Source organism: Calidris pugnax, unplaced genomic scaffold (assembly GCF_001431845.1).
Source record: "Calidris pugnax isolate Ruff unplaced genomic scaffold, ASM143184v1 scaffold262, whole genome shotgun sequence".
NCBI lineage: Eukaryota > Metazoa > Chordata > Aves > Charadriiformes > Scolopacidae > Calidris > Calidris pugnax.
This window is the reverse complement of record NW_015091043.1, coordinates 1,124,279-1,194,449: the sequence shown is the minus strand read 5'-3', so window position 1 is coordinate 1,194,449 and position 70,171 is coordinate 1,124,279. Positions and strand designations below refer to the sequence as shown.

Sequence of the window (70,171 nt, the reverse complement as noted above, 5' to 3'; positions counted from 1 at the left end):
ACTGACTTTTGACTAGCAATAAATTAAATTAATTTCCACAAGTTTTGTCTGTGACAGTAATTGCTGTCCTTCTCTCAAACCACAAGCCTTTTGTCCTATTTTCTCTCCCCTGTCCAGCTGAGGAGGGGGAGTGAAAGAGCAGCTTGATGGGCACCTAGCAGCCAGCCGAGGTCAACCCACCACACCTGGCAGCAAAACACATGCCAGCCTGCTTCAGTCCTCCGTGCCAACACCACACATGCACTTATTCCTCATGACTCGCTCCTCAAAGACACCTCCACATACACTGTCCTGACACCCCAGCATTTGCTTAAGATCAGGCAAAACCAGCACATATTCTCCCATAGAAGAAAAGCTGTGACAATTCAAATGTCCCCAAAAAGGCAAAAATCTCTCATTGTCTCCTGTCCAGGGGTCTCTTGGTGCAGCCCTGATGTCCAGCTCTGCAGACACCCAGCACCAGCATAGCAACCCCAAAGTGCAAAATTCCAGTTTCATGCTTTGGCCAGACCTTGAACTTTTCTTTTTCTCTTCGGTGCGGCTGCCCTCCCACACGAGCATCTTGCAATATTGCTGGGCGTTCAGCCTCCTGCCCCTCAAAGGGTTTTGTTCCTGTGTCACAGTGGGGAATGTGGAGCGCAGACAAATCCCACAGAATCCCCTAGAAAAAATGTAGGGTCCCCCCGGCAAAACGCAGGGTCCCAAAGAAAAAATGGGGCCCACCAGGAGAAACACAGGTCTGCTTGCTCCAGCCCACCCTGCTCCCCAAGGAAGGATGGAGGCTGTGAGCATGGAGGAGGTGACTGAAAATCAGGCAGAGTTTGAGATATTTAAGTCAATTACAAAACAAGTGTAAGTCTCTCAGCTGGAGACCTGAAGTGCCTTCACACCAGAGAGCATGGATGAGTGAGTGTTCCCATGCTTGCAAACATTGTGCCAGTGGTACCTTCCTTTCTGGAGACCCAGAGCATGCCACAGAATCATAGCATTGTCTAGGTTGGAAGGGACCTTTAAGATCATCTGGTTCAACCATCAACCTAACTCTGATAAAAACACATCTCTAAAACATGTCACTAAGCACTATGTCAACCAGTCTTTTGAACATCTCCAGGGATGGTGCCTCAACCACTTCCCTGGGCAGCCCATTCCAGTGCTTAAGAACCTCTCCAGTGTAAAAATTTTTGCTGTATCCAATCTGAACCTCCCCTGCTGCAACTTGAGGCCGTTTCCTCTTGTCCTTGAAACCAGCTGAGCTCACAGGTTTCTTAAAAATCAAATGAACATGTTCCTTATAATACAAGGCCCAAAACTACCAGCTTCAGCAGCTCTAGTGTTTTGAGATTCCTTTCTCCAAATAACTTACTGAAAATTGAGCGATTATAAGTGGGAGGGAGTTTTTTTCTTGCCTCTCAGAAGGAAGTGCTTGGTTAACCAAGTGATTGGTAAGGGGAGATGAACTGTGGTCAAGATCTTTGTTTTCCTATTTTTCCCCTCAGCTTCCCATCTCACCTTTTTGAAAAGACTCTGGGTAATTACACTGGTAGTACATCCTCTTGGGAGAGAGAAGCGTGTTTGGTCCATGACTTACGCTGGCACAACACCTATCTAATTATTAAATACTTACTGCACCTTTAATAGGTCAGTTACAAAAGCAAAATCTTCCAGAAGAGCAGGCTGGGAGGAAAGGGAAAGTACAATTAAAGGCTGCTGCTTTGTCGCAGTGTCAGGGCCAGGCACAACACTCCTAATTTCTATTGTCAGGGAGTGCCAAATAATCCTACGATAAAATCTGATGCAGCTCTGCCTGGAGTCGTTGCCTTTAGCAGCTTCCTCATTTCTGCAACTCGCTACACGGTTGCTTAATGCTGGACATGACCGACCACCTATGCCATGGCTGTCGTAATATTTTCTCTGTAGCAGTCCCTTTTAATGCATCACACATTTCAGTGGTTTGCTGACTTAACAGTGTTTGGGGAGGCAGACGTTTGTCTTAGATATGCTCACAGGAGCTTGGAGGGGTTAATTTGTGAGAAGTTAGCAGACGGTGCTGGGTCCAGGTCCCTGCTCTCCTTTTGTTTGCTCTTTCTCTTTTTTTTTTTCCCCTTCTTTGCAGGTTTTCTTGCCGTCCGTCACATGCCTATGGGAAAATGGAACATAAGTGGCTACTGTGCACCAGAGCCCAAAGCCTGCAAGAGCTGGCCTTCTGTTGGTGGATGCTTTGCAATGCCACCCTCGGGATCTCCAGCTGCAGAACCCCAGCCCACTTTGGGTATCCGTGCTCGACAGCGCTTCCTCCAGCCACCAACACCCAGTGGCTTGTGAAGCAGAAAAGACAAAGGTGAGTCCTGGGAAGCAGATCCATGTCTCCAAAGCCCAGCAGGTTTGCTTGCTCTCAGTTGCCAGCAGGGAAACGCAGCTGGAAAGCCGCTGGTGGAGGGACACAAAGACCTGCAGGAGCACTACACTGGGACCGCAGGCCACGGCTCTGGCTCATTCATTCAGATGGATGCTATGATTTAAGCCACACCTAACTGGTCGTCCTACCACATATCACTGCTTCCCACCTTTCCCAGCAGCTTGGAAAGAACTGAAAATGTAATTTGTTCAGCCTCCCAAACCTCCCACAGGCCTGACCCTGAGCACACTGAGGTCCACCGCCAGCTCTGGGCAAAGTCCGTCCCCACTGCTGGTGCGTGTTGCTCTCAACTGACAGGTGACATAAATCACCACAAGCAGAGTTTAAAAAACAACAACAACAACAACAAAAAAACAAAACCCAAAAATGGGTGACTTCTGTCACAGTAGCTTTAAACATAATTAAAAGAGGTCAAATTTTCATTGAATTCCCACCTGGACATTTGTGAGGGTCATGGGGTACGTGGGCTCTCCAAAAATACAGCCCTTTTTACTGGCCTACATCTAAGTGATGCTGATTAATTCACTCGAGGGCACCTAAATTTAGACCTGCCAACCTTCTCTCCCACAGTCTTTCTACACATCAAAGGAGTGTAGCAATTCATTCCTATCGTGCATGGGTGGCATGAGCATTCATCAATGCCTCCAGAGCTTTTGCAAGAGAAACTATCTAAGGACTGCTTGTTGAAGCCTTCACTGCATTTCTACTCCCTCCTTCCTCGAGACACGTTCTCTGAGTTTACGGAGCAAGCAAAACCACGTTCCTGAAGGGCAAAGACGTGTCTTTAAAAGTGCTTCCTGTTCCCCCCTCCATTTGCTCAGAGCCGTCTATTGGCTCGCCGTCCTATCAAGTGACTCCTGGGTATGACATGGCATGTAGCAATTTGCTGAAGCACAAAATTGGTTTAATTTCCAACTTCCCCACAGTCAACTTGCTTATTTTTAAGAGCCATGTTCCCTCTCTGATGGCTCGGGGGAGAGAGGTATGTGGCATTTCTGGCCGTGAGGAAGGTGGGTGGGCACATGAGAAACAAAGGGCCCCACAGTCGAGTGACTGTGTGCGTGGGACAGCTACAGCACTCTTGAGCTAAACAAGAAGACACTCTAAAAAAAAAAAAAAAAAAAAGACAGAAATAATAATAAAACAGGGTGTGTTTTGGGGTGTGTGGGGTGTGTGGGGGGTTTTTTTCCCAGCCAGAGGACCCACATTCCTCTGTACGATTTTTATTACGTGCTGTCATGATAGTAACTAGTACGCTCTAAGAATCAAGTGCAGCTCATATAAATTATATTACTGTTCAGTTATTTTAGGCATTCGTACAACAACCCCACAGCAACATTTTTGGACTACATGGCTGCAGTCGAGATCTGAGGACAGGGGGCACGTAGGCACCTCTCCTCGAAGTTCACAGAGGGTTTACCCATCCACGCTCGCCCACAGAAAGGGGCACCAAGGAATTTATTATCTGGGTGGGTTGCTTCCTTCCTTTGCTTGCACTAGCTTCTGCGAGAGCTGCACGACGCTGAGCGGAGGCGTTTGGGAGCTGGGTTTTGAAGGCAGTCCGAGTTTCTCTATCATTTTATCCTGCCCGGCAGCGGGTTTCAAAGCAAGGTGCCTTGGCTGATAAGGCTTTCCTGCTTTCCCTCTCCTGAGCCAGCCGCAGCAGCTGAACCTCCCCAAAGCGGCACAGGGCACATGCACAGCTGCCTCTGTCGGCCACAGGGGCACACGGACACAAGGGCAGTGGGGACCAGCTGGAAGAAAAAGCAAAAGTCAGCAGGAGCTACCAAGCCCTTCTGGTGCTGCTTCTCACCCACAGACATCCTAGCTCCTCTGGAGTTGCCACCAAAGAAAAAAGGGGATGCTCATGGCATGGAACAGGCAGGGGAAGGAACGTGGAAAGCAGCATCCGAAGCACTTCAGGTAGGAAAAACCAGGTTGGGAAAGGGCTAGGTGGGAAGTGCACCACGGTGCACGCAGAAGTTGCACCCACAAGCAGGGAGAAGAGCAAAGGGGATAGTACCATGGGGTCAGAAAACAGAGCCTAGTGCTTGTTGTAATTTTGCCACGCTAGTAAGTCACACACTTAATATACTTTCAAAATAAAAATTGCCTTATTCTCAGTACAAATTTCTAACCCAAGAGATCTCCAAAAAAAGTCTCATGGGGCAAGTGTTGGGAGCGCGACGGGTGTTACCAGTTTTTCAATGTCTACCACAAAGCAAAGCAACATATCAGGGCACATCCTGTTGGGATGAGTTGGTAGCTGTATCCATGACAAACTGCCTTTTGTTGTCTTTTCTTTTTTTCCAATGAAGAAGCATCTTTTTATCCATTAAGCCTTCCTCTGCTCCTTCCTTCCTCCACCCATCCTCTGCCCAGTTGCAACCCAGAACAAACTCTTCCCAGGGCTGGCAATGCAGTTACTAAAGCCTGCAGAAATACCCCAGGCATGACACAGGCAGCACCCTGGATCCCAAAGCCTAACTTTGCCTTTCCCATGTCTGGCATGGCAGGAGCTGGAGTCGGTAACCCCATACGCCAACACGAAGCCTCACCAGCCCGACAGGAGAGGAGGGCTGCGACAGCCCCACATCGTGCTCTGGGACGGGCAGCGTGCAGCAGAACAAAGAACCTCTCCAGAACACAAGAGAGATAAACGTGAGAAATGGAAATTAATGTTTCCATGACCGAGTTCCCACAGCTGGGAAAGCTGAGAGGAAATTGCTTCTTCGATGACTGCTTCTGGTCCTGGCTGACTCCCTCCAAGAGGGGAACTACTGAAGATGCTCACAGGGTCTCTACCCATGTGAATTCATTTTGGTGTTTGCCACCGGGCTAGCATCGCTCAGGGGTCACATCAGCTAGCACTTCTGTGCTGCAGAAACCCTGCAACCCACCACGAAACAGAGCTGCCCCGCAACCCTGGCCTGCGCTTTTGGGGGGAAATGGGACTGAAAGAGAAATTTTTTTTAAAAAAAAAGGCACTCCCGCGCTTTATTCCTCCGATCCGGCCCTTTCAGGCCTCTCGGCACCGCCACAGCCGTGCTCTCTCGGCGTTACCAGAAGCACCATCCCTCCTCCTTCCCGTAACGCGGGCCCGGCCCGGCGGCGGGAGATGGAGGAGGAGGAAGGAGGGACACGGTGCGGGCCGGGCTGGGGGACGGCGCCGCCGCCGAAAACACTTCCTGCTCGGCGTTACGCAGCACTTTTCCCACAGCCCCGGGGCTCGCTGCTGTTTGGTTTTTCTGGTAACCGTTGTGGCCGCTCCCCGGCAGCCGGCGGGAAGGCCGGGACCGCCCGCCCGCCCCTCACAACCCGCCGCCGAGGCCCCGCCGCCGCGCTGAGGGGAAGCCGCGCTCGCGCCATGGGGCGGGGACGGAGCGGGGTGGGGGGAGAGAGAGGGTGAGTGCGCGAGAGAGTGAGTGACGGGCGGAGTGCGCGTGCGCAGTGCGCGCGGCGCGGCGCCGGCTATATAATGCGTGCGGCGGGGCGGCGGCGGGAGAGCGTTGAGGCGGCTGGAGGCGGCGGGACGCAGTGGAGCTGAGCAGTAGCGGAGCAGCACGCAGGGACGAGGCCCTCGGCCGCCTTCTTGCCTTTTAGCCGCCGACCGCGAACCCTCTCCCCGCCGATCTTCTTCCCCGACGCCGAGCCGCCGCCATGGTGAAGAGCGTGGGCAGCCTGGTGAGTCCGTGAGGCGGCCTTACCGCAGCCTGGCCGCCCAGGCGGCTCCGGCCTCCTCCTCCGGCGGCGGGTAGCGTGTCCCCTCCTCCGCCGTCCGCTTTCCCCTTGAGAGGGGAGGGGGATGCGGCGAGCTGAGCATCGCCTCCCCGGCGGGAGGGGAAGGAGCGGGCCTGCTGGGCTGGCCGCCGCTCAGGCGAGCAAGTGCCCCTCCTCGGGCTGCGGTGGACCCGGTAAGGCCTTGGCTGGTGGAGGCTGGCGAGTGAGAGCCCCTGTGCGCCGGGGCCTCTGGGCTGGCCGGGCAGGAGGAGCCTGCTTCAGCGCTGCAGCCGGGGAAGGGAGGATCCGACTGGAGGACTCGCTCCGACCTGAGGGAGGGAACAAATAACTGTACGTCTGGAGGTTTCAGACAGTCAGAATGAGAAGGGAGGTGATGTAATTTCATATTACGGCAGATTGATGCTCATCTCCCTTTAAAATATTAAGGGAATGTCATGTTTCATTTATCAAGCTGATAACAGGGTACTGCTGCACTCTAGATGTCCCGGCTTGCCTTACCTGCTGCTGGTATGAAGGGGACCAGGCGGCTTCCTTAGTTCTGGTGTCATTCTGGGTAGGAGTTCATGGAAAACATGAACTCAATTTTCCTGACTTGAAAAGAATTATTAGAGCTCATTCCTGTACTTAAATAACAGGAGTTGCTGGTGTAAGGAGTATTTCCCTTGTTATGGTGCTGTCTGACTTGTTCAGCACACTAATGCAGTACCTGGTCGTTTAGATGGCTCTGTGAATACAAAGGTGTCTGTGGCTTTGCAATACAGAATAGTAATAAAGCCTAGACCAACACGTGGAGACTACTCTGCTGGTGATGAAACAGTATGTGGTCTTGTGCATAGCAGCTGACCTGGTTGATGGACAACAATAGGATATTTGTTAGCAGTACCTTATGACCCCAAATATCCAAAAATGTCCTCTGTGCAAACTTAGCAAGCTCTTAATTTTTGGGAAAAACCTGTGGGGCTAGTCTTGAATCCTGAACGTGAAAATTGGTTAAAGTGTCAGTTTGATCTGATTGTAAGTGGCCTGCCAGTGATGTTGTATGGCATCCAAGTTTGTCTTCTAGGTAATGCTCTGCAGTAGTCCTCTCACTGTGTAAGTGGAAAGCATGGCAGACTTCCCCTGTTGGACCTCTGAGGTGTTAACATCTGACACATGAACATACTAATTCTTGTGACCACAGCTTAAAGATCTGTGAATGCAGAAAGCTCCTAAAAGTTAAGAGGAATGAAATGCCTTGTCATTCAGGTCCTGGTGATGGAACGGTGTATGAGTTCAACCTGAAATTCTTACTCCAATTTGTATCTCTCTCCCCTCCCCCTTCTCTGTTTATGGAGGGACAGAGGGGGTGAACTTTTTGAGTAAGATTTGAAGTTTTTGGTGTAGGCTGGAACAGCTTAACAATAGAGAGCCAATAAACCTGGCTTTGCAGGAGGAGGAGCCTGCTCTAATTTAAAGTGGACTGTCCTCCCAGCTATGAGCATTGATTAATAGTCTGCTATAGTTAAAGCACGGTTTTGTTGCTCATCCATGGTGGACTCAACAGTCATGCTGACAACAAGATTTTAACACCCAGAGTATTCAAGTACAGTCTAACGGGGATTTCTGGATTAGTTCTGTTTTCCAATAAAGCAGATTTTTATTCTTCTCTGATACAAAGAGGAAAACCCCTGCTTTCAGTACCTTCAAAAGCTTCTGTGAATGACATCTGTAAAACAATGTGAGCGTGAGCGCTAGCTAGATGTGGCCCCTTTCCTAACACACCTCTTTATAAACCAGACAGCTTCTGAATAATGGCTGCTTTTGGAGTGCTTTACTCCTCCCTCCCAAATTCCTGCTAGTGGACAGAAGGAGCAGTGCTTCAGTTAATTTAAATACGTGGTCTTGAGATGGCTGAGTCATGTAACTTTAACATGGCTTGACTATGGGACTTTTGTAGCGGAAGTTAATGGGGTATATAAACTGTTAAAATGCTGGTGTTGCCAAAGCTGTCCTCTCCACACTAGCTGCTGCCCCTTTATTGTTTGAATCAAAGGAAATATTGAAAATTTGCAGCTTCAGATACAGATGATAGTTTTAGAAGTGGTGTTTGCTAGGGAGTTCAGGCAGTTGAACCTTCAATCTGTTTATGCTACCTTCTTTACTTAAAAAAAAAAACAACAAAATAAACCAGCCACTAAATTATGTAGTAACCATTGGCAGTCATATGATGACCAGGTTAATCCAAGTTCAAGGGTGAGTTGATATGTGTTGGAAATCATGTTTACAGCTAAAGGTCCAAGCCATCTGGCAGATTTGATTAAAGCTATCTATCTGTTGCTGAGAGCAGTAGACTCCTTTCAGCACTGTCTGTGGTCAGTAGCCTCCATTTTGAGGTATTACCTGGGTGCTGGGAATCCCTGCTGCACTAGAGGCTTTCATTACTAGAGCAGTTTCTCTTACGTGGCCCTTGGAAACAGAGGCCTGGACCAATGTAGTTGCTGAATGCAGCATGTGATTTTCTGCTGGAGGGTAATACAGGCTAAATGAGGTCGTGCATGTGCTCAGGGAGGTTGTAGTTAAGTGTTCAAAAAAAAAATAATGCTCAAGCCAACAACCATCTGTCAGAGGTTTTCCCCAGTAAGGTGCTACCTGAAGAAAATATTAGTTAACAAAGTTGTAAGATTCTCTAATAGTGTGACCAAATGGTCTAGTGGCGGGGAGTTTCTCTTCTGTTAGCAAAGATGATCTGTTTTTTTTATATGAAAGCTTGTCATTTCAGAGTTAACATGAAAGACAACTGTGGAAGTAAATTGAAAAGGTTGAGTAGCTTGTTTTTCCCCTGCTACTGTCTTCCTCCAGGGAAATTAAGCTCTCTGGGAAAACTTTGAGGACTTCTCCCTAGCTCAGTATTTCTTAACTTGCAAGAGTAAGCACCTTTGGATCCTGCATTTCTTTTTACTCTCCCACAGCAATTCTAGATGACACTAGAGATGAGTTCAAGGCAATACCTGATTGTAGTCAGGACCAGGTCTCCAGTGGTGTATGGTGTAAGACCAGCTGTAGGTATCATGCCCTCCTACTTTCTCCTTGTCTCTGCAATAGCAGACCTGAGGTGTGTAGCCATATGATGAGCACATCCCAGGGCTGGACCTCCTTTTGCAGAATACAGTAATTATGCAGCTGGACAGAAGACTTGACTGTAAGAAGGCCTAACTGGCAGATGGAGGAAGAGCAGTTAAAGAGCTGGTGATGTTACAATGCAGAGATGTGAGAAGCTATACCAAAAGGCAAGCTGTAGGATTTGAAGGTGAGGAGGAGTGAGGCTGGACTGAGAAACCTGTGGAATAAGAAGTTGCAGGGAGCAGCTAGCATGGATTGCTGTGTATGGGGAAATTGTTGGTGAGAATGGGGTACTTTTGGGGCTGGGATGCAGGAATGCATACTATGTCAGTAGAGGAGTGGGGGAATGTGGAAAAACAGGAAAACTTACTGTTCCCAACTCTTTCAGACTGAGAGTAGGTGGTGTGGAGTGTTAGCTACTGATATTACAGCAGAGTAGACTCAGAATATCCAAGATGCAAGAATGGAAGAACTCAACATGTGGCGCCTGCACTTCTGAAGGTAGCTACACACATTTTATCAACAGGGAGATGTAACGCTGGGTGTATTTGAAGTTACAGGAACTTATGAAGACTTTCACATAGGTTTATACATAAAAATGCTGGTGCAGGACCCTCTGCTTGCTTTTTAAATACACTTGTGACCAGTTTGACTACGTGTGCTCTTGGTTCCTCACCTGCATGGCTTGCTTTGATGGGTGGAATAGCTTACTAGAATCAAGTCTCAACTTACTGTGGCTGGTTACAGAAGCTGGCATCAGTTAACTCCTGCACTGCAGAACTGTCCGCTGTGTATATGTGGCAGTCACCATATTGCCAGCAACAGCCAGCTGAAAGCAGAACTCTAATGATCTGGTCTGTTAAATTGGGGAGAATAAAGCAGCTATCTTTCATATGCATAATCTGAAATTAAATCTGTATTAACAGCTCTCCTGAAGCTTATATTGCCATGAGTGAAGTTGAGGAATGTTGAAGTGGCTTGTACTTGCTTTGGAAAATAAACTGTCAGGAGCTAGCTCATTAGCATTTTCTGCTTCTGCCTGAGATACCAGTTTGCTTCTTGGTAGCATGCAAATATTTGGTGCTTTTAATGTCTTTCAGTTCTTCTAAAACATCACTTTTTGACCAGAACACATGGTTAATGGTGTGTAAGGATCTCTAAGTTCCTAAGAACAATATCTAAAAATTATTGGTGTGATTAAGTGTATCAAATAGACTTTAAGCTCTAAATCAGTTTTGGGTGTTACTTGTGTAGTCTGTATGCGTAGCATTGCTTTGCCTAGTGATGTTACATGTTGATTCACTTGGCAAAATAAGTAAATATTCTGTGAGCTTGCTTCATAAAACATGCTGTAGAATAAACCATGCAACATTATTTTGATGTTAGCCATTGACTGGAAAGGGAATCAGACTGGAAGAGTGTACAAAAGTTTGTGTCCTTTTCAAATTCTGTAGAGGAAAGTCTGTCCCAGAAGAAAATGGAGGTCATCCTGCCAAGGCAGAAATGAGAAAATGGATTATTAAAACCTATAAGGATCACATTCAGGGGTTAACACCTGAGAGAGCTCCCAGAATTGAGGATCATAGGCTAGCTTATGTTTCCACACTTCAGTGAGTTGGGGTGACTGAGCATTGTGGTTTTTCTCTAATTGAAGAGTTGTAAGACACTGGCCGATGATAACACTGATGAATGCAATTCACACTGAAGCACTTCATGATGGCACAAATACCCCAGTTAAGTGAAGTGCTTAAAGAGCTACTAAATAGTGTGTTAATGCTGAGAGCAAGGTAGCTTTAGTGATTTCCTCCCCTCCTTTCCCAAATGATTTAGACTAATCCTAATGTGTTCAATTCTTTTCTTTTTATAGTCTGAATTTGAGGCAGAACTGAAATCTGCTGGTGACAAGCTTATAGTAGTTGATTTCTCTGCCACATGGTGTGGACCATGCAAAATGATCAAGCCGTTTTTCCACGTAAGTAGCCTTTCTGTTTTTATTGGCAACTCTATTAAAGAATACACAGATATTTTTTTTGCTGCTTGACATGGAGAACTTCCTTTGCCACATGTGACTGCCAGCATTTTCTGGAGAAGGGAGAAGTCACAGAAGTATCTGCTTTGAGACTATTGAGTTAGATATACTGACCTTCGATACAGCTGGGAGCTTAAATGTCATTTAACTTATGCTGTCCTAATGCTTACATGCAACTTCAGGTCCATAAAGAGGTGGGATTTGGAATGGAAACAATGCTTATCCTTCTGTGCACAGTTATTGTAATCACTCCAGCTGTGTGTAGGTGGCAATGTCATCTTCTGGTAAAGTCTAAGATGTAGATGAAAGACCTTCTCTTACAGCCTGTCTTGGGATATTTGAGTGTTCTCTGTGGGGAGTATGTTTGAACAAGCTTCAACACAGTCTTCCAGGTATTGGAGCTGAAAATAAAAAAATTGTCCTGGTCAGTAAAATAGCTGCTTTAAGATAACAGGGCTGGTTTCACGGGGGGATGAGCAGCACCTGTCTTATAATTTATATGACTCTGTATTTTAAAAGAAAGCTTTTCTGCAACACTAACTTCATGGTTTCTTCTTTCATTCTAGAGTTTGTGTGAGAAGTATGGTGATGTGGTGTTCATCGAAATTGATGTGGATGATGCCCAGGTATGGTCCAGGGTAATGCTAAGAGAAGGCAGCTAATGAATTCTATACAAGTGACAATCAAGAACTTTTTTTAATGTCCTTGCAGATACTGAAACAAAATGAGAGATTACTTCAACTTTGAGAAGCAGAGATAGGGGTTTAGCACTTACACTGGGGAGGATGGATTTTTAGAGGATACTTGTATAGAACAAACTGCCTGGTCTGTCTGGTCTCCGCTGCTTTTGGCGCTATGTCCTCTTTCATGCCTTGAATTAAGTGCAATAAAATGTCTACTGTTAAGCAGTTCCATCAGTGTGGAATAGGTACTTGAACAATGTCAGGTTAAAACACAAGAGTTGCTGTAAGTCTCTTGAGCCTTGCAAATAGTCCTCTCTGTTTTGATACAGAGGTCTGTTTATTTCCAAACAGTGCAGGTATAGTAAATATGTTTTTGCTATTGCATGAATTTAATGCTGAAGGGAGGATCTTTCAGCCCTCCTTCAGGGATATGTTAAGACTGCACTGTGTTTTGCTGGCAATGGACTGCCAGAAGTGCTTTTGCTTCATTTTGAGCAGTAATGGCTTTGCCCTGTCACCTAAACAAAAGGCAGCTGGTGGGTTCTAAATGTAATGTCCTTCAGACATGCGCAGCTGAAGATTGATTTCTGTCCCTTCCAGGATGTGGCTACACACTGCGATGTGAAGTGCATGCCAACGTTCCAGTTCTACAAGAGCGGAAAGAAGGTAGGCTCTGCTCTTTAGGCACTGGAGCCCGCAGCTAAATGCTTGAGAGAACATGGGGAATGTTAGACTACATAGTCTCGTTTCTCTTGAAAATGTGTCTGGGGCACCACTGGCATTAAGACATTCATGAGACCAAGCAAGTTCATCTTAGTGCTGCGGCAAATGTGACGTGGACCACCAGTTAACTGGTGAAGCAAACCCTGTTGCTCACAGGTAGAGAACTGAGTTAGTGTTACATGTCAGTTCTACAGGCAGATCTTCCATGACAGATTAGTGGGGTTAGATGTCTGGGTTAAGACTTCTGTCTGCCTGGCACCCTGCTTTCCACCAGTCTTGGTTAGTATTTGTTCTCTGAATGCAGCTCATGTTCAAGGAGAGACATGACTATATTTGATGTGGAATCCCACCCAAACAGAAGTCCCTAAAGTGGTTGAACGTACACACAGCTGAAACAACTGCTTGGATGCTTTTACATAGAGGCTGTGTAACCTGTGCAGTGCAGGTCCTGTCCCTGTCAGAGGATCTTGTGCCTGCTCTGCCAAGAAGCAGATGGCATGAGATGCAGACCATGCTCTGATAGCATAGTGGGCTGCCTGTGCAGGGTGGCTGTGAATGGCTACCTGCCTGAACATGTTGAGCTCAATGCGTTATCTCAGGCTTTTTAGTCTGTCCTACAAACTGAAGGTAGGCTTTTCTAAAGTAGAACAGTATCTGGGTGGAAGTTTCATGTCTGAAGGCAATGGCATTGTGACTTGAAAAGTGAGTGTCAGGTGTTGGGTGACCTTGAGTTCTATTAAATATGGGGCCAAAACATGATTAATAATGAACCTTTTATGGTTTTCTCAGGGTAAACTTCCACAGCTTCATAATGTAATTGAAAGAGTTGTGATTATGTGACAGTGTGTTGAATGAGTTATGCTGAATGCTGTTGTGTGGCTTTTTGGATGACCTTTGCAGTTTTCTGGACACTTCAGTATTGAGCAGGCAATTTTATGGCCTGTGGCACAGTCTGTGCTGTATTTTGCACCCCTGTAGGTACTGGAAGAGGGAGCACCACTGGTTTTTAGACATGAGTGTTGCCTTTGCAACTTACACAACAGGAAAACAACAAGGACAATTCTAACAGGAGAAGCCAGGCTAAGGGACAGGTCATTTGGAGCAGTCCTTCCAGAATTTGATTGGTGAGCAGCCCAAGGTGGCTTGTGCTGCCTCTGCTGCGTGGTGACGTCCACGGAGTCTCTTCAAGCCTGCATTGGAGTCTGACTCAGCATTGGTTCAGGATCAGTTGTCTTTCCCCTTGTAGAAGGCTCCAGCAATGGTAGTCTGGAGGTGATTCTTGATAGACTTCTGCTTTTGAATGAGATGAGTGGGTGATGAGTAGATGAACATCTGCAAGATACTCCCTGTTTGTGGAATGAACAAATTCTCAGTTGTGGCAGAGTTGAGTGGATGTATATGTGTCTTGATGCTATGCAGCTAATGTTATGTAAGCAGTGGTTCTAAAAATCAATCTCTCTTTACAGGTGCAGGAGTTCTCTGGGGCCAATAAAGAGAAACTGGAGGAGACCATTAAAAGTCTAGTCTAATCTCCAGCCATGAAGACATTGAAGCATGACTGCTTCGGCTAAGTTATAGCCTGTCACTTTTCTACTTCAAAATAAGGCTAAACAAGCTAGCTAGACCAAGGGGATATTTCCATTACTTAACCTATGTAAAAGAGTACAATAAAGTGCAAATTCTACACTTTTGGATATTGCCCTGTGATTGACTGAAAATGTGAGGAATTTTGTAATGTCACCAAGGTGTCAGTTTTTGCTGTGTTAGAGCAATACTGTGCCTGGATACAAAGACTCTTGCCAAATGCACCCTGATCTGTTCCTGTGGGTGGAAGATTGTGTTGCACGGGATGGATACCACAGCTGCTTTGGAAGTCTGCTGCCACCTTACCGGGGTGATAGTCACCAGGCTACAATCTGAGCAGTCACAGTCTGACTCGCAGATACAGAAAAGGGACTTCAGGAGAGGTAGAGAAGAGTGTGGTGGCTGGGTGGGGTAGGTTCTCTTTTTGTTCTTTTTTTAGCTAAGGATTCTTCTAAAAGCTATCAAGTCTTAGTTTAGTCTTTGAAGCTTAAGACTTTATTTATCAGAACATAATACCAGTCTTGCCATGGAAATGTAAGGTGGGGCTTGGATCTGCTGCTGTTTTGCCTCACCGTTGGTGTACCTTCTGGTTTTATTAGCAGCGAAGTACGTTCAGTCTCTGAGTTGGTCTGCTTTGTTCCTAGGCAGTGGTCTGGAGCAAATGACTGAAGAGGTAAAACTTGTAGTGCCTTAAATCTGGGATAATTTAGATTATGCATTCTTCTTTTCACTGACCGTGCTGGTGCGTTCTTAGAACATGCTGGACTCTGCATTCCTCCAAACCTGCAGCGGCTTGTCCACATTCATGCTGACCTGCCAGCCTCTGTACACCCTTCAGCTACTCTTCCCAGAGTGACCAAGGAGAACTGCTGTCTTTTGCCACCATATCAAACCGTCTTTCTCGCTGGCTTGGGTGTTGTCCTGGGTAAGAACTCAGTAAATCAGGCGGCAGGGGTGTAGCCAGCGGCGGTGCCCGGTGCTGTGGTTGGGGCTGGGTGAGCTGTGCTGTTCACCGCGTATCGATGGTGAAAAAGCAGGACTTCCTGCTGTGGATGCAGACAGTGTGGAATGAGTGAGCCTCTGGTCGTTGCGGTGGGGAGCTCGTGTGTGACTCAGCCTTACACTCATCTCACAAGCATGCATGAATTTCCTGGCTGCAGAGCACAGGGGGCCTTGCCGCCAATGTTCCCTCTTTAAAACAAGATCTTTCTAGTCCAGGGAGCAACCACACCCTTTAGTTTGAGGATGAGCCATCAAGGATCTTCTTGGATGTAAGCTCTGGGTTGTGATTGTGCAAGGAGGAGGAGATGCAGAAGGTTCTCAGTGCAGCTCTGGATGTTTGAGGAGCGCAGCTGTGTGTTGGAAGTCTGTCACACCAGCAAGTGGGAAACACCTACCCCGCGTGGGCATGGACAGACGTGTGGGGTAAGAACAAAATGGTTGCTGGAGCGAGAGCACACCATTCATGTCACACCATCTGCAAACAAACTCTGCTTCTGACAGCAGTCCCTGGGTGGGTGGCTTATTCCCTCCGGGCACTAGCTGGGAGCAAGAAAGGCTTGAAAAGTCCTGGGGAAGTTCAGTATGAGCCCCTAAAATACAGCATCATCTTTAACAATGAGGAAGCTACTGAGATGTTCTACAACATAGTATTTCTGCTGAGGGGTGAGGCCAGACCAGGTTGTTACAGCAGGGAAGGGTGCAGTTAAGGAGAAATGCTGCTTGGGCTGAATTGGACTTGATACAATGTTGACCCCCATGATGTGATGCCACTCTGCAATAGCCTGGGAAGCCCCAGGTGACAAAGGAGTGACTCTAAAGTCAAGATAGTATTGGGAACGATCAGAAAGGCTGGAATGACTCTTGTGTTGAAACTGATGGTGGCCTGTAGGCATAGTGTGACAAAAATAACCTGGACAGCCTCATTTGGAAGGACGTGTCCTTTAAGGCCTGGCTCTTTGAGGATTATGCAGTGAGGATCTGCGTGTTCCTGAACTTTCCCTTTAAGGGAACCAGCAGGCTTATTCTTTTCAAATGCCAGAATTTTGAGTGTTTGAAGTTGGTCTGTGTCATTACGGATGTTGGAAGGCTATGGCTAATGGTTATTCCTAGATGATGTAAGAAGTCTTGGTTCCCCCAGTGACGGTGCTCCTGCTGGGAGGAGGGACCCCAGGTCAGCGTGGGAACTGGGCCGAGTTTTCCAACAGGCAAGAACATGGGGTTTCAGCCTTTGACAAGGCCTAGATGGAGCAAATAAAGGTTTTGCCCCAAATGGGATGGGTACAAGCAGCTGTGCTAAAATGTGGGCCCTGTGACCTGCCACATGGGCATTAGGTACAACACTAGAGAGCTCTGCAGGTGGCTGGGTGGTTTTGCTGCTTTTTCATGAAGAGGAGTGGGACCAGAATTCCCATATGGCAGGTGGCATATGCTGGGTCACTCCTTGATTGCCCTCTGATCTGCTGTTTGCACGAACAGAGCTGACCACCTTGATCCTGAAAAGATGCTTTTAAAGGGAAGCGGTAGGTGGCCACCTGACTCCAACATTCATTTGGAAAAAACTTAATGTACATGGCAGAGAAGAAATAACAAAGGTTTCTTTTTGGGGTGAGGGCTCTGGGGAGAAGGTGTCCTCCCCTGAGGTAGCAACTGCAGTCTGTTCCATGTGGCTGTGAAATGGCTGGGATGTGTGTCCCGGCTGCTGTCAGACCAGTAGAGCAAGATGTTTGTGTCTCGCTTTCTTACAGTGGGCTGGCCAACAGGAGGAGAAGCACTTCCTTGAGCACAGCAACTACAACGCGTAGCTGGAAGGACTAGGCTTAACGAGAGAGGACTAACTTGGCATGAAAGGGAGGGCCGTGGGGTAACAGTCAGTGGACAAGGGGACTCAATTGGATTGGGGTGATGTGACACTCCTTAACTCATCCATGTGTTTTGGGGGAGGATTTTCTTAACCACCTGCAGATCTCTTCCACATCTCCTGTCGTTGTCAGCCTAACTTCAGCTCCAGTTAACCATCTGCTTCTCATTCGTTCGTTGACCTGAACGAAGTTAGACTTGGATTCCATGCCAAAGGATTTCCAATGAGAGTATCTGTAATTATTCTAATGTTTTAATTCTGACTGTTCATATATCAAAACTATCTAGAAACTATCTAGAAAGCGTAAAAACCACCTTCTGTTATTTGACCATAGCAGCTCCTCTGTGATGTGCTCAACTTGCAGCCACCACGGCTGGAGGAACAGGCTGGTGAGATCCAAACTCTTGCAGTGGTGGTTCCTGGCCCTTGGAGAGGGGTGGGAGAGACTGACGGGTGGGTTGCCCTTGGCTGGCTGCCAGGTGCCCACCAACCCCCTCTGATCACTCCCTTCCTCAGCAGGATGGGGGGAAATGACAGAAAAGCTCTGTGACTGGAGTTCAGAACAGTGGGACATCAGTCAGCAATCGCAGTCATGTGCAAAAGGGACTCAACTTGGGGAAATAAATTTATTACAATTAAGTGGAGTAGGATAATCAAAACAAATCTATGAACACCTTCCCCTACCTCTCCCTTCTTTCCAGGCTCAGTTTCACTCCTGACTCTTCTACCTCCCCACCCCTGAGCGGTGCAGGGTGATGGGGTGGCAGTCACTTCATAACATGTCTCTGCTGCTCCTTCCTCCTCATGCTCTTCCCCCTGCTCCAGCATGGCTTCCATGGGATACAGTCCTTCAGGAATGGAATGCTCCAGTGTGAATCCCTTGTAGGCTACAGGATCCTACCAGAAAACCTGCTTCAGGCCTGGGCTTCTCTCCACAAGCCAGAAGTCCTGCCAGGAGCCAGTTCCTCTGTGGGCTGTCCATGGGATGCAGCTTCCCTTGGAAACATCCACCTGTGGGCAGTGGGCACTGTACGCGGTTTAGGTGAGCAGAGGTTGAACCACCCTGCTGCATCATTATTTTCCACAGGGGTTTTGTGCAGGTGAGCAGCATACCCTGCCAGATGCCTCCAGACTGGATAAGGATCAACTACAAGAGTTTGAGAAGGTCTTGTGGAGGTGTCAGGGAAGCACATCCACATGAAATGCAAGTTTTCCTTCTCTGGGGAGGGAAAGCTGAGATGGTCCAGGGTGGTAGACAGAGAAGCTGAAGAATGGGTGGGAGCTGTGTGAAGCCTTCTCTCTGCTTGCAGCTGGTGAAGAGAAATCTATGACAGTTGCAGATTTCCACAAGGTGGCAGTGACTGTCCATGTTCATACTTACATGTACACACACTGACTATGGGAATGCCTTGGGCTTTTCCCTCTCTGAGGCAATGCCAGGGTGATGGTGGCATCTCTAGGAAATGGGTGGTAGGAGAAGGCATAGGCAGTGGTTTTCAACTATCCAGGTGGCACCATCTGTCTGTCAGACATGGTGCGTTCCTTCACATGCCTTGCTCACCTCAATACAGGCTCCATCAGCAGTGCTGGGGGTTTTGGGTTGGATTTGATTCATCTGGGGAACACAGCTCACTTGAGAATGGATGCCATGGCTGTGCCATGTTGTCCTGACCCCTCCTGTGGGCACCCACCCTGGAGGACCATGAGAGAAGCTCAGCAGGAATAGCTCCTCAGTTTCACCAGCCCACAGGCCACGCTGAGCTCCTCAATGCTGGTCTCTACTGTGTCCTGAGCTCAGGCAGGTTATCACCATCAGCAGCACCTCAAATTTGGTTAGGAATAGGACTCAAAAGTTGCAGTATTTATTAGACTGGAACACCTCTAATGGAGAGAGTGTTTTATTCTGCATGAGCAAGCACTAAGTGGTTAAACCACTGCTCTGGAAAGAATGCTATGCATAAATGAAGAGCTATTTACCCAACAGATGATGAGCCTCCAGCTGTTTACATTTAAGATTATTAAATAAACTCTTCCTCTTGCTCTCGTATATTATATCCTCAATGAACTGGGGTCCTAAATGGCCTCAGAAATCCCACTGTCAAGCCTGCTTGCGAAGCGTCACCCAGGTAGTGGCACAGATGTGGCCCCGTGGGCTGGAGAAAAGGAACACAAAGGGACCAGAGGTGACAATCAGCATCAGCCCCAGCTGCAGGGCCATCGCGGAGTGGGCACCCCACCCTGGGCAGAGCAGACAACCCTGTAAGTGGAGGACTGCTGCAGTGCCAAGGAGGACCTAGCCCCAGGCAATACCTTGCACACCTTCTGACAGCCAGTGGGACCACCAAGAGCTCACCCTTCCCCAGGAAGCCTTTAAGCTCAACTGCAGAGTGACAATGTTAGAGGAAGGGTGGTGGCAGCCAGTGTCTGCCCCTCACAGGACTTGTGCTGGGAGGCAGGCTGCACCACCACCAATGCTCTGCCCCAAAGGACACGTGGTCATGTATTGGCAGAAAGGGACTCTCCCAACAACGCATCGCTGTGCCTTTGCTCTCTGCTGGGCATTGGCACCCTGGGCTTCAGGAGAGCAGGCTTTGGCCACTTCAGGGATCTGCTCGGTAGAGTACTGCGGGGAAAAAGCGCTGGAGGGAAGACGGGCCCAAGAAAACTGGCAAATACTCAAGGATCACCTCCTCCAAGCTCAGGAGTGATGCATCCCAGTGAAGCGGAAGTTGGGCAAAAACACCAGGAGGCCTACATGGATGAACAAGGAGGTCCTGGACAAACTCAAACACAAAAAGGAGGCCTGCAGAGGATGGAGGCAAGGGCAGGTGGCCTGGGAGGAATACAGAGATACTGTCCCAGCACACAGGGATCAGGTTAGGCAAGCTAAAGCCCCGACAGAATTAAGTCTGTCCAGGGATGTCAAAGGCAGCAAGAAAAGCTTCTATATGTATGTCAGTGATAAAAGACTAGCGAAGATGTGGGCCCTCGCTGGAAGGAAACAGAAGACCTGGTCACCCAGGATATGGAGAAGGCTGAGGTACTTAATGACTTTTTTGCCTCTCTCTTCACTGGGAAGGGCTGTAACCACATTGCCCAAGTTGCAAAAGGCAAAGGCAAGGACTGGGGGAATGAGAAACCATCCACTGTAGGAAAAGACCAGGTTTGAGACCATCTAAGGAACCTGAAGGTGCACAAGTCCATGGGACATGATGAGGTACATCCATAGGAACTGAGGGAATAAAGAAGGACCCAGGGAACTACAGGCTAGCCAGTCTCACCTCTGTGCCCGGCAAGATTATGGAGCAGATCCTCCTGGAAACTCTGCTGAGGCACATGGAAAATAAGGAGGTGACTTGTGACAGCCAAATGGCTTCACCAAGGGCAAATCACACCTGACAAATTTGGTGGCCTTCTACAATGGCATTATAGCGTTGGTATATAAGGGAAGAGCAACTGACATCACCTACCTGGACTTGTGCAAAGCATTTGACACTGTCTCGCATGACATCCTGGGCTCTAAATTGGAGACGTGGATTTGATGGATGGACCACTTGGTGGATAAGGAATTGGCTGGATGGTCACACTCAAAGGGTTTGTGGTCAATGGCTCAACATCCAAGTGGAAGCCAGTGACAACCCTAAGGTGTTCCTCAGGGGTCAGTACCAGTGCTGTTTAACATCTTTGTAGTTGACATGGACAGTGGGATTGAGTGCACCCTCAGCAAGTTTGCTGATGACACCCGGCTGTGTGGTGCGGTCAATACGCTGGAGGGAAGGGATGCTGCCCAAAGGACCTGGACAGGCTTGAGAGGTGGGCCCGTACAACCCTCATGAAGTTCACCCAAGCCAAATGCAAGGTCCTGCACCTGGGTCGGGGCAATCCCAAACACAAATACAGGCTGGGCAGAGAATGGACTGAGAGCAGCCCTGATGAGAAGGACTTGGGGGTATTGGTTGATTAGAAGCTCAACATGCAGTGGACCTGAAGCCTACTGACAACAAATTCCCTTTTCTGGTTTACCATTTTCCCCACTGTGCAGCTGTATTAATCCAGAGATCTTTCTCAGGAGGTGGCTGAAAACCACAGCACTGGAGCTAATGCAAACAGGCAATTCTTTCTCCTTAGAAAATCCTATAAAGCAACCAGAACCTCTCCCCTACTCATGCCAAGATGCATTATTGCCCCAATGGCCAGTCAACCGGTATTTCAGGACCTGTCTTTTGTTCAGTCTGCTCAGCAAGTATCAGTTGATCTACATCTTAAGTGATCTCTTCTTGTTGATAGAGCATTCCTGGCACTGCAAAGACATTAAGGCCACTTAGGATCCCTCTTCACACATCAATAATGAGACCTAAAAATTAACCAAGAATTCTTTCCCAGTGGTTAAAGATGGATCACCATCACCTTCAATACCTGCCTGTATCTTCTAGTAACAGCTTCTCGTTCTGGCTTTTTCAATACATCTAAGATATTTATTGTTGCAATGCTAGGGTAAGCATATTGATCTTATCTTCCAGGAGAGCCAGGGTGAAAGCCATGGCAAGGTCAACTCTAAGCTTGGACACCAATGGCCAAATTACTCAAGGAAATAAGTGACCTATCCATATCACCAGTTCAGTGAGATCTGCTGGGATAAATAGGTGCTTGTGTTACTTAGCCACTCTGTGTTAACCACAAGGAAGACGACGAAGGCATTCCACAAACAGAACTATAAACACAAGCAAAGTATCCACAGATTTATTTTTTTCTTTCCATCATCTCAGAATAACTGAGACTTATGTTTCCTGATGCAAGTAAAAAAAAAAAAAAAAAAGCAGCCGAGCAGAAGTATGTAGCTCATTAAAATGCTTACACACTGCAGTGGCTGCCGTTATTGTCCGAATGCAAGAAAAAAAAAAAAAAAAAAAGGCAGCCAGTGAGGAAGCTGGGAACTCACAGGTGTTGTTAGCCTGTTCTTGATATTGATTAAAAAAAAATCCTTCTTGCCAAGTTCTGGGACAAATCAATGAGTAAACATTAGTCATCAGATTTGCCATCGGCTGACAAAGCTTTTGGCAATACTTTTTCCTTCTACAATCCAACTTGCAGGAAGGTTCAAGGTACTATTAAATTACCTGTTACCTGTTACAGTTATTATGAAGTTCAGCAGTTTTAAGGTGCTTTTTTTGTGTAGCTTTGGGAAGGAATTCTTGAGTTCTTCAGCAGCAAAGCAACTGGCATATACTTACACTTATTAGCCTGATTATTAACAGAAGTTATCATCCCCAAACCTCCAGCAAAAAGACTGAAACATGCCTTTCGATCAGCCTAAACCATTTAACAGAATCACATTCGCCCGTGTCAGTCTCCCAGGAATATGTGACCTTCAGACTTTTACAACAGCTTTTCCAATATTTTCTCCCTTTAACATTCCAATGAAAGCCATTGGCATGTTGTCAAATCCTTCAGTGACTTGTTCATGGTACTTCACTTTTCCCTGTCAAAAGCAAGAAAGGAAATTGCTGAGTTTTCATTCATCAGCTGCCTAGTTTGTACCATCTTCAGAAGAGCAAACGCCAACCAAATTTTCTCCAGCTTGTGTGTTTGATCTGAAACCACCAGGGTAACTTTGCACAACTAGATCAGCTGTTGTGAGGATCTGCTTTTGTTGCAAGACCTTCTGTTTGGAGTCATAACAGGGAGCAAAAGTCACTCCTATAAAAACACACCAGGACAGGTTTAGTGCTACTTGGTCCTCAAACAATGGACAGGAAGGGGTTTATTTCCCCAAAACCAGGCCTGTCTCCACCCATAGGGAAGTATGGAATTGTAAATCTGAGTGATCAAAAGTTGAGCCATCACAAATCCTCATGTTTGTAAAAGCTAGATCATCTTAGGATCTGGATCTATTCCAGATCCTCTGGAATATATCTAAGTCCACATTGCAGGTCTCAACAAAGCAGAAGGGATCAGGCATGTTCACTATGTCCCCAAAAGGCTCAAAAATCAAGTCAGGTGGAAGAAAAGTCTCAGGCTGGGACCTCACCTCAACAGCTATGACAAGAGACCCCTTGCAAAGAGGAAAGCTATGGTGCGAGTACACCTTACAGTAAACTCCTTCTTTCCTTACCTCCACGACCCATTTTAGCAGTGCCTTCAGACCTTCCTCCCTGCGGTTACTCCAGCGGGACACAATAAACCCTTCCATGTGAAGCTCTTTGAAGATCATTGGAACCTGAATGTAAGGCCCTGCAAGAGAAACGAACCATCAAAGCACCTGCACTATCAGTTTTATTTAAAATAAGACCCAATGCGTAAAGAGAGCTTTTAGCCAGTAAAGACCACTGAATCGCTGTGTTCCAGCCAGAAGCAACTGCACTTTTTTCCAAACAATTTCCGGGACAAAAGACCAAAGACTCATGAAAAACTGCCACCCAGGGAAACAAAGGCCTGACCTGTAAGCCTGTTGGGCTAAACACCCAACACTTATGAAAACAGTTTCATTCAATGTCAAATGGCCTGAGTTTCACCCAAGGGGCTTCAGATGAATCCTGGAAATACTGTTTTGACAGCTTGTTTAATAGCCTGCCAAGCTCTCATGTTCTTGCTAGATCTCAAAAAAGTTATACACATTAAAAACCAGTTCCCTGAATCATAAAAATCCGTGATAGTGTCTCCACACTCAAAAGGTTGTCTCATTTTTAAAATGATCTGGGACTCCAAAGCCAGTCAGTTGTCAAAGAGAATTTAGACGTCTCATTTCTTCGAGAAGGCAAATTTGGAAAACTGAATGCTCTTGAAAGTGAATATTCATCTCAGCCACTTTTCACTAGTAGCTGAAATCTTATGGAAAAATAAACCCTAAGCTGCCTCATCCGAAAACCCAAGGGAAATCCATTCAGTCACCTAAAAGTACATACTGTGTAAATGGCATCACGCCACCACACCTGCCTTCTACTGCTTAGAGCCCTGGGGAATCCTGTTTTAAGTAGTTTAGTCTCTCCTTCATTCCTAATCAGCTGATGTTCTCCATCTGATATGAGTGTGCACAAAGGGGGATGAGTGCCCTTACACACAAGGAGTGTGGTCACAGCCATTAGTTACCCAAATGTACACACATACACACACTCCAATGGCATATGGAAACAAACAATAAAATCTGAAGAGACTCCCATTACATCTTTCTCTCTGCTGTCACCAAACAGGAAATAAACTTAGACACAAGAAAGCTGGTCCACACCTTTCTGAGGCACAGATTCGTTGTACTGAGAGATGGCTCCACAGACTGCAATCCTTCCATATTTCTTCATCTGGTTGATAGCAACACTGGCAAATTCTCCACCCACCTACAAGAACCAGAGCATGTGCAGCATCAGAAAGAATCCACTGTTTAGCACTGACTGCCAAAACCTGCTCCCCTTGCATTGTTGCACCAATACGTTCAATTGAGGGGTGGAAAAGTGAGTTCCACTACTCCAAAGACTTGGTGGCTGCAGAAACCCTTACACCTAGTCAACACCCATAAGATCTCAATCTCACTCTTCTAAAAATTAGTTATGAATGCAAGGAATTGTTTTTAATTCTGAATCTGCTTCACAAAGCTTGGTTTGGAAGCGTTCAGCACAGGACTTGCCCTTAGATCCCTCTTCCTAAGCAGCATGTCTATGGACACTAAGAAGCACCACCTCTGCTTTTCCCCTCATGCCAGGCTGTACTTTTACCTCTTCACATCACGGTGACGTCAAGTTTTTACTTAATGATTCTCCTCTCTCAAATAAGGATGTGCTGTGCTCAGAAGCTCTTAATGCAGAAATGCTGTGAGGAAATTTACTGCTGGGGAGAGCTCTGCACAGAAGTTGGAAGTGAGAGAGAAGGGAATGGACGTGACCACAGAAGCTATTTAAGACCTTAGCAGCACAGGACATTAAATTGTAAGGGTGAGGCAAAGCAAACAGGAGCTCCTGCCACAGGGGCATTCACATCGACTGCTGGGACAAGGTGAGTGCATTGCAATCCACACAGAACAGCAGCACTGTCATTCCTGGATCAGACTGCTGAGAGAAAGACATGATGAAGTGGTGATGATGGCTGCCCCTTAAAGCAGATCATTAGCCAGGGATTTTTAGGCTAGTATCAAAACTAATGCTCCTGTGACAGGTATTGTATCAGGTATAATACATAGGTTAGCTACACTAAGAAATTAAAAAAAAACAGGGCTTGTTGTCTGTTGAAAGTGACCTGATACGGTTTGACTGCATCCATACTGTTAAACTCTCTTAGCCACCAAAACAAGATGGTCACATTCAAACAGCCTATTGAGAACAGTTCACAGCCCCCATTAACTCCAACTGTACTTGGAAGAGGTCAGAAACCTTCTACGTGACACTCCAGCAATTTTACAAGTGGACCTTGCAACTGTTTTGTTTATAGATACTGGTGTAGCCACCTAGACCGTGTAACATAGGGCCGTAACAGTAACAGCAGAGAACTAACTGCCTGTGGTCCAAGGTGGGGCCAGGAATGGACTGGAGCTGTCCCCTGTTCATGTGCTGTGACCCTCAATCCCCAAAATGTGCCATACTTTCCAGAGAGTGAAGGTAAGCTTCTCTCTCTCCATTTACAAACACTGCCAATAATCTAGCTTTGCCCTTTGGTCTTCGTTCTTTCTGTTACTGCCCAAAATCAGCTGCAGAAATAAACGTGAGAAGGGAACAGGAAAGCAATAAGCTCCTAGGGAGCTCAATACTGAGTTCCTGGTGTAGTCTTCAATTAGATGTATACAATATTGAGTTCCTGCTACAGTTTAAGGAAAATGACAGTCTGTTCAGCACAAGGCCCTCTCTCTGAACTCACATTGTCAAAGAAACAGTCATAGCCATCAGGAGAGGCTTTACGCAGTGCTTCATCCAAAGATGTAACAGTCTTGTAATTAAAGGCTTCATCAAAGCCTAATTCTTTCAGATAGGCAACCTTGTCATCTGAGCCAGCACAGCCAACCACTTTGCAACCCTGCAAGGAAAGAAGAAAAACATTTCTAAACATCCCCTCACAAGACAGGAGACACTCAGAGTGCTGGGTGGAGGGCCCCCCCTTAAAGTCAGGCTGTCGTCACCGTACAAGTTCTTGAGCTCTAGGGAACATTCAACTAGCTTTGCTGCATCTTCAGGAGCATCTCAAGACCTTACTGTAGGCATGCCTTCAGGGATGCTGCCCTCCTATCATTCATGGCCTTGTTGCCCTGTCTCTCAGGTGAGCCTTTTGAGGAGCAAGTATGAGCAGTTCAGGCCACTCACCCCAATCTTAGCAAGCTGCCCCACCACAGAGCCCACTGCGCCAGCTGCAGCATTAACCAGCACCGTCTCTCCTGGCTTCATCTTGCAGACCTCCAGCAGGCCAAAATAGGCAGTGAGGCTGTGAAGAAAAAGAGAGTGCTCAGAGAGGAATAAAAGTGGCCAGACACAGAGATGTGACTTGACCACATTGATCCAAAATATTGTCACAACTAGAACTAGATTCAGTTTTCATCGTTCTTTATGAAATACAAAAATTAACCCAAACTTCTTAACTTGGCTTTTTTACAGCCATTCTAGAAAACATGCAGATGATACACTACTGCGGAACAGGATGCTGTGGCAGAAGTTTTCACAGCACAGAACAGAGAGATAACTCAGCAAGGCAACAACTCAGTTACACGCCAGAAAAGAGAGGAAATCCAAGCTAGACAGAGTTCAGTAGGCAGCTGGTACCTACCAGATTGAGGCAAAGAATAAATGATACTTATCACTAATCAAGCCTGGCAGAAAAATGGCAGCAAAACCTTGCTGACTGATGGGCCCCTGAGGACTACTGTGCAGAGCTATGGCTGCTGCATGAATAATCTGAAGCAAAGTTTAGCTCAAGCATGTTCTGCTGATCACATAAACACTGAGTAACATCAGGCTCTGAGAGCTTTCTGAAGTAATGTGATCAACTGGCCCAGAATCCCAAAAAAACTTTTCTTCTAGCTTCTAAATTCAAGCTTGGAGCTTCCCACTTGGTCCACACTAAAAGGGTGAACTGAATCTGCCAAGCAGCTGTCCGGAAAAACATGCATCTTGCCTGATGTCAAAATGAAATCTGAGTTCTCCATCACACACAATGTTATGCTCATTTTGAAAGCCTTCTGTGTCAACAGGACTGACCAAGTCCTGATCTCCCATACAAGCTATGGAGAAAGAGAGAAGAAATATGAGAAGATGACTGAGAAACTACAGTAGTGAATATGGACTCAGAGGCACAGCAGCTCTGTCTGCTGCAGTGCAATTTAAAGGACCTCTATTTTGCTGCATGGTATGACAGCTCGTTTTGGAGACAATTCTGGAAATGTGATGATAGCAGAAGAGCCCATTGGCAAAAGCAGACTAGTCCAGCTGCCACTGAAGTTTGAGTCTTTCCACTGAGATAAATTCAAATTGAACTACATTCTTTCCAGCCCCTCCTGGATCCTCTTCCTACCTTATTACAACTCCTCAAGGAGAGGCACCATAATCTCCAAGACAAATCTCCTCCAATCTAGAGGATGGGCCAAACTTCAGGCCCTCTACAGGGTAAGGGCATCCCTGCTTTTTACCAGGGAGAGCAGACAACATAATGGTAGAACAAGACAAGAGAAAAAGGTCACACAGATAGGTGGAAACATCCTGCACAGCAAAATCCAGGAGATAACTGCCTCTGGATCTTGAAACTCACCCTGGCATGCCAACCGTCCCAAGAGCCAGAGATTTGGGGAGTGATTCCGGCCAATTAGAAGGAAGGAGTTGTAGGTCTTTCCCATCAGAGATGAAATGAGTTCTCCAGCCACTTCTACCCACAACAAAGGCGCCCACTGTGAAAGCAGGATTCTTGCTTTCTACAATCCTGTTTAAAAGAAGGAAAAGAAAAAGAGGGGAAAAAAAAAAAAAGAAATATTACCCTGACGGAAACAAATCATTACTGGCTCTTCCCTCCTTTACTCCTGTTGCCCTGTGATGCAGAAGAAAAGAAATATTTCACATCAGGACATTTAGCCCACACTTGCTAATGCTGTAGGCCTCTGATGTCTTTCCTGAAATGTCTACAATCTCTCTCTCAGCACCAGGGGGATACGGGGCAAGATGGTTCTAGACTCAGCCCTGCCCACAACAAATCCAATGTTTCCACACGGATGCTGACTTTTGTTTGACTAGCACCAGTCTGGTCTGAATTCAGACTAGGCTTCTGTGAGTTAGAAGGCAGGAAAGAAGACACTGGGATTAAAGGCTGGAAAAGCAAGAAGTGACAGATAAGCTGTAACAAGCAGTTCCCTTCTCAGACAACCTACACCTCATTTAAAGGTTGAAGATCCTGAAGATGGAACATCTTGGGCTAACAAAACCAGACAGAAAGCAGTATCTAATAACAAGGAGAAGTTCATCCTTGCGGTACCTCTACGCCAAATGAAAATTCAACTTTCTTAGCTCAACAGGAAAACTATGTTGGGAAGGGGTAGGTAAGCAGCTTTGAAATGCTGAAAACAGTTTGCTTTCTGTTCAGCAGACTTGGTTGTTAATTTATCCCAGCCCTCAGTGGTCCTGCAGAGAAACACAAGTGTCAAAGGCCACAGGTGCTCCTGGGCAGCGACTTGAAGGCAGCACAGCAGGAGCAAGCTGACAAAGGGAAACATCTCTGTAGCTAAATTACCACAAGCTTGGGAAAGGATGGACTTAATGTTAGAAAACTCTTTGGCTACATCAAGACCTGTATCTTAGGTGACACTGAGGTGTTCTGAGTTGGAGTACATAGCATGCATGGTTTCCAGCATACAACTACTAGCACATCAGATTTTAAAACATGACGTTGACACTTGTGGCAAGTACAATGACCAGTTCTTCATGCTTCGGCTTGTGAAAACTTCCTTTGAAAACAGAAATGACAAATAGATCACAGAGCAGACACCAGAGGGCTAAATGCTCTCCAAGAAGGCAAAAGAAGTTCTTAGAGGAAAACCACGTTCCAATCAGTTATAAATAAGAATACAGTTGCAGAAGTATGTACACACATGTCAAGAATACGTAATGCAGGCCACAGATGTCTCTAATGTCAATACATTCCTTCAAGATCTGCCATGTATATAGATAACAAGAACCAAAGATCTTACCTGGCAACCTGTGTGCCTATCATTATGTCCCCTTCCTTCATGTCCCTTCGACTGTAAGGTCTGTAACATAGGCAGAGAGATGGCTTACTGTAAGCAAATTTAATGATGTTCCAATTACACCATGAAGTAGTAGCTACTGTCTGACGCATAAAGAGAGCATAAGCAGTAATGCTGATCAGATTGTAAAGAGCTTGTCACTGTAATGACATAACTGGATGTTGTCCATAGCCAGCTACTTGAGCATCTTGACCAAATACCAGGCTAGAGTGTTGGGGACGCAATAGCATTAATCTTCCAAGTATGGTCCACCTCTACAAGAAGGCTGAGACTCCAAAGAACTACCTCTGACACTAGGGCTTGCCTTCAAAGTACTCAGTCCCCTTGTACTTGAACTACCACCTATTAACATGGCCATATGAGCAATTCCCTGCTTAGAGTAAGTACAGATTGCTAAGAGAAGTGAAACACCTACTGCAACGGGGCTGCAATCACATTTGAGCCCATTGCATTCCAGTGGAAGAGACATGGCAAGGAACAACAGCCAAGTCTGAGAAAAGTCACAGGCTGCAGCATCATTATCCTAGTGTCTGGCTCAATCTGACACAGCTCCACATTGGGAGTCTTGTAATTTATACACATTTTATAAAAAGCTGACAAAGGCCCCTGTGGCAACAGGGGATGCTTCCAGTACATACTCTTCTGAGGTTTAAGTGGGATTTCATATGAGATATCTTAGCCAGCAATTTGAAAGAAAGAAACAAGCTGTACCTCATGTAAGGATCAACACTGAGAAACACTGATTCAAGCAGCAATTCTGCAACAAAAGACAAAGCAAATTCCTGGGCATTAGCAGTGCAGCAAAGCAGAGTTCCCACAATTCAGTCTTTCAACAAAAGCTATAGGAATTCCTGACAGCTCAAAAACCCCATATCCCATCATCCTTTAGGGAAAATCTACCAGAATCAACTACTACACTCATTACCTTTGTCTGGATTATCGCTGTGCTGTTACAAAAGACAGTTTCTATACTGTCTCTTCAGCAGGCTAGCTTTTTTTCAGCCACGTTTTTCATTATCTGCCTCCTCTCTATATAGAAGGCTCAAGAGGCCAAACTCCTGAGGCAAAATACTTTCAAAATTCTTTCAACCCAGATATAAAATGCCTTCCCATGCTTCAGCCAGCAGAGGGTGGTAAGAAACCTTGGCACAGTTCAAGTACAAACACTACTTTGCTGCCTTAAACAGAAAGCATTAGTCTGTCTTTTCTAGGTAGCCTAATCCATGTTACTCTCTCTAATGACACTAGTTCTTGTGAAATATACAGTTAAACAAATTTTAATTTAAATTCTCATTCACACAGCAGTTTTAGCTGTTCATCTCCACCTTATAATACTTTTCATTGCCTATGCTAGCTAGTACAAGCTAGAAATTTATTCATATTTAAATATTTTCCCATTACAGTGAGCAGGAAGAATAATCAGGGCCATGTAACAGAACAAGAAAGACTATCTCCTTTGAAAGTGTTACTCTTTCATGTTACTCATGAAGTTATGCCTTTTCTTGCTGTATGGGTTAAAATGGGAAGGAAGAAACTACTTTATTGTCTGAAATATCCACAAGCATTAAATTTGTGTGTCTGAATGCTATAGAAGTACCAGTGTGAGGCTGAAAGGTATGCCACAGCTGCTGTGTGCTGGAGTTAGAAGAGCTCAGCCATTGTTTCTAAGGGTATGATAAGAATGTACCGTGTCTTAAAACCCACCAAACCCATCAACATACATTTTCTTGAGCAATCACACTTCTCTCCTAAGCCAATGCATTTTTGAAAATCCAAGTCAGAGAAACAAACAGTTAGATGCAGAGTCATTCGTCTGCAACCAGACAACCTCAAAAAAAAAAACAAAAACAGGTGGCACTCCACTTACCTCCATCCTTTATGTTTGGCAGCTCTATGTTTTTCAGGTCAAAGTCACTCATTTTGGGGAATCCCTCAAAATGTTTCTTCAGAACCCACACCTTGGCAGTCACCATCCTGCACAACAAACAGAACAGTCAAAGAGCGCCTGTAAAAGAGATGACCAATGGTGCTGGGCTGCTTATGGGGCTAGTTTAGACTTTACAAATAGGGCAGTAACTTGATAAAGTGCCGTCACACGAGACAGCCTTTGCTTGCATCCTGTGGCAACATCGCAGGATCGAGAAAACATCTCAAAAGTCCCCTCATTGCCTAAGCAACCCAAAGCCCCCTGCAACCTCCTGGCAGCAAGCCTTGGTGTGGAAAGTCAGCCCCAGCAAGATGTATAGCTACCACCCTAAAGAAATCAAAGAGGGAAAATCTACCAGTTAAGGAGAAAAAAAAATTCTGGAAGGAAAAATATAAAACATTTAACTCACTCTTTTGCTCTGATTACATGGGGTGTGTACCAAACCTAACTTTTACAAGCTTGAAGGAAAGTGCAAGTGAGAAAGACAAAGGTAAGAAAGACCTCTTTCAATGACACCCCCCTATGCTGAAAGAAAATGCTTCTCCAGTTGCAGAGCTCAGGGCTTGGAACTGGGAGAACACTGTCACCAGCATTTTCTATATAAGCTGGAAACAAACAAACAAACAAAAAACCAACTTGCATTTGTTTTACCCTTACAGCCCCCTTTTCATTCCTATAAGCAAGCGCATCAACATGGGCAAAGAAAGAGAAGTTTATACTTAGAGCAGGCAAGTAGAAAACCACGTCTTCTGCTGACAAGGCCAGTCAATAACCTTCGGCACCCTCCTCACTTGGTGGCTGGACTCCTTCAGTCACACACTCCTAAAATGCAAAGACATCTGCTTTTATTAACAGAGAAGGTACCGCCCTCAGTCCACTTCCTCAGGAGCGAGAGTAAACCCTCAGTAAATCTGGCACAGGGCACACCTAACGTGAGTCACCTTTCTCCTACTAAGATTTGAGATCATCCTTACAGACCACTCCAATTCAACGCCCAGCCAGTTGCACAATAATGCCTTGCAATATGCCAAGCCAACTACACAAAACCCCCAGTCCTATAAACTACAAAATACTGTAGTCTGGAGACTGAGGCTACAGGGATAGCTCTGCAGCAGGAGTTTCTTCAAGTCACATTTTACCAGCCCTGCCCTCTTAAGAGTTCTGCCACTGAAGAAAAAATATCTAACCAAAAATGAATACAAAATTCACTGTTCAATCCACCATTTAACACAGCGAATAATCCATACATACACCACTATCACAAGGGAACACTATCATGACATTTACATGGTGAAATGCCTGCAGGCTCTCAAAGGACACCCATACCAAGGTGTGTGCTCTGACACCTTCACCCTTCCCACTGCAAGCACCAAAGGATCAGAGCTTCTGTGGCTCTGCCTCTGCATGCTGGAACCTCTGTGCATTGCAGAGCCACTTTAAGGAACAGAAGCAAACTTTGGCATTTTGCCTCAACTGTGTTGCAATGAGGTTATGTGGCACGGCAGAGAACTTTGTCCAGAGACCATCTGTCTTCAGATTTGATTTTTTCTTGTGAAAATACTCAAGCTGAATACGAAGGGCGGAAAGTGTAAAGAGATCAATATGTAGGGGCATGTTCAACTACAAAACACCTGAAGACAAAAGTATTAATTCGAAACAGAGACCTGAGAACATAAACAAGACTTTTTAAAGACACACAAGCAAGGACCAGGGAGAACAGGGCAACCTCTCCATTATTTAGATGAAAACAAAAGCGACCAGACCCAGAAACTCATCAGCACTCTGCAACTTTCTGTGATGACCTGGGCTGCATCAAAAGACTGTGTGGCCAGCAGAGTGAGGGAAGTGATTCTGCCCCTCTACTCTGCTCCGGTGACATCCCACCTGGTGTCCTGTATCCAGCTCTGGAGCCCCAACAGAAGAAGGAAATAGACGTGTTGTTGGAACGGGTCTGGAGGAGGGCCACAAAGATGATCAGAGGGCTGGAGCACCTCTCCTAAGACGACAGGCTGAAAGCTGGGTTTGTTCAGCCTGAAGAAGAGAAGGCTCCAGGGAGACCTTATAGCAGTTTTCCAGTACCTGAAGGGTGCTTACAAGAAAGCTGGAGAGGGACTTTTTACAAGGGCATGGAGTGATAGGATGAGGGATAATGGCTTCAAACTGGAAGAGGGAAGATTTTGATTAGATGTTAGGAAGAAAGTTTTCACTATGAGGGTGGTGAGGCACTGGAACAGCCTGGTCAAGTCCTACCAGGACACGTAGGTCTTTCACAAAATGAAAGAAGTATCATCAAGCTTTCTCTCAAAGTATCCTGCATTCACTAAGTGAGCAGCCAAAACCACCATTCCTCACATACCACATACAGTCACAAGAACAAAGGTGACAGAAAATTTATCTGCAGCAATTGTTATCTGACCTTCAAACATTTTTTTCTTTAAAAAAAAAAAATCAGCAGGTGGCACTCCCCTGGCAGCTCCTCTGGCATTTCCATCCACTGCTGCTGTTGCTTTAGTATCAATTATATTATTTTAGTACATTGCAACACTGCAGCAACAGGAGTGCAAACTCAGCAAAGGGGCTTGTAGGTCCAAAAGGTGATTTTGGGGTAACACAAAACTGACCTCGCTCCCTCGCTAATACCCACAACACACAGATGTGTTTGTCCCAGCAGTGTGTCCTGTGTTCAGACACAGGGACCCAAGTGCTCCAGCCAGGAATGACAGGGACAAAGGATGGCAGCCATGTGCTGGTGTGCCATTTGTAGCCCGGGGGAGACAACAGTGTTTTGGAACTGCTTTGTTTCCCATCCTTTCTCACCTCTGTGACTCATCAATACTGACTCCCTGCTTTTTATCTCCTTCCTCTGTGCCTCAAGGCTCCAGCCCTGCTGTTTACGTTCCCACCACCATCTCTTAACAGCTTGATTCTTCACTTTAGTCTGAGTACAGGAACATGCCCTTTCTTGGTCCAGGATGTCCTTTGTTTTCCCCATCTAATCCTCTAAGAAGCTGCACAAAGATGTGCTGTAATCCTGGTGACGTGCCAATCTAGGTGCCATCAGTATTGGCCATTTCTGTCTCTCTTCTGCTGTTCCTTCTGGTGCTCCTATATCCAGACCTCACATTCACATCAATCTCCACATTCCAAACAAAAATGTTTACTTACTGCAGTACACACTTTTTTTCAGCAGAGCAATGATCTCTCCTACAAACAATACTGGAAGATTATTTTCACTGAACCACTTTTATTACATTTAGGCCTAACTTCAGGAATGGGACAAATTATCTGCTGACCAGTTCTTACCTTCTACTGAAATTGCATTATTATAGCCACTTCAAGGCTAGGGATGTTTTCTGTAGGCTCTAAAGCAAAAAGCCCCAAACAAACAGAAAACAGGCAAAAGACATATGCTTGATGAATGGATTCACAAATAATTTTCCAGGTTAAAAAAAAAATAAATATTATTTTGTATGTTTAGATATAAAATCATAAGAACTGGTAAGGACTATGTTGCTTAAGCACATTAGAGAACTCTAAAGCATAAAGAGCAGCGATGCAACATTTGTGGGGTCCAATAAAAGCATTACTGGACTAAGTGTGTGATTGCCACTGTTGGAAAATACGAGGTGTTCTGAACTTGGTGTAAAATCTTTGTATATTTGTGATCTGGTACTGCATTCTATAATAATGGGAGAGGGGTATAGTTTAAAGCTACTGAAGCGGCACACCGAGGACGCCTGAAAAGTCAAGAAGAATAGGGAGGAGATAGGCATCTAAAACGGGCCTGGAAACCTACCAGAAGGACGAAAGGTAAAAAGTACACAGCGAGGAAGACGTCTTACTTCATCAGAAACGACCACCGAAGACCACCAGAAGGGACTGGAATGTCGCCAGAATGACGCAATCTATGAAGCAATCCCTAATGAATATGTAATAAGAGGTGATGGGGTGACTATTGAATATGTATGAAATTGTATAATCGTGAGGGTATAAATTGTAAGTTGACACGGTCATCGGCGAACCAGATTTGGGTGACTACCCCTGGTTCCCGGGCCCGTGAAATAAAGCACCGCATATAACTACCTTCCAGTGGTTATGTGTTTGTCACCGACACCACCATCTCGGCTCCAAGACCAGTAACCATCACACTGTAAAACTACTTTGTTGTCAGTGTCATGGCATCTGAATAATACATCTATTTTGTGTGTTTTCTGTATAAAGTATTTCATAGACCATTAGAATCATTACTGCCTTTGCAGCTATGATAAAAACTCGAGGAAAGTCAATTCATGATGGTGATAAAAAGACTCTTTTAAAAATAATTAATTTCTAGTAAATCCAAGAAAAAAAATAAAGTGATGCACTTCTGCCTGATATCCTTATAAAAGAACTATTAAAGCTTTAACTGAAATTGAAGTCCAAGACAGCACTTACTCTGTCCTTCAAACGGGGTCCTTCAAACCCTCTTTGTCCTCTTGCCTAGCCCATCAAGTTATCAAAGAATAAGCTTTTACATTAATCCCTATCAACTTTTTCCATAAAATCAGACACTTAGGAAAGAAGTAACGGATTGTGGAATCTTGACTTTGTGCACTAACAATATAGGTAAGAAAGCAAAGATCCAGTCTGTGTTCAGACACTGCAGCTGGTGCAAACTGTAGCAGAGCTGCAAGCAAAGCACGTTCACACAGGTTATCACAGCTCAATCCCCCAAATCACTGCAGGGAAAGAGATTCACAATTCAGGGGAAAATGGGAGAGAAGAGAAGAAGGAAGAGGTGAAAACTGGGATCCCATAGTAGATACTAGCAAATGGAGGTGATCAGGAATCAGAGAAGACAGACAAATACTAAAAAACCAAGAGATTTTGACTGGAGGATGGGGAGCTGGTGGTGATACCTAAAATCTGGTAATCTTCACATTAAGTAGGAAAGTAGTGAAGCTCTCAAGACAGCAAAATTTACTTTCCTTCAGTAACCCCAAATAACATTTGTATCTTGTGTGGTATGGTTTTCTCACCCATGCTTGTCCAAATCTAACCTTCAGGACGAAATCATCTTAGAAGCCTGTCAGTTACAAATAAGTTCAGTTCAAATCTGGGGCTAGCTTAACATAACTTCATCTTGCTGCCAGTCACAATTAATTTGTAGATATGGCTGTGGTACTAGTTTTCTTTTATCTCCATTCTGAAGCAGGAACAGCTATGCTCCCAGCTACGTTGGAAGAAAAGGGTATGATTAAAAGCTGAGTGAAATGTATCTCTCAGACATAATTAGTTTGTGGATCAGTGCTGAGGAAAAATCCACCACAACAGCAAAGTCTGCCAGGAGATCATCTCATCTAGTCCCTTCCTCCAGACCCAATTTATGCAGTCTCCTGCAGCCTTTCAAAGAAATCTGCGAGGCACCACCAAAAAGGACTTTCTAAATACTTTAAAAAACAAACAAACAAACAAACTTAAAAGGAGTTCTTGGCAATAGAGACTGCCAAGGGAGCCATAATCCAGAGGCTACCTCAGGATTCTCCATACACTAAAGGATTGCCAATTACCTGGAAGTTAATATGGCCTCAAATCCTAAGTGCCTGCATGTCTTTGGAAAAATTACCTGTTCCTCCTCTCTGGCTTAGCTATTACAGTGCTTTCTCAGAAATTATTTTTTTCCCATGGTGAAAATCAAGGTAAAGGCAAACCACTCCCACACTACTCTTGGGAGACGCTATCTTGCAAATATCTGAGCAAGCATGACACTGCACTCTGAAACAATGAAGCTGCAACTTCACTTCTTTATGCAATCCTGTCCAGCCCTGGAAGGAGGTCAAAGATTGGAGGTGAGTAGTCATCACTTGGTATAAAGACTGCGCCTTCCCGCACTTTGTTACAAGGCTGCAATTCCAACAGAGGTTCAACATTCCTACAGAGCAAGCTCACACGGGGAGGGGAAAAGGGAAGCCAAGACCTGTACTGAAACACGTCAGCTGCCCTTCAGCTCTCAGAAATTGCACATAAAATGAGAATCTTAAGAAGTACAACTGATAAGAAAGAATAAGCAAGAAGCCCATGGATGGGAAGGAAGACACTGCAGATAACCTGGGCTGACAAACCAAGTCAAAGCTTCTCGAAGAGCCAGCTCTGATTCCCTGGTCACTGCAGGGTGCTCTTAAACTTCTTTCAAGCACTTTCTACGTTTTCCTTTGCTTAAATGTCCCAAGCAGATACAGTCCCAAGCACATGCTGCAACATCAGTAAAGGCAAAATTTCATCAAGGTTGTTGAGACATGTTGCAGCGCAGTTTCGCAGCTTATATTTGCAGGGAGACGCCTGTAACTGCACTAGAGGAAGAAATGTTTCATTTGCCTGACTTCACAGCTGCCAAAGAGAACTAAAAGCTCCATTAAGCTTATATTTCCAGAAAACTCAATTTAAATTACATCCTAAACTTTTGACTACACCAAGCAAGTAATACTGTTTCAGGGGAAAAAGGTAAGAAATCTCAGGCAACAATCTTAAACTAAACCTGTCTGTTGGTTGCTCCTTCCCTCATTTCTCATTACTGACTTCTACAAAGGTTAAGCAACCCTGTCTCTTGCAGTGTAGTGTAGTATGACAGCCTTGTGTGCTCAGAAGGGAAGTTACAAACATACTTCCAAGCACCAGCAACCCTTCTGAGGCCCTCTCCTGAATTTTTGCAGTATTACAAGGGTAGATTGATTCTTGAATGAGTTCCTGCTCGTAACATCGTAACACACACACAGCCAGCTTCTCCCTCAAGGAAACTTGATGCTTCAGCCCACCTCGCATATCCGAGATACACCTGTTATCTGTTAACACTCCAATACATCAGTAAGGAGTCTGAGAGGGATAAATTAAAAGATACAGGGGAAAAAAAAAAAAAAAAAAAGAGGGAAGACAATGATAGCCTAAGGAACTGCAGCAGAAGGGGTAAGGACCTAAATTTTAAGAAAGATACCCACCAGTGAACAGCACCTACAGAGGTGTCAAGTGGATTAAAAGATAGAGGGGAAAAAAAAAAAAAAAAAGAAGAGGGAAGACAATGATAGCCTAAGGAACTGCAGCAGAAGGGTGGAAGCACACAGCAGTGATCAGCACCTGCTACATCGCTGCTTTAGACAGCAGACAGCAGCTGGCAAAAGGGCCATGAGGACCTCCCCGCTCCCGCAGCGCACATCAGCTCAGCACAGCACTGTACCAATATATTCCACAGCCAGTGAACACAGGGTCTCACTTTCTGCCCCAGGACCCTTCTTTTCAAGGGCTGTAAACCTTAATGGGAATATCAGCTCATGAGGGATACAGACTCCAGCAGATACAAACCTCCTACCCCACAAGGAGACTGCAGTATCACACCACAGAAGAAACAACATCTAGGGAGTATTCAACTTGCATAGATTAGAAATGTACTTTAGTCTCAGTTATCTGACAGAAGGAAGGTCAGAATTTCTCAATCACCTGCTTAATATTTGGTCTGGTGTTTACCTTTGTTCTTGCTTCCCTTCCCAAACTGTCAGATTAGTGAATTTCAATGTGCTGGTCAAATCTGAACAACTGATGGGATTTGCCAGTTCACCTGTGGTCCCAAATTCTGCAGGAAACTGAGCTATAACCTACACTAGTGGATCTTAGGTGCTATTAACCGGGGAAACGAAATCTGTACCAGCTTTAGACTGACAGAAGAACAGCTCTTTCCATGAAGAACACATAGGCAAATAAAGCTGCATAAACACAGCAAAGAATCAGATATAAACAGGTCACTGACGCAACCTCGTGCAGTATCCTTACAGCCAAACTGGTGAGATAAACTGGTGCACAAATGAGTAATTTTATTAATTTATAAAAGACCTGAACATTCATGACCTGGAAGGACACAGTCCATCCCCACCACCTTGAACTTGGACCCAGCTACATCCAGAACACCACTGAGATACTTCAGTGAGTCCCAGGTAGGGATACCAGATTGATGAAGAGACTAGAAAACTGTAACAAACAGTAAAAATACTTGAGAGAAATGGCTTTGTTCAGTCAGAAACAAAAACTACAGCTGCTTAGTAAAACAGTATCAAGAAAATGGAAACCAGCTCATCTGAGGTCAGTGCACAGCAACAGGGTAAGAGGTGATGAATGTTATTTGCAAGACAGTTATTTTCCAATAATACATGGAAAGTTTGGGGATTTCTCCTCCCCAAACCATTATGGGGTCAGACACTGGAACAGGTTCCCTGAGGAGACTGTGGAACCTGCATCTTTAAAATTCCTACAACTTCACATGCCTGTGAGCAATCTGATCAGTCTGGTCTGGCTTTGCCCATGTGTACAGACTATGTCACCTCCCGAAATCCCTACCAACCCACATCCTTCTGTGACTATATACTGGCAACTAGCGCTCTTAATTTGTATTAAGCTCTTGGTACAACAACTAGTGCTTATATGAACCGTGACATGAACACCTTAAGAATTAAATCAATATTAGGAGCAAGCAAAGTTATAATTTCATATTTATTTATGATTGTTGGTTTTACTTATTATTTGGCCCAGGTTTCTGCAGCACACTCTTCAAAATACCTGAAGCACCAGAAAACTCTCATGGAAGGTTTATTCAGGATGTACACACTCTTAATTTCTTTCACCAGAACTGAAACCTGAGAAGAAAAAAAGAACAACTATCTCATCTGAACAAAGAATCAACAGCACTATAGCATGATTTGCAAAAAAACCACCAAACCCCAAAACACAGCCCCTACAAGATTTGTCTACCCAAAATGCTTACTATTGAATTCATCCCATGAAATAAAAAGAAACAGGTGTTCCTTTACCGAAACAGAACACTGTCTTTTATGTCTCTGCTGTGACCATGCTTTCAGTCCTCAGAGATTCTAGTGAGCACACTAATGAGTTCCAAAAAATCCACCTCTTTCTGAATTGTCTTCATTAATTTTGTGGTGTATCATTACATACTTACTAAAATCAATCCATTTCTCAACTCTTAAAATACTTATTTCATGAACCAGTGAGGCTATACTATATGTTTACCTTTGTAGAGTACTTACTTGTGACTTCAGAGCTAGAAAGGCATCTGCTACACATCTGTAATGCACATTACAGTATCACACTAGCACAAATTCTCCTAGGTAAGCAGCTGCTAAAAATACTTCTTCTTTAAATCACATGCTATATTCATTGCAACATGCTAACTCCATGTTAGGTAGTTTCAACATTTTTTAAAATTCCTGAAAATTGAACACCATAATTTAAATAGCACATTCTACCATTATACCAAGTGAAGCACCCAACTTTTAGGGGTAATGAGGTCAAAGCTATTACATAAACACTTAAAGGGTGAAATTAACTCTCTCTCTCATGTCACATGCAAATAAAAACATACATAGCTATCTTCCTAGTGGAAAGTCTCTCACATCAAAAAACTCACACAGAAAACTAATCAGGAACTGGCCTTCAAACAAGAAACATGCAAGCACCTTTGCCACAGGCTGCAGACTTTTTGCCAATCAAAAATGATTCAAAAGTAATTTTGAAGGATTTTCAATTTGGCAAGTAAAAAGTGGCATTTAATCATGGCTGCGTAGTTACATGGTGGTGTAACCATGTAACTAGAGTACATCCAGCAGTAACAGTAATGTCTTAAAGCAAATCAAGCTGCATCCAGTGTAATTCTGGAAGCAAGCAGGCACACACAAATTTTTTTCCTGTAATATAGAACTGCAGTCTTAATTATTTCTATTGATTAAAATAAACCCAGACTATAAACTATGTAAATCAACACCATCAGTTTTACAGCAGCTCCCCAATCTCAGTGGACACTAAAGCCCAGCTGACAGTACAGTACAACAAAGGGGCCCTCTTGCAAAATACTGGTCTATTTTTACAGTGCAACTACAGTAGTTTCAGGAAAGAGTAAACGCATTCAGCTGACTTTGCTTTCCCAGCAGCACTGGGCAACTACTGTTTTTCCGGTGACAAGCACTTGCAAATTTTGAGTAGGTTCTCTTTATTCCGCTTAAATGGAAACACCTCTAAATTGCAGCAAGATAGCTGACCAGGCAGAGTTTTGGGTTTGGGGTTTTTACGGAGTCAGAGAGAAAGGGGGGGAAAGGGGTGTGGGAACTGAAGTACAGAACTACACTTTCTAAATTTTAATGTAATTTATAGGCGATAAAAAGGCACTTTCCGCCGTACCCTGGAGTTAACACCCGAGCTCCTCAGACCCACCACATAACCCCACGCTAATACTCAAACACCTTCTCACCCACCCCCGGTCTCTCCTCTCTCAAGGGACCGCAGTCCCACAGCTGCAGCTCCCTTCCCTCACGGGAGCAAGACCCGCCATTTCCTCCTCTCTCTGAGGCCGCGGTCCCACAGCTGCAGCTCCTCAGGGGAGCAAGACCCGCCATTTCCTCCTCTCTCTGAGGCAGCGGCCCCATCGCTACAGCTCCTCAGGGGAGCAAGACCCGCCATCTCCTCCTCTCTCAGGACTGCAGTCATATAGCGATAGCTGCCTTCGCTCACGGGAACCCGACCCGCCATTTTCCTCCCGTCCCGTCCCGCTCCGCCCCTCTCCGCCTGTCAGGGCCGGCGGGGACCTTCTCTGTCCCCGCTCGCTCGCTCGCCCGCCCGCCCGCCGCGCTCGCCTGACCTGAAGGTGCCTGCCGTTCCCTCAGGCCGAGGAGCTGTGTTACGGCCGTGCTCGCCCCTCCTCCGAGAAGTAATGCGGAGCGGAGCTGTTCCCTCTTGTCCAGGAGGTGGGCCGCCGGAAGCAGGCAGCTCCAGGGCAGCCGCCATTAGGCGCCTCCTCTAACGGCCGCTGACGCTCGGCGCCAAAATTCAATCGTTGCGGCCGACCGGAGAGCGGGGCCGGCGGTGCGGCACCGCGGCTCAGGGACAGGGCCGCCAGCGACCGGTGAGCGGAGCCCGGCTGACTCCGTAGCCGGCAGCGAGGGCTGGCTTGTCAGGGGGAACCGGCGGGGCTGTGGGGAGCCGCGGCGCCGGCGGCGAGATGATGTGAGGGGGTGCCATGGCGGCGGCAGGGGCAGGGATGGGGCTGCCGGTGTTCATCGCGCCTCAGAGCCGAGGCTGGCGTTCCCCTGGGCCGCAGCCCTCCGGTGCGGTGGGGCCGAGCAGGTGGCAGCCCTGCGGGCTGGAAAGGGAGGGTCCCCTTCTGCCGGGGTCTGAAAGGTCCGGGCCTTTCCTTCCTCGGCTGGTGGAGTCACGCCTGGCTTTTGTGAGAAACCAGGGTCGTGATGAACGTTGAGTAAAGTCACGTTGCTTAAAAATATTGAAATGCAGGTTATTGTTGTGATGCTTCCTGGACCTGGGGTCCACTCGGAATTTTCCGTTTATAATCTTTTTGTTGTAAAAGGCATGTGTTCTTTTAATTTTCTCACACATTTAGCTGTTTGTTCGGCATGCACTATGATTCATTTGCCTTTTTTTTTTTTTTTCTTTTCTCTTTGAAATCCGTAGGATTATAATCCAGGCACCTTCTTTCATACTCTTGGGAGGAATACTTTTCCCAGTCCCTTAGGGACACAGAGAAGATGTACATCAAATCAATTGTTCTTGAAGGATTTAAGTCCTATGCTCAGAGGACGGAAATCAATGGCTTTGATCCGTTATTTAATGCCATTACTGGCTTGAATGGTAGTGGCAAATCCAATATCTTGGACTCAATCTGTTTCCTGTTGGGGATCACCAACTTGACACAGGTAAAGAGAGAGATTGCATATAAGAAAGGTCGTTCTTCTGTCAGCAACATTTCATATTACTCTCGTGAGTAATCTGATGGAGGACCTAAAGTGGTGCTTCTATATATGAAAAATCCCCCACATTCATTACATATAACTGAATCTGTGTCACTCTTGCTCTTTCTTAAGATTGAATTACAATGTCATCATTATACTACAGTCGCTCAAAGTATGCAGCTTAGAATATTATACTAAGAATACCCACTTAAAGGGTAGCAGCCTCAAGCTGAAGAACTTTTGCAGCTAAAGGCACTAACCTGTTTATTTGTAATAAATGTTTTCACTTCTGGATTGGGTATTAAAATTTGGCCAACTGGTTCATCAGAAAAAAACAAGGTGATTTTCATGCAATGTCTGCCATTTAAAATACAATATATCTGCTTAACTCTTATAAAATTGTGTGCTCTCAGATCACTTCGAATCTCTGTCTTCAGGTGTTACTTTTCTATTCCCTACCCTCATAATTGTAGACAAATCGAAGCAACACTTTTTTTGTATTCATTTATTCCCCTTATTTATTATGTATTATTATTTATTACCCATTTATTCAGAACTGCATTAGGAATAAAAAAATAAATGTTCTTTAAGTAAATGTACTAGTGACTGAACTAATCATCTGGCTTTTTTTTTTAAACATCTATTCAGTTTTTGTTAGGAATCTCATGCAGAAATAATTATCTGGCTAACTAAAAATAGACTGGCATGGTTTGCCTGTGGTTTTACAAGACTAGCACCTTGTAGCTCCCAAATGTCAGTCTCTCATGTGAACTCAAATCTACAGCTAGATCTGCATTTTTTTCATTGATTTCTCCAAGACCTACACCAGTCCACTGAAGCTGTGTAGTGGATTTCTTTCAAAAATGTATTTGTCTTTTCCATGGATTTAGGTGCGAGCTTCCAACTTGCAAGACCTAGTTTATAAAAATGGGCAAGCTGGAATTACTAAAGCAACTGTGTCTATTACCTTTGATAATACTGACAAGAAATTAAGTCCACTGGGATTTGAAGCTAATGATGAGATTACCGTCACTAGGCAGGTGAGTCTTTAATATTTGTATTGCTCAGTAATCTATATACATTTTCACAATGCTCAACAGGGTGAGTTTTGAAGAAAAAAAAAGAAGTAATTTTTAAAGTCTCTGAGTTTTTGGAACTGAGGCAATGCTTCTACAGTGTAGTTAGTAACACAAATTGTAGAAGTAAAAACTTGTGGAGTTTGGAAATTTTCTTATCAATATCACCCCCGATGACTGATCCTTCTTATGTTTTACTTAAATAGTTTAAATGTGTCTTCAGTCCTACAAGATCTGTTTTGATGTTCTGTATAGTATGCAAAGATATAATATATGGGATTTGCTCAGAGTTTTTATTCTTCATTAAAATGTATATTCTCATAATGTCAAGTCATTTTTAAATCACTTAAAGTTTCTTCCATTTCTTTTCCTTCTCCAGGTTGTCATTGGAGGTAGAAATAAGTACCTTATCAATGGTGTGAATGCTTCCAACAGTCGTGTGCAGGATCTCTTCTGTTCTGTTGGACTCAATGTCAATAACCCTCACTTCCTCATTATGCAGGTATTGTGTTCATCCTTATAAAATTCAAAAAGAATAGAAATTGCACTAAATTTAAGTGCAAGGATGGATCGTGGAAGAACACAATTTCCTAACCAGAGAAAAGCAACTTCTTAACAAGTAAAAATCAAATGTTTGTTAAGTAGTTAAGAGTTCCAGTACAGCATAGGTTGACCCCATATCGTGTGTCTTGTAGCACAAGACTTCATGTAGAAAGTTTTTTCTTAAACATATTCCAATTTTATTTTTTTATCTCTTTAACAGATAAGTGTTGCTTTTATTATAATTCTAAAAAGTCAGAGATTTTATTTCCTATTATGTCTGTTCCATGATAGACAATATTTTGAATGAAGTTGATATACCTGCTTTCTTAAGTCACAGTTAGGAGCTGACCAATTAAAAAGATTCTTATAAACATCAACACAGGGACTAAACAAATCCCTGAAATATTTGCAAGAATAATAGAACAGAGCAGGATCTACTGTTTCAAATGGAACTGTGCCAAGTTGCAGGGAGAAAGGAGGAAGTTTTGTACCTATTTTGCCCTAGTTACTAAATCTCCAAAAAGCCAGTTTATGATTAAGAGCTTATTCAACATCAGCAGCTCAGTAAGACTCTATAACAGAATATGAGGAAGTGACTTGTTTGAACTTTCAAGAATCAAACAATTGAGTAAACTAGAGTATCCTTGCAGCAAAAAAAAACCCAAAACAAACAAAACCCAACCAAACCAAAAAAACACCAGCCATGCCAAACCCCATGTTTGAGTTTATAATGTAAGGTATGAAAATGAGTGGGGGGGTTTGTTTTGGTTTTTTGCTATTATGTCGTACACAACCACCATTCTTGTTTTATCTTTCTGTCACCAGGGACGAATTACCAAAGTTCTAAATATGAAGCCAGCAGAGGTAAGAAAGTTGTAGCAGTTTTTTGTATGAAGTTTTATTGATTTATTTTGAATAACAAGAATCAATCGGAGGGGAAAATGGTATCGGAGGGCAATGAGATGTTTGTTCAGCTCGGTTTTGAGTTGAACCTATCTGACATAAGAAGAAACATCAAGATTTTGTTGCATTGGTTTTTATTTTTTTAGCTTTTAGCTATGGTTGAAGAAGCAGCTGGTACTAGGATGTATGAATGCAAGAAGGCAGCTGTCCAGAAAACCATAGAGAAGAAGGAAACCAAACTGAAAGCAATTCAAACGGTACTACATGTTGGAAAGTATACTTTCTTTTGTATTTGTTAAAGATAACTAGTGTCGTTTTTAACTTTTAGACTTTCATTTATGCACCCAGAACTAGGTATTCATGCTTAGACACAAAAGAGTTTTAAAAATCTTTAATACTAATGTTCTGCTTTGTGTTTCAGGTCTTAAGTGAGGAGATCACTCCAACTTTACAGAAACTGAAAGAGGTATGAAAAAGTTAGAAGAGGGGTAGGGCCCTCAAAGTACTCGAATAGACTTTGAGCTACCCTGAACTAGTATGTGGTGGCTAAACCAGCAGCATTTGCAGAATATTTTCAACATGTAGAATATATTCAACATTTGTAGAATGTTTTCAGAGAGAGAGAAATTTTATATTCTGTCCAAATACAGAAAATGTGTCATTTGGGACTCCAGGACATCCTAGAGGAGAATATAGGGAGAAGGACGAAAACAAGATAACTAGATAAAAATAGAAGATAAAAACACATCTTAATTCTTAAAAAAACATGGGAAGTGATATTTCTGCTGTACAATCAATTGTACAAGTATTGTTTTATCTAAGATCTTCCTAAGCAGGCTTGAATGTACAACACTGAGTATATTCCTTAACACGGAGAATCCTTTCTCTTATCTACAAATAATAATGTTAGTAGAAGTGCTTAGAAGATTTCTGTAACATTCCTACTTAATATTATTTTTCCATCAAATTTTAGAGTGGTTTTTTAAATTGGTGTCTTTTCAGGAACGATCATCCTATCTAGAATATCAAAAAGTAGTACGAGCAATAGAACATTTAAGCCGCCTCTGTATAGCTTATCAGTTTTTTATGGCTGAAAAGACAAAGGCAAACTCTGCTGAAGTATTAGAGGAAATGCAGGCCAATGAAGCAAAGCTTCAGGAATCAATGGCTGCAAATGAAAAGAAGTTAGAAGAACTTAATAAAGAAATGGTGGAGATGGAAAAGAAAAGGGATGAGGTAAGTGAGAACAGAGTTATGCTTGTCTGAATATCTGAATACAAAGAGTTAATATGAGAGAGAAATTATTTTTACAGGTTATAGACCCTTGAATTTTTATTTTCTTCTGGTGGGTTGTTTAGGTTATAGACTGCTTATCATCATTCTTAACCATTGTCTAAAAGACACCCATTTAAAGTTTTCATTTGTCTGAAATGTTTTACTTCCAATCACTGTAAATGAATAGTAACTGAAGAATAGAAGCTGTTTGCCTTCATGTTTCTACTCTGTGCTTTAAGTGGTGAGTTTTGCCAGAGATTTTTTGGGGTCCCTTTTGTTGACATCTCAAAAGAAATACACTTTCTTTGAAACTCCTGTTCAACAAAAATCAGTACTGACCTCAGTTTTGGGGTCAGTAAATTTGGGTACACACAGGATGACCTGAAGGGTTGTGCCTTATTGCAGCTTTTGTACAGGAACAGTGTCCCATGATGTGGGGCTTCCATAGTGGCTTCAAGGTATTTTGGATTTCAGAGGGAGGACATGTTCTGACTGATTTGCATTGGAGTCTCACTGCCTCCTTGATCAGATATTTGCCTTTTTTTCTGCATATAGCTGTGAACAGAAGATGAAATACTACAAATACTGTATCGGATTTTTAGACAGAGTTAAATTTATTTTATTACTGATTATAGGAAGTGGGTGGTACGCTCCGTTCACTGGAAGATGCACTTTCAGAAATTCAAAGAGTTAATACTAAAGCACAAAGTGCCCTTGATCTCAAGAAGCAAAACTTAAAAAGTGAAGAGAAAAAGTATGAAGAACTGGTAAAAAGTATGCAGGAGGTAAGACCTTTGTATGTAATTTTCTTCAAACACTAAATTAATTCAGTTTGAGGGGGACAGCTGTTTTTTTTTTTCTTATTTATTCTAAGAAAAATCCTATGATTGGCAAGAATTACATCAGGAAAGCTCAAACAAATGGTAAGGGCATTGTTTGATTTGTGTAGCACAGGTAGTAGATTCCCATTAGAAACAAATATGATGCCTATACAAAGTGCTACTCTTCAGGTTTGCAAACCTTCTGTTAAGCTCAGGAGAGATCCTTATAGATTTAAAATTGTTACATTCTCTGGACATGTGGTATTCTTAAAATCAGAGAAATTTCTACATTGCATATTTCTGACAGTTGATTTTTTATTTTCGTGCAAAGGAGCACTGAAGAATAGTCTGTCCTGGAAGAAGGGTAGATTTAGATTAGATATCAGGAAGAAATTCTTCAATATGTGGGTGGTGAGACACTGGAACAGGTTCTGCCCAGAGAAGTTGTGGATGCCCCATCCCTGGAGGTGTTCAAGGCCAGGCTGGATGGGGCTTTGAGCAACCTGGTCTGGTGGGAGGTGTCCCTGCCCTGGGCAGGGGGGTTGGAACTCAATGGTCCTTAAGGAGATCTTGGATCTCCCTTCCAACCTAAACCATTCTATGATTTTTAGATATTGGGAAGAAAGAGAGATTTCTCCTAGTTCTTGGACAGTTGTCATTTATTCCTGTATTTCACCTTTCTGTAGCTCTTTACTGCATTCATGGGGCAAGCAGACATTTGAAAACATTCAAAGACAAATTGTAAGATAAAAAAATCTGACAATAGGTCATAGAAATGTAGTTGATGAAACTACTCATAGCTCCTCATCTAAACAATATGAATGTAAAGTTAGTGGGACTCAAGTTCTCTCTTCCTTTTTCTCTTTTTGTTCTTTGTTTTGCTGAAGGATACTAAAGCATTGGTGTCAAAGGAGAAAGAAGTAAAGAAGATAGAGACAGAACTACAGGCTTTAGAGGAAGCAAGTGAAAAAGATGCAGGTGCTTTAGCTGCAGCACAACAGCATTTTAATGCTGTGTCTGCTGGCTTGTCCAGCAATGACGATGGGGAAGCAGCTACTCTTGCTGGGCAAATGATGGCCTGCAAAAGTGAAATCAGCAAAGCAGTCACAGAGGCTAAACAGGTAAGAATAAAAGCTCTACCTGTCTCATACCAGCCTTCCTGCTTCTTTTGAAAATTATCTGAAAGCCAAATGAGACACTCTTGAAAGATCAGTGAAAAGAGTTGCAGAATATCTACAAGAACATCTAGATCTATCTATTTTACAAGCTAGCATATGCTTGAAAGTGACTTTTTGATAAAACAGGTAATAAAAAAAAATATATATCCTTGCATAGATATAGGCAAATAGGGAAAAGCTGTAACATTTCTGTAAGGAAGTATAGTAACTGATGTTTGAAACATAAAGTAGTACTTGGTATTCAAATGACTGACGATATTGTATAGGAAGAAATAAAGACTGCTGTCCACGATATGCATTCATACTATAGAGATTTTTACAGTAAATGTAATGGAATCAAAATAAAGATACCTGAGACTGTGAATGGAGAGTTCAGAAGAAACTGTTTTGTCCTCAGTTAAATTTTATGCTGTTCCTGTGACTGAAACAGATGTCACTTCTTTTGCCTTAAGATAAGAAACCTCTGCAGGGTTAGTTCTCACAGTGGAATTTAAATTTTTGAAGTTGAAAGTGCACCTTGTATGTCTCACTGAAGGAAAATCTTTTGGGGAAAATAACAAGGACAGCTGCGCCCCACATTATTTTGCCTTGTTTCTTCTCAGACTATTCATGTGCTAATATAAGTTATTGTATTCAAATATATGATTTATGGCTTTACTTCAAAATCACCTGTGACCTTACTTTCAAAAGCTAAGGCTGCTTTTTGACATTTCTGCAACCAGTGGAAACTTGTACAAATTATATGACCACCTTGTTAGCGCCAGTGTTTTAAATTTGCACTTGAAAAAGATTCTCTTTGAACATCGTCTGGTTCTGTATTTTCTTACTGCTTACAGACTCAAATGAAGTTGAATTATGCAAAACAAGAATTAAAGACAAAACAAGCTGAAGTTAAAAAGATGGACGGAGGCTACAAGAAAAACCGAGAAGCACTTGAAGCTGTCAGAAAAGTGAAAGAAAAGCTAGAGAGCCAAATGAAGATGCTGAACTATGAAGGTCTGTACTGAGTTCTAATGCATCATTCTGGGGAACTGCCACTCCTTCCACGCTCTTCCATGGTCCAGCATGGGTCTCATGTGGGCTCACAGGACCTGCCAGGAGCCTGCTCCAGCATGGGCTCTCCGTGGGGTCACAGCTTCCTTCAGAGCACATCCACCTGCTCTGGCATGGCATCCTCCACAGGCTGCAGGCTGCTGTCTGCTGCACTGTGGACCTCCATGGTCTGCAGGGGGGACAGCCTGCCTCACTATGCTCTTCACCTTGGGCAGGGGAATCTCTGCTTTGGCACCTGGAGCACCTCCTCCGCTTCCTTCTTCACTGACCTTGGTGTCTGCAGGGTTGTTTTTCTCACACGTTCTCACTCCTCTACCAGCTGCTGTTGTGCAGCAGTTTTTACCCATTCTTAAATACATTATCTGCGAGGCACTACCACTATCACTGGGCCTCGGCCTTGGCCAGCAGTGGGTCAGTCTTAGAGCCAGCTGGAACTGGCTCTGTGAGACACAGAAGCAATGTCCACCCACTTCCTATGAGGTAGGGCCTCAGTCCACGTGGCAGGTGGTCCGGAAGACAAAAGCCTTAATAATGAATGCCCCATCCTATCCTTCTTTCTCTTAGCTTTTATTGCTGAGCACATCTTCACGTTATGGAGGATTGCTTTGGTCAGCTGTCCTGCCTATGTCCTCTCCTAACCTCTTGCCCACCCCAGCCTGCTGGTGAGGGGGGGAAGTTGGAGAGGCAGCCCTGATGCTGTGCAAGCCCTGCTCAGCCGTAGCCAAAGCAGTGATGGTGTGTTATCAACAGCTTTGTAGAAGAAATACACAGCATGAGGGCAGCTATGGAGAAAGTTAACTCCATCCCACCCAGACCCAATACCAGAAGGAACTGAAAGAAACATGTACGCTGCTTTCACACACAAAGAAATTTCTCTGGTCAAAGCTCTGCAAGCTTTTGTCTTCCACAGAAAGTAAAGTAATTTGCTTTTATAAACTTGTGGTTTAATCTTTTAAAGTTTGATGGAAAACTTAAATTCCATCTAAAATTTTGGTGGAAAAAGTGACCAACCTCCCTATTCCTTCTTGGTTTTCCTTACCTAAAACACTTAAAATTAATTTCTTATTCCAGGTAATGTTTGCTGCAGAAGCTACTCAAAATGGTAAATTGATATTCCAGAATGGCACTCAGAGAAGCACATTTGACTTTTAACTCTTTCTTTGCATGTTTGGTATTGTGATGGTGTTGTCTAAACTAGAAACATACAGGGAATTTTAGGAATTCTTTCAATTAAGTATTCTCTACATATAGGTATGTTAACAGTGTAGCATACCAATTTTTAAGATATGGGATTTCTATGTTATGGGTGTTTATCTGCTGTTTCTGTTCAATTCTAAAGAGGGGAAAGAAGCAGCCCTTTTAGCAAAAAAGAAGGAGTTGACTAATGACATCAGCCGGCTGAGAGAGTTGTATGAAGGCTTAATGGCGAAGTTTCCTCATCTACAGTTTGAATACAAGTAAGATCTCAGTGTGGTCCTAAAAGGCATTCGAAAGTGCTTTTTGGGACATGTTATGGGTGGCTTACAGGGGTTGCTTTCAGTTCAGTGCCAGTGAATAGTGGCTGTGTTACCTGCGGTGCAAGTGAAGGCAGGGGAGGAGGGGGAAGCCAGGAAATTTTAACTGAGTTAATGGGCAGCAGGGAAAGTGATGCAGTCATTCTTAAATGGCAGCCTTATCAAAATCACTGGAATTAAAATTTTGTATGATGGTGTTTGCAAGGCATAACTCAGTTTTAGGTCTAAACTGCAAAAAATAAGTAATCATTACTTTTCAGAGTCCTGCCTGAGAACTGTGAGTAGGGGAGGGTCAACATCGTATCGCCACCCATCAAATATATATATCACCAGATTTATTTGCTTAGGTAGTAGTCAGTCTGAACATATATTTCTATAGCTGTGCTAATAATAGGACCCATAGTAAAAATCAGTTGAAAACTGCATGAACAAAAACAGGCCGGATATTCTTCTAATAACTTCGTAACTGACTCTTAATTAGGAGGTCTCCTACCCTGAAGTATTTAATTTAACCATTTTCTGTTGGGTTTTTTCCTGATAGAATTTAGAACTTCTTATACCAATATAATAAGCAGAATGAGTTTTTGAATATATTTTCTTTGAGATGTGTGGGAGAGGAACAAACATGTGATTATCACAATTTATATTTATTTTAAGGGATCCAGAAAAAAATTGGAATCCAAACCATGTGAAAGGCCCTGTTGTGTCTCTTATCACTGTGAAAGATCTATCCAAAGCAAAAGCCTTAGAAGCGGCGGCTGGAGGGAAACTCTATAACATTATTGTGGACACAGAGGTATGTTTATTACTTTAATACAGAGATGAGCTTGTGTGATTCAGGGTTAGCGACCAAGGCATATGTTTAAATTAGGTCAAGGGAGTCCTGCCTAGTCACTGGCAACACTGTATTCCTCTTGCAGTGTCCTATTGTCTTACTTTACAAAATCAGTTACATACTGAGGTGTGCTTTGTAACTTTTCTTGTTTGAGGTTACTGGCAAAAAGCTTCTAGAAAAGGGTGAACTGAAGCGTCGATACACCATCATTCCACTAAACAAAATTGCAGCCAGATGTCTTGGACGGGACACAGTCAAGTTGGCTCAAACTTTGGTATGTAAATAAATACATTATATAAACTTTTTTGCTTGTGTACCTTTTTCATTGTTTCTTTGCTAAAAACATGGACTTCTTAATGCTTATGCTAATAATAATTTCTATAGGGTTTGAGGGTATCTTGATTTTATTTTTTCCTTTGTATCTTCTCAGCTATACGATGTTTAAATGGATATTAATTATTCCAGTGTTAACTGAAATGGTTTTAAAATGTAATGATGTCTTTAGAAAGTGTTTTTATCAAGAGAAGGCAGAAATTAAATTTGAAAATTCTTACAACTCAAGGCATACTAATTGCATTTCATTTGATTTCTAGGCTGGTCGTGGTAACTTGGATTTAGCCCTTTCTCTAGTTGGATATGAACCTGAGCTGCAGAAAGCAATGGAATATGTCTTTGGAACAACATTGATCTGTAATAACATGGATAATGCTAAGAAAGTGACCTTTGACAAAAGGATAATGACAAGAAGTGTTACACTTGATGGAGATACCTTTGACCCGCAGGGCACTCTGCATGGAGGCAATTGATGGTTTTATTCATTCAATAATACTGTGTGCATGTTGATTTGTTCACTGCTTTGCACGTTTTTTATAAAAATGAGCTATAACCTTTTTGTTTAGACTCATACTGGGGATAATATGATGTGTTTTAGCAAAGATTTGTCAGTCTTGTGCTGAAACAAAATTGATTAGACCAAGAAAAAATTACTGGCAAACTTTTCATAAAGTAATTTAGAATTTAAATACTTCAATCTTATTTGGCTATATAATTCTCTTGGGACAAGAAATGCTTTGAATTGAAGCACTTTGTGAAGGAATTAATTAATTTGAGCTAATTTAATAAATTTTGAAAAGTTAGTTGATTTCACAAGTAATGCATGTATAGTATAGTATAGTCTTTCGCTGCTGTTGAACTACTATAACTTTAAGCCTAGCTGCCTTTGTGGTTTGTAAATAAAACAAGTCATCAACCTGCTTCTTTATTAACATTTAGAATTTGCTGTTTGCCAATGGTGAATCTTCTAGTCTAATTCCAATTAGTTTGACTTTGGGTTTGTTTGATGTGGTGTTTTTTTCACTGAACAGGTGCGTCCTCACAGGCTGCACCAATATTGTCTAAACTTCAAGAAATGAAAGATGTTGCAGCAGAACTCAAGACAAAGGAATCTGAACTTGAGACTGTAGAGAAGGAGCTGGCAAGTTTGAAGAATGTTGCTGAAAAGTAAGGTTTGCCCTTTGAAATGTCAAGCATTTCTCTTATGTGACTGTATAAATGTAATGTAAAGAAGTAGTTTTAGAAGGCATAGGGCCTGTTGAGTATGCAATATGCCGAAAATTATTCCCTTCCTTCCTTTCCCTCCCCCCACAAGTTAATTTGTAAGTACAGCATGTTTACTTTTTAGCTAACACATACAAGAAAACTTTATTTTGGGCAATACAGGAAAAAAAAGGCATACAGTGATGTCTACCTGAAATCACTTGAAGCTTTCCAAAGTCTAATGAAGTCTGTTGAAGAATGGATCAGTTCCAATCATATTTTGTAATATCCATACAGAATTTCAGTTTGTGGTAGCTCTTACTTTTCTCCCAAGAAAGGAGGGGAGGGGAATATCTGAGTGATAGTGCTCTAAGGATTTGAATTAAATCATTTTAAGTGTATTTGAATTTCAGCTACTCAATTACTGAAAATCTTTTTAAAAGATGGAATATGAAAATATGTTCAGTCAGTTCTTTAAAAATCCCATAAGGGATTGTGTGATATGCTATCTACCAGTTGGATTTATTTTTAAAAAATTGTTTTGAGTTGCAGTGGACTTCCAGATATATGACTAAAGAGCAGAAATTAGTTTTGCTTTTAGATATTTTTTCTTTAATGCTTCAGTTTAGCATCTGCTATGCTGCCAACTGGAAAAGCTTTGAATTGTTGCCAAATTCCATATGTTGCATTTGTTAGTTTTTAATATACTTTACAAGGGCTACATAATCAGGACTTGTATATGTAATAGCATACATACCTACAAACTTCACAATTGTTATTGAAGAAATTATATCAGACTTTCATTCATTTAATCATATTTGCCCGACAGTCATCACTGTGTCTCTCTTTAGAATGGGAATGTAAGTATTTCTTTATCTACTTATGTCTATATCTTACTTATTTCTATATCTGCTTGCTTCAACTGTGAAGCTGAAGTGCTGAGCACCCTTCATTATAGCAGTGTACATCGTTACTGTCCTCAGGTATCGGAAACTGAAGCAGGAGTGGGAGATGAAGTCTGAGGAAGCAGAGCTGTTGCAGACAAAGCTTCATCAAAGTGCTTATCACAAACAAGAGGAAGAGCTTCTTGCCCTGAAGAAAACCATTGGTGACAAATGTGTTCTTAATCTTTTAGCTGAAAACTAACTGCTGAGAGTGAGATAGGTACTTGGCTGTTTGAGCAGCAGGATCTTTGCCTAAGAAAAAATATTTTTAGCTTTGAAAATGCTACCTCTATATTTTGGAATATGTAACAAATCACAATAGAGTTGCATAAAGGTTATTTACATAAGGTTGACTATTCTTTTGTAGTAAAGGTTATACTCTTATTAATTTTTTATGTACTTTATAATAAAAGGAGAAAATGGCAATTTGCAGGGAAGTTCTTAAACGTATTTAATCCCATATTTGAGTAATCTTTGTTTTTTCCAAGCCATTTGTTTGTGTAGATATTCAAGGTTAGCCATATAAATAGTTTGCAAAACAGTAAGGCATTGGAAGTACTGTTCGTTTAGATAAGAAAAAATGTAAAAGGAAGCAAATGCTGCAGTAAGTAAAATATCTGAAGAAAATATGGCCAGAAGTGATACATATGTGAACATAGTATTCTAGGGATGAGTTAATAGCTTATTAGCTAGGCATCTGATTGATTAGTTCTTGATTGTATGATTTGGCATATACTTGCCCCTGCCAAAAAAAAAAAAGAAAAAGGAAAAAAAAGAAAAAAAGCTTATTTTCATGAATTTTAATGACTGGTTGTCTGTTTGGTGCCTTACCAATAACGTGTAACAGCAGCACACTGTCCTAGTGCAATCATTGAAATAGCTGGCTTCAGTAACAAGCAAACACACGGCCATCTTCTTTCTGTTAGAGGGAAAGACTAATTTATTTCGGTTGGAGTTCAGGATGTAAATTTAAAGATAAGAACAATGCCCAATCTCAGTACTGTACTTCTTGATTCAGCGGAGTGTGAAGAGATGTTAAAGAAAACTGAAGAGAGCCAAAAGAAAGCAGAAGATAAATACAAGACATTAGAAAATAAAATGAAAAATGCAGGAGCAGAACGTGAAAAAGAACTAAAAAATGCCCAGCAGAAACTAGATGCTGCCAAAAAGGCGGCAGACACTTCAAGCAGAAAAAAGAAAGAAAAGCAGCAGGTAAAATGTCACCTTTGTTGGTAATTTTCTCAATGTCAAAAGTGATTGCAGTAATCAGAAAGCTTGATTCTCCTAAGGTTTTAATTCTGTCAGTTTTGGAACTTAATATACTACATAGAAACTGCGATGGTTTTTTTGTTTGTTTGGTGAGATTGTCCCCTTTCTGAAGAGCAGGTACCGCTGATCTTTTACAGCGTTTACTGCATCAAACTGAATCTTAATTCTATCTGTTTAAGTGTAATTGTAATAAATTTCAAAACATCTTTCTAGGAAGTTGAAACTTTAGTTCTGGAAGTTGAAGAGCTCAAAAAAGAACAGGCTGCCTATAAACAACAGGTAGAGGCTGCAGATAAAGCAATCAAATCATACCAGGAGCAAATTAATGCAATGGCAGCTGAGGTGTCTGAGACAACGGTAAGAGTGAATACTGTGTTTCATTATCTGTGTCGATGTTACTGAAGATATGATTCCCTAAAGCTCAAATTATGTGTATTTTGTTGTTTGGATTTTCTTGCTGGCACTTAATTGTGTTTAGCCTAGGTAGTTAGTTTTTGTTTTTGTTACCACGTGTGAATTTTTTTTTCTTCCTTGCTGTGTCCTTCTCTTCTAACAACACCAGCTTTTGAAAGAAGCTAATAAATGGCTGTTTGATTTGCTTTTCAGAAATCTGTAGAGAAATCACAAAAGCAGCTGGCCAAGCAAAAGGAATTAATTATGAAACAGGATAAAGCAATTAACGCCAAATCTGCAGAGATAGAAAAATACAGAGAACAAAATAATGAATTACAGCTTAAGCTTAAATCATTAGAACACAACATGAACAAACATCAACAAGAGACTGATGCTGCTGCCACCAAGGTATTTCAGAACTGTGTTTTTATTTGCATTTTGTGACCTAGAGTGGTTATTTCCCTTTCCACGTGCAAATTACATAGCCTTTTTTCTTAATAAGCACTGTCATACTTGTAGGTCTTGATGTGAAAAGTTTTATCCCAGGAGCGGGGGGCATGGAAATTGTAAATTTTAACAGAGCTTATCAGTATGGACTAATAGAGAAAGTAATCACAGAAGAATGTGAAGAACAGGACAAATTAGCTAACTAATTAAAGAACGTAATCCTGATATTTAGTGACAACGACTTAGTCCAAATATAGAAAAATATGTTCCATGTAAGTGATGGGTATATGTGAAAGCTCCCTTAAAATCGTGGTTCATCTTATCTTGGAAATCACATGAAGCATTGTAGAGGTGGACCTATGCTGAGTTGGAATAAAAGGACTAGTATTGTAGACTAATTTCGGGATTTTTTTTTAAATTATTTTTCATTCGCATTTGAGAAGGGAAAAATAAAAAGCCTCAACATATCTTCTTGTTTACAGGTCACCAAAATGCTGAAAGAGTATGAGTGGATAGCTTCAGAGAAAGCATTTTTTGGGCAGCCCAACACAGCTTATGACTTCAAAGCTAACGATCCTAAAGAAGCATCTCAGAAGCTGCAAAAGTTGCAGGAGAAAAAAGACAAGTTGGGAAGGAGTGTGAACATGGGAGCTATGAATATGCTTTCAGAGACAGAGGAGAGGGTAAACATTCTGTGTTTTAACCTTTAAAGATTGGGCAGGGTGGGTATATGGTATTATGCATAACGTAGCTTTTTATTTTCATATGCACTATTTCTGAATACACCAAAAATAAAACTAAATCTTCATGAGATAGCAGGAAATCTTTTCTTAGGTCTTTTATACTAGCTTACATTTTTTAACTATCCACTTGTGCACTAGTTTTCCTAAACTTGTCTTTGAGTGATAAAAAGAATAATTTCATTCCTGCCTACCCCAAGTCCATCCTAAGTTGGCAACAACAGCATTTGGCAAGCCTTGTGGTGTCCAGTATCTGAAAATTACATCCTTTATCAAAGGTTACAGATCAAAAAACCACTCATCTTCAAGCGTGGTAACTTGAAGGTGTTGTCTTGAATTCATCTGTATCTGGAGGCTATTTTAGGATTCCAGGATTGTCTCAAAACTGTTCACAGACTGACACTTAGACTTTTCTAGTACTGTTTCACGACTGGAAGTGACTTGTTCTTCCTGTCAGCCTCCAGAAACATCCTTTCTTCTATGGAAAGTAAATGAAACTGAAACATCATCAACTTCAAGTGCTACTGTCAGTGTAATACTGGTCTTCCCCTTTGCTGATCGTTGAAACTTCTAATGCTTTAATTTGTAATTAATATCCTAAAACTTAAATCCTGCGTACAGCAAAATGACTGCTTTGGATCTGAATCCTGTGGTTAATGGCTATTTCATGGTTACTAAAACAATAAACAGTGAAACTGTAATATTTGCACAAAATGCATTTGAGCACAAAGTTAATTGAAATTAATCTTTTCTTCTCATTGCACCAGTACAATGACTTAATGAAGAAAAAAAGAATTGTAGAGAATGACAAGTCAAAAATTCTTGCAACTATTGAAGAGCTTGACCAGAAGAAAACTCAAGCTTTAAATATTGCTTGGAAAAAGGTATGACACTTGAAATGTTATCGTCACATCTTAGCATGAGGTCTGATTTATCATAGTTTGCTGTTTTGCATATTTCCATGGGAAGGAAGGAAGACATCTCTTTCCAGAACTAATCTCCCTTACATTTAAATTACAAAACAACTACTTTGTTTTTCCTGCTTCATCTCAGTTTTGAGAATAAGACATGACTTCTCTGAAACTTGCAAAGATACAGTTAAACCTGCAAAACTGTTTTACAATTCCCTTCTAGAGTCCGCAAAAATTTAAGGAAGGTTAAGTTACTGGCATGCTGAAATCATTGTCTGTCACACGGAAGCTGGACAAAAGTGACACAGTCTATTTTTGTTTGCTTAGGCCAATATTTGACCTGAGTTGAAATCCTCTGGTTCTGATACGAGAGAACTTGTGCTGCTGTTCTGTCACTGGCAGGACAGGTAATGCTGGAACAGAGCAACAGCCAATTTTTGTTTCTGTTGTCAAAACACTTTGCCTTCTTACTAGTTCTCTCATATCATGAACTATAACAAAAGTATACATTTTTGCCTTCTTTCTATGTGGGAAGGTCTTGACACATTCTTTTCTGCTGTACCAAAAGTTCTACTTTTTGGCCTTTGAGAAGACTGATTCTATCAAAGATTAAATAGGTGACAAATGGTTTTAATTAGTACTGCCTGTATGCAAGATATTACTGGCAAAATGGTAGCTTTTCATTACAAAATCTTGTCTGGCAAAAATTAGTGAATTATATCTAAAAGCAATGTGGGTGGTGGAATCAGTGTGTTCTCAGACGCATTTCCTTAAAAAGGAAATCTTAATCTACATTCACAAAGTTTGTGTCCCACCCAAAACCTGGACGCTGCCTAAGTAATCCCGGGAAGAGGAGGAGTGAGAGGTTGTAGGTGTATGCCTCTTACAAGGTGCTTATATTTTTAATAGTTCTTTAGCTGGGAGAAATCACAATTTACCAGTTAATAAATCTGAGGTAGGGCATAACCATTTCCCTGGCTGATAGCATAAAGAAGCCTTCTAATATTTCTTGCAGTTGATCCTTCTAAAACGCTTGGTATAAGGTGTGCTATATACATGTATGTCTCTTGGTGTTGCTTCTGTTTTCAGTACAAAGAAAAGATTCCATATGCTAATATTTTCTCACTGTCCTGTATGTGCTAATATTCAAGACATAAGAAAAGAAGTCATTGAGTTAAATTGAGCAAGACATCTAGACCATAGTGCAGCTTGCCACTCATTTTTTAGCTGTTGGTGCTCTTGATTCAAGGCACATACACAGATCTTTTATGGCCTGATTTCTAGGTGAATGAAGACTTTGGTTCAATTTTCTCAATGCTTCTGCCCGGATCCAACGCTATGCTAGTGGCCTGTAAAAACCAGAATGTCATGGAGGGCCTGGAGTTCAAAGTTGCCTTAGGAAACACCTGGAAGGAAAACTTAACAGAACTTAGTGGAGGACAAAGGTTGGTGAACTGTGCGAGTTTTTCGTTTGTTTTCCAATGCAGTTATATATATAATTGACACGTATAGCTAATTACAGTTCAGAAAAGCAAAAAATGAGTCTTTTCCCTGTCAAGTCAGGGACTCTGTCTGTCTGTCTGTCTCCTTTCACCCTGGGAAGGAGAAGCAGCTGAAAAGCAGCACTGCAAAACAAAACACAGAATTGAAAAATAGGTAAAGCAACAGCATAATTATAAATACCATCAGCCAACTGACTTGATCTTCCAATAAAAGAAAAAGAAACATTTGCCATTTCTGGCAGAAGGCTTCACATTTTGAAATCAGGACTTGTGGCAGAAGCTGTCATTCTGTCTCTTCAGATCTTACAGCATGAGTCTGCTTTTGAGAGAGTGTTTTGTTACTACCAGACAATTGTTATCATAAGCCAAAGCCTCTCAGGCAAGAGGGTAAAACTTTCGTGTTCTCTATGTTAGATCCTTGGTGGCCTTGTCCTTGATCTTAGCCATGCTTCTCTTCAAACCTGCCCCAATTTACATCTTGGACGAAGTGGATGCAGCCCTTGATCTCTCTCATACCCAGAATATCGGGCAGATGCTTCACACTCATTTCACGCACTCCCAGGTACGATCTTGAGAATATTATGATCTGTTTATGCACTTTGTTATTTCCAGAGGCAGTTTGCAACTGAGGAGTCTCAGCTGCTCGAGAGCTGTGTGTTTTGCATTTCTAAGTTGTTTCAAATGGAAGTTATGCTGATGATGCAGCAACTGTGAAGCTTCTGGGCTTTACATTTTAGTGTAAACTGTTGCTGTAGTGTCTAAAAAACAGGGAGTAATAGGGAAGAATATGTGTGATACGATCAATTTCAGGCATGACCCACATCTTGAATTTTTTATTTTTGCTAGAGTTCTTTAACCTGAGCTTTAAAAATAATTTATTTCTGACTCTGTAGAAATAAGCCAGGCACTAGTGGAAAGCATCTGTATCACTGTGGCCTGTGCCTGCAAAAAAACCATCTAGAATTGAAGAAACTCAGTGCTCTGAGTGAAAGCCAGTGCCTATCTCTATTTAGTCACAGGACATGACCTTTCCAAGTTATTAACATTCATTAGCAGTGTTGTAAAAATAATTTGAGTGGTATCTTTAGAATGTGAAAGATCCTGCATCCTTACAAAATTTGTGGGAAGATTTTTCCCAGTGGTTGAGGCACCACTAAGGGGAGTCCTGTGGTGGCTTGTCCCCCAGACCAAGCGCTGGGGTACGGACAGGGCCACAGATCATTCACTGGAGGAAATGTCTGGCTTCAGTTACGTTCAGCGTATTTTTTTGAAGAATTACCACGCAGATATTAGCCAAATAAAGTAAAAGGAGTCCTCTTTTTTTAGAAGCCTTTTCCAATGCTTAAAGTCTTTATTTGGATGGCAGCGTTTACATTAAGCTTTCTGGTTTGTTTTAGTTTATTGTGGTGTCCTTGAAAGATGGAATGTTTAACAACGCAAATGTTCTCTACAAGACCAAGTTTGTGGATGGCGTATCCACTGTTGCAAGATACGATCAGTTTCAAAGCGGAAGTAGTACATCCCAGAAACCACCTAAGCGTGACAAAAAAGGACGTGCAGAACTGGGACACCTTGTCAACGACCCTTCATGAGCAGAAGCAGCATCTGAAGTGTTCCCTGGCCCCAGGTGACAGGTGGACCAGGAAAAAACTGTCTAATTTTGACTGGTTTTTTTTGTTTTTTAAAAAAGTACTTTCAATCTTGAAATACTCCTTTATGGTTTAGCTTTTAGCTCATATCCGCACCTCATTAAGAACTGAAATTCTTGGGAGACTGTTGCTTGTACAGTTAGCTAACCTAGCAGCCTTCATTCCTGTTGGTGTCCCACCAGAAACTTCCACTGTCCCTCCGTAAGCCCTTACACACAGACCTCCGTGGGCAGTAGCCTGGTGGAAATGGAGCCTTTGCACAAGGAAAATCCACCGTGACTTGCCGTGTTTTCAGTGGTCAGGAAACCCCTTGCAAAGTGTAAACTCTGTCTTCGTCTCCTGCTGTCCAATACCAGAGAAAAGCAGCATACCCATTTCTAAGCTACTGTAATTGTTTTTAAGGAGCGAGGCGCTCATCAACAATTTTAACTCCCAAGCTGTTTTTGAAGATTTTGCCATTTGCGGCACTAAATTTTTTGCCAATAAATATTTTAAACCAGGCAACCTGAATGTGTACATGCTTGCCCATCTTGCTGTTTTTCACCAAACGCTGCCCTCTTAGAGTTAAACCCTTTCTCAGTTTTGAACTTCCTACTGTATTTCTCAAACTCTCTCTGAGCAGTAGAGGTAAATCTAAATATTTTTAGAGACGGTCATAATAAAGTTCACACATCCTGATGTGTCTTTTGGGTTGTTTTTTTCCCCCACTTTCTCCCCTGTCTTCCCTCCCCAATGACCCCAAGTAACATTATCCTCCACCAGTTCCCATGGCTAGTGCTCAGCCTCTGCTCCCCACAGGAGGGGGAAGGTGGCCCACCACACCAGCAGCGTATGGTCTGACCATGGTCATCTTGGTGCTTCAGTCAGTTGGTAGCCAACACCCATAGAGTTTGTGTTTGCTCACTCTCCTTCCTTAGCCCATTTGTGGGTTGGTGTGTTTGTTTTCTTTTCAGAACACCATTTAGAAATGTAAATTTAATTGAGGCTGTGCTGGAGGGAGGCTGTCCATGTCTAGATTAGTTTGGAAATGTTAAGTTCTTGAATGCTATATCAATTCATAACTTTTCCATCTCGTGGCCTCATCTTCCTCATCTTCTGATACATATGATATATACATGGAATATAATCATATATTTGTATATAAGGCCTGCAGTGACAGGATGAGGGGCAATGGCTTTAAGCTGGAGGGGAGCAGATTTAGATTGGAGATTAGGAGAAAGTTCTTTACTGTGAGGGTGGTGGAGCACTGGAGCAGGTTGCCCAGGGAGGTGGTTGAGGCCCCATCCCTGGAGATATTCCAGGTGAGGCTCGACGAGGCCCTGGGCAACCTGGTCTGGTTGGGGCTGCCAGGCTGCTTCCCCACGGCGGGGCTGGCTGCAGGTGGCTGCAGCGTGGCCATGGCCATGGCTGGGCTGAGGGAGGCCCAGCACCACCAGGGACTTCCAGGGGCACACCTCTGCTGGCAACAGCAATCCCACCCCACAGCCACCCGAGGTCACCAGCAAAGCTTTCAGACCCCAAAACAGTCAATAAAAAAACCAAATATCAGTGGCTGCACAGCCCTACAGGCCCACCTGAGCTGGGTCAGCTCGGCAACACCGGGCGGCCCTCAGATCCCCCGCTGCGGATGGAGGGTCCCTTCCGGCCTGGACAGTTCTATGATTCTCTACCTCCCTGCACAGGATGTCCTGCTGGTCTGGGATGTGCAAATCCCTCTTCTGGAGCTGGCGGAGGCAGGGTGGTGGCCTTTGCCCACCTGTCCTGGGTTGAGAGACACAGGACTAACTTTTCTTCTAATGCTGGGGAAAATTGCACTTCTAGAAGACTCTAGGGTCTGAATTTGTGAAAATATTTACTTTATAGCCAGCCTGGCTCTGTGGGATTCAAGGTCTTAGTGTTTTCAAGCCTTGCCAGGTGCAGGGACAAGGAGGAGCGAGGCCTGGGCATTTGACCCAGGCTGGCCAACAAGATTATGTCATACCATGAAGGTCACATTCAATATCAATTAGAAAAGTTTGCTGCATAGCTCTCTCTCCCTTGACGTGGTGGGTCCAGACAACCCCTTGCCCCGGTGCTGGACCCCCGAGGCCTTCCCTTCCTCCTGAAGCCATTTCACAGTGTCCGCCATTTGCTGTCCCTGCTGGGAGTGCACGGCTTCTACTGATGGAATTGGCTGAGCAGAATTCCTGTATCTTATATCAGTATCGGGACTAATACTGGTTCTTTAGTATTATTGTCAACTATATAGTCTTAGTCTATTAAATCTATTTATATTTCAACACTTGTGTTTCCTTGACTTCCCGGTTCTTCACTGTGAGGGTGGTGGAGCACTGGAACAGGTTGCCCAGGGAGGTGGTTGAGGCCCCATCCCTGGAGATATTCCAGGTGAGGCTCGACGAGGCCCTGGGCAACCTGGTCTGGTTGGGGCTGCCAGGCTGCTTCCCCACGGCGGGGCTGGCTGCAGGTGGCTGCAGCGTGGCCATGGCCATGGCTGGGCTGAGGGAGGCCCAGCACCACCAGGGACTTCCAGGGGCACACCTCTGCTGGCAACAGCAATCCCACCCCACAGCCACCCGAGGTCACCAGCAAAGCTTTCAGACCCCAAAACAGTCAATAAAAAAACCAAATATCAGTGGCTGCACAGCCCTACAGGCCCACCTGAGCTGGGTCAGCTCGGCAACACCGGGCGGCCCTCAGATCCCCCGCTGCGGATGGAGGGTCCCTTCCGGCCTGGACAGTTCTATGATTCTCTACCTCCCTGCACAGGATGTCCTGCTGGTCTGGGATGTGCAAATCCCTCTTCTGGAGCTGGCGGAGGCAGGGTGGTGGCCTTTGCCCACCTGTCCTGGGTTGAGAGACACAGGACTAACTTTTCTTCTAATGCTGGGGAAAATTGCACTTCTAGAAGACTCTAGGGTCTGAATTTGTGAAAATATTTACTTTATAGCCAGCCAGGCTCTGTGGGAATCAAGGTTAGTGTTTTTGAGCCTTGCCAGGGGCAGGGACGAGGAGGAGCAAGGCCTGGGCATTTGACCCAGGCTGGCCAACAAGATTATGTCATACCATGAAGGTCACATTCAATATCAATTAGAAAAGTTTGCTGCATAGCTCTCTCTCCCTTGACGTGGTGGGTCCAGACAACCCCTTGCCCCGGTGCTGGACCCCCGAGGCCTTCCCTTCCTCCTGAAGCCATTTCACAGTGTCCGCCATTTGCTGTCCCTGCTGGGAGTGCACGGCTTCTACTGATGGAATTGGCTGAGCAGAATTCCTGTATCTTATATCAGTATCGGGACTAATACTGGTTCTTTAGTATTATTGTCAACTATATAGTCTTAGTCTATTAAATCTATTTATATTTCAACACTTGTGTTTCCTTGACTTCCCCGATTCCCCTTTCCAGGTGGGGAGGGGTCATCGGGTGATGGAATAATTGTCTAAATGACGATATAGATTGTTATGGGTTTTCTCAAACCATAACACCACCCTAGGCCATGTCTAGCTCCTTCCTCCTCCATCATCCTGGGCAGCTGCAAAGCTTACCTCAGTCCGTCCAGCAGCACAGGCTTCCGCCATCTAGGAAGACAGCACCTCCTCCATAACACTGCCAGGCCGGCAGCTTGGGCCTGGGGATCAGGAACAGCTCCCCCTTTTTTGGGTCTTGTGACTGCTGTTCCGTCAGCCATTTTTGGTGACACTGGATGGACAGACCATGGCAATACAGAGCTCTGTACACAATCTCCTCCTCTGTCATCCCCAAAGACTGATCTCCCACACCAGCCTGACGTTCCATGAGAACACCCAGGCTCATGCGAATCCTTCCACCTCTCTGCCATTGCAGCAAATGGCTCAACAACCTCTCCAAAAATCCCCCGTGCTCTGAGCATTCCAGCATCTGTGGAAGTGAGGAAAATCTCAGAAGGTGGGGTGTCACCTTGGTAATCCAGAATGGGCAGGAAATCACCATTTCCTTGCAGCTATTGAAAGAAACAGTCAGGGCCATGCTGAAAGGACTCACTCGGGGATAAGGAGACTTCAGTGCTGCCAGATGTGCTCATCGCTTGCTTTGCACATACAATCAACTAACGGCTTCCACATGGGATCCACAGCTGTCAGGCCAGGGTGTGCTGGGTTTACATGGCATGGTTTTGGTAGTAGGGTACGCTGCAGGGTGGCCTGGGTGAGAAGAGACCAGGACCTGGCCCATGCCAGCCAGAGACAGTTCCTGCACGCTCCAAAACAGACCCACCACAGGACAGAGCTGACCCCATCGGCCATGTGGCTGGTGCCTCTGTGAAAACGAAATAACATCCTAAACTTGGACCATTTCTTAAAACAATCTGACAATTTGTTGTGACAGTCATAACAGATTGGGTAGCAAAAGCTGAGCAGCATAGGCTGGCTGCCTGACTTTTGTTTCGACAGACAGTACTCTTGCTTGCTTACATTTTCAAGAGGGATCACAACTAGCAAGACCATTTTAAAAGGAATTCAGATTGTGTAGAAGCTGCAATGGAAGCAGTGCTGCAGTCTTGAGGGAGGAGGCAAAGCCATAGCTCTATAATCCACGGAAATCCATCGAGGAGACATGAACTTCATTTCTCGTGGGCACTTAATCCGGCACGAGGATTTGTTCCTGACTCGGTCCTGGCTGATGGGGAGCTTGTTGAGGCTAGAGATGGTACCAGTGAATCCCTGTTAAAATCACAGTTTCCCAGCTTCCCCTCCTGAATAGAAGCTGTCAGGGCTTGGCTGAGAAATCAGCTCATCTTTCTCTTCCCCTGTGCTGTGAGGCATGGATTTAGAATCATAGAATCACAGAATCTTCTAGGTTGGAAGGGGCCTTAAAGGTCATCTCGTCCCACCTTCAACCTAACTTTGACAAAAAATAAATAAGAAATAAGCAATAAAAAAAAAAAAAAAATCACTAATCCATACTCTTGAGGACATGTCAACCCCTCTCTTGAACACCTCCAGGGATGGTGCCTCAACCACTTCCCTCGGCAGCCCATTCCAATGCTGGATAACCCTTTCCATGAAGAAATTTTTCCTAATATCCAATCTAAACCTCCCCTGGCACAACTTGAGGCCATTTCCCCTTGTCCTGTCTCCTGTGACCTGGGAGACGAGATGGACCCCCGACTCTCTACACCCCTCCCTTCAGGTAGTTATAGAGTGCGAGAAGGTCTCCCCTCAGCCTCCTCTTCTTCAGCCTGAACAACCCCAGCTCCCTCAGCCTCTCCTCGTAAGACCCCTCACCAGCTTTGTTGTCCTCCTCTGGACCCGCTCCAGCACCTCAATGTCTTTTTTGTGGGAAGGGGCCCAAAACTGGACACAGTACTCAAGGTAAGGCCTCACCAGTGGAGTACGGATGATCACCTCTTGGGTCCTACTCACCACACTGTTCCTGATACAGGCCAGGATGCTGTTGGCTTTCTTGGCCACCTGGGCACACTGCTGGCTCATGTTCAGCCAACCAAAACCCCCAGGTCCTTTTCTGCCAGGCAGCTCTCCAGCCATTCTTCCATAAGCCTGTAGCGCTGCCTGAGATTGGTGTGACCCAAGTGCAGGACCCGGCACTTGGCCTTATTGAACCTCATCCCATTGGTCTCGGCCCATCGATCCAGCCTGTCCAGATCCCTCTGCAAAGCCTTTCTACCCTCCAGCAGGTCGACACTGACACCCAGCTTGGTGTCATCTGCGAACTTACTGAGGGTGCACTCGATCCCCTCGTCCAGATCATTGATAAAGTTGTTAAAGAGAACGGGTCCCAGTAACGAGCCCTGTGGGACACCGCTCGTGACCGGCTGCCAACTGGATTTGGCTCCATTCACCACCACTCTCTGGGCCGCCCCTCCAGCCAGCTTTTAACCCAGTGGAGAGTATACCCATCTAAGCCATGAGCAGCCAGTTTCTCCAGGAGGATACTGTGGGAGACTGTAACAAAGGCCTTGCTAAAGTCCAGGTAAACAACATCCACAGCCTTTCCTTCATCCAGCAAGCGGGTCACTTTGTCATAGAAGGAGATCAGGCTCGTCAAGCAGGACCTGCCCCTCACAAACCCGTGCTGGCTGGGCCTGATCACCTGAGCGTCCTTCATGTGTTGCATAATGGCACTCAGGATGATCTGTTCCATGTCCTTCCCAGGCACCGAGGTCAGACTGACAGACCTGGAGTTCCCCGGATCATCTTTCCGACCCTTTTTGTTGATGGGTGTCACATTTCTAGACACCAGTCGGCTGGGACCTCCCCAGTTGGCCAGGACTGCTGGTAGATGATGGAAAGTGGTTCCGCAAGCACTTCCACCAGCTCCCTCAGGACCGTCGGGTGAATCCCATCTGGGCCCACAGACTTGTGTCTAGGTGCTGGAGTAGGTCCCTCACCGCTTCCCTGTGGATTACAGGGTCTTTATTCTGCTCCCTGCCCTTATCTGCCGGCTCAGGGGTCTGGGTACTCAGGGGACACCCTACTCCACTACTGAAGACTGAGGCAGAAAAGGTCTTCAGTACCTCAGCCTTCTCCTCATCCTTTGTCACTACATTGCCTCCCATATCCAATAGTGGATGGAGGCTGTCCTGAGTCCACCTCTTGCTGCTAATATATTTATAGAATTTCTTTTTGTTGTTGTTAACATCCAAGGCCAGGTTCAGTTCAAGCTGGGCTTTAGCCTTTCTAATCTTTTCCCTGCATAACTGCGCTACACCTTTGTAATCTTCCTGCGTGGCCTGCCCCTTTTTCCAACGGCCATAAACTCTCTTTTTTTCCCTGAGCTGTGGCCCTGTCTCTTTGTTTAGCCAGGCCGGTCTTTCCCCTTGACAGCTCGCTTTACTGCACAGAGGGACGGCCTGCGCCTGCGCTTTTAAGACTTCCTCCTTGAGAAACGTCCATCCTTTCTGGACTCCTTTTCCCTTCAGGGCTGCCTCCCAAGGGACTCTGTTAAGCAGGCTCTTGAAAAGACCAAAGTCTGCCCTGGAGCTGAGCAGAACTCGCTCTCAGGGGCAGGAGCAAAGAAACAGCACCGGGGCTGCCTGGAAGGAGCCGCCAGCGCCAACAGCCCAGCCCCTCCCCGGCAAAGGGCAGTGCAATCCCATCCAGCTCTCTCCAGATGGTCCCGCTCAGCCCCCGTGGCAGCGGCCACCCAGAGGGAAGGTGGGCACAGCAGCCATGGCAGCCCGGCTAGGGACAGCCACGCCACCTGCACCGTGAGTGACACCAAGACTTCAACTGCAGCTCTAATGCCTTTATTTTCTTTCTAAGAACATCAACTAATGGGACTAACAAGACCCTCCCAGTGCTCTTTGGCCCTCCCTTTGGAAGCCCTTGGGCCGCCCAGCTAATGCCGCCGGCGGGGTGGCCTCTTGCACGGTGGCCTCTTGCGGGGCTGGGGAGACTCCTGGGGCTCGGGGGCCCTCCTCTTTGGGGGGCGCCGGGGCCCCGCGCGTGAGCCCTCCCTGCCCCGGCCGGGAGCAGAGGGTCTGCAGCTGCCACCCTGGGCACAGGAACCTGCTGCTGCTGCCTCCCCCGCATCCTCCTGGGGCTGGGAGCCCACGGGGCCGCTGGAGAAGGCTTCTTGGGGGCCGGGAGTGCCCCCCCGCGAGGTGCTGGGGTTGGGACTGGATCCAGCAGGGCTCTCCTCCTCCTCCTCCTTCTCTTCCTCTTCCTCCTCCTCCTCCTCCTCCTCCTCGGCAGCTCGTGGCTCCTGCTGGGCCAGGTGCTGGCGGAGCGCCCTGCCGCACAGGCGCACGGCGGCCATGGTCAGATGGCGGATGAAGGTGCCCGTGAGCTCGGGCAGGCAGGTCTGCAACGGCCGCTCCAGCGCCGCCTCGTCCAGGCCATGCGCGCACAGGTGGGCCACGATGGCCCCCTCCGCCGCAGCCACGTCCCACCACCGGTGCTCGTAGAGCACCTCCAGCTGCCGTCGCAGCCACGGCATCAGGGGCCTGATGTTATTTGGGTGGCTCTGGAAAAAGTCCACCCAGACCTCGGGAGGGAAGGCGTCCGCCTGAGCCTCCTGGAGGTCCTCGGCCGGCAGCTCTGCAGGGCGTGGGACTTCGAAGGTCAAGTAATCATCGTCTGACCACACCGAGAAGACGATGTCCGTCGTCACACTCCTGCACGTGGCACAGCTTGGCATCTGATGCGCCCAGCGCACTGCGCAGCCCAAGCAAAATTGGTGGAGGCAGGGTGACAAGTAGGCGACGCCCTCTTCATCGTTGTGGCAGATGGGGCATTTCCACTCGCTCTCGGTGGCCATGCTCCCTGCGAGCTGTGGCAGGTGGGGGAGTGCTGAGGATGAGGAGCTGCTCCTTCTCTCCGGTGCCGCAGCGGCGGGTGTCACACGCTGCAAAATGGAGAGAGGCCACCACTGTCACTCGCTGTCCCGAGCAGGGGAGGGGAGGAAGACATGCCCAGGCCCCTGGAGAAGGACGCCCCGCTGCCCACACCCACATTACTGCCCGCCCCACGGCCACCTTGAGGGGAGGTTTCCCCCACAGCTCACCTCCGGTGCTCTCCGGGGGTGATGTGCCCGGCTGCCTGGACCAGGCAGGGCCGGGGAAA

General features: G+C 44.4%; 3 protein-coding genes across 4 annotated transcripts; 2 read left to right on the top strand and 1 right to left on the bottom strand.

Annotated features, from left to right (window-relative positions):
* Positions 1–5,901: 5,901 nt before the first annotated feature.
* TXN (thioredoxin) lies at positions 5,902–14,382 on the top strand. The gene is made up of 5 exons (XM_014956444.1): positions 5,902–6,100; positions 11,124–11,228; positions 11,852–11,911; positions 12,569–12,634; positions 14,158–14,382. The coding sequence occupies exons 1-5, from the start codon at positions 6,077–6,079 to the stop codon at positions 14,218–14,220; spliced, it is 318 nt and encodes a 105-aa protein (XP_014811930.1). The 5' UTR covers positions 5,902–6,076; the 3' UTR covers positions 14,221–14,382.
* Positions 14,383–22,027: 7,645 nt separating this feature from the next.
* Positions 22,028–42,061, bottom strand: PTGR1 (prostaglandin reductase 1). Of its 2 annotated transcripts, XM_014956430.1 has the most exons (12): positions 41,922–42,061; positions 39,833–39,909; positions 31,975–32,077; positions 31,196–31,302; positions 30,040–30,085; positions 29,272–29,331; positions 27,846–28,013; positions 26,411–26,528; positions 25,971–26,126; positions 24,358–24,463; positions 23,248–23,366; positions 22,028–22,614 (listed from the first exon to the last, which is right to left on the bottom strand). In XM_014956430.1, the coding sequence occupies exons 4-12, from the start codon at positions 31,299–31,301 to the stop codon at positions 22,504–22,506; spliced, it is 990 nt and encodes a 329-aa protein (XP_014811916.1). In that variant the 5' UTR covers position 31,302; positions 31,975–32,077; positions 39,833–39,909; positions 41,922–42,061; the 3' UTR covers positions 22,028–22,503. The 2 variants fall into 2 exon arrangements, with proteins under 2 accessions (XP_014811916.1, XP_014811915.1); XM_014956429.1 differs by lacking the exon at positions 39,833–39,909 and having other exon boundaries at positions 41,922–42,055.
* On the top strand, positions 42,046–62,293 carry SMC2 (structural maintenance of chromosomes 2). Its single transcript, XM_014956428.1, has 25 exons — positions 42,046–42,185; positions 42,749–42,990; positions 43,917–44,066; positions 44,482–44,604; positions 45,471–45,509; positions 45,695–45,805; positions 45,970–46,014; positions 46,551–46,784; positions 47,459–47,608; positions 48,532–48,765; positions 49,659–49,818; positions 51,215–51,332; positions 52,047–52,185; positions 52,379–52,498; positions 52,818–53,022; positions 53,589–53,724; positions 54,744–54,868; positions 55,723–55,916; positions 56,187–56,330; positions 56,580–56,774; positions 57,296–57,496; positions 58,321–58,437; positions 59,749–59,909; positions 60,381–60,528; positions 61,364–62,293. Exons 2-25 carry the CDS (start codon positions 42,823–42,825, stop codon positions 61,556–61,558), a joined length of 3,612 nt encoding a protein of 1,203 aa, XP_014811914.1. The 5' UTR covers positions 42,046–42,185; positions 42,749–42,822; the 3' UTR covers positions 61,559–62,293.
* Positions 62,294–70,171: the final 7,878 nt, after the last annotated feature.

What these genes read in the sequence shown, in the direction of transcription:
- TXN (XM_014956444.1), top strand. Translation starts at nt 6,077, where the DNA reads ATGGTGAAGAGCGTGGGCAGCCTG. An exon ending in TGATCAAGCCGTTTTTCCAC is followed by an intron (nt 11,229 to 11,851) that starts GTAAGTAGCCTT and finishes CTTTCATTCTAG; the next exon opens with AGTTTGTGTGAGAAGTATGG. An exon ending in TTGATGTGGATGATGCCCAG is followed by an intron (nt 11,912 to 12,568) that starts GTATGGTCCAGG and finishes TGTCCCTTCCAG; the next exon opens with GATGTGGCTACACACTGCGA.
- PTGR1 (XM_014956430.1), bottom strand. Translation starts at nt 31,301, where the DNA reads ATGGTGACTGCCAAGGTGTGGGTTCTGAAGAAACATTTTGAGGGATTC. An exon ending in GGCAGCTTGCTAAGATTGGG is followed by an intron (nt 26,127 to 26,410) that starts GTGAGTGGCCTG and finishes CTTTCCTTGCAG; the next exon opens with GGTTGCAAAGTGGTTGGCTG. An exon ending in TGCTAAAATGGGTCGTGGAG is followed by an intron (nt 22,615 to 23,247) that starts GTAAGGAAAGAA and finishes TGCTTTTGACAG; the next exon opens with GGAAAAGTGAAGTACCATGA.
- SMC2 (XM_014956428.1), top strand. Translation starts at nt 42,823, where the DNA reads ATGTACATCAAATCAATTGTTCTTGAAGGATTTAAGTCCTATGCTCAG. An exon ending in GAAGATGCTGAACTATGAAG is followed by an intron (nt 49,819 to 51,214) that starts GTCTGTACTGAG and finishes TCAATTCTAAAG; the next exon opens with AGGGGAAAGAAGCAGCCCTT. An exon ending in TTTCAGAGACAGAGGAGAGG is followed by an intron (nt 57,497 to 58,320) that starts GTAAACATTCTG and finishes TCATTGCACCAG; the next exon opens with TACAATGACTTAATGAAGAA.